Here is a 72089-nt window from a genome sequence, read left to right as displayed (position 1 = left end):
CAACCTTGTCCCGTTGGTGATATTTCCACGCTGGGAAAGTGGGCACAGAAGTAGCTGAACCTGGTATTTTCAATTGTGTTGGTCTTGCCATTGCTGCAGATCGCTGTTTTATAAACACGACATCTCTAGGAGAAGGGGTTTGTTCTCCTCCCAGCTGCAGGTTACAGTGCATTGCAAGATGATCATGCAGGAGCTTTGCCCTCGGTAAAAGAGGCACAGGGGTTGTCTAGTTTGGCCCAAGTGCTCATTTCAAACCTTTTTAAAGAGATACTCTGTTCTGCAGTAATTTAAAATATGAGTACGTTTTTGGCAATGAAACAGTTCAGTACTTGCTGCAAGGTATCTCTGCATGTGTAAAGCAACACAGTTAACTGCCTGATATGCACCCTAAGTTGCCTTTTTTTTTTATATTCAGCTGGTATGAGCATGTATAGTAGATATACAACTCCTAAAAGAGAGACTGAAAAGGAGAGGAAAGATTTTCTGTTTTCCTTGGATTCTTTCCTTCATCGCTTCTCTTTCCAATAATGTCAGTCCCTCCCTGATGTCCGTGCTGCCAGCCTCCTCTGTGCCAAAAGAGTCTGTGATGCAGACGGAGCAATGCAGCCTGGTGTCACATCAGTGCCTGATCCTCCTGTACAGAAATGGGCCACCAAAGCAGTGACTACACCTCCCAGCATGGCTCTCCTCTGGGAGTGGTGTGTGGCTCTCAGAAGACCTGGCGCCTCTTCCAGGAGCCGTGTGGGTCATGGTGTTGAGCGGATTTGTTGTGGGTGCTGTAGCAATGCTGGACACTGTCAAATCCAGATCGCTTTCCTCCAAGTTCAGAGAAGTGAGGATCATGCCTTCCTAGGCTGAAGTCTGGTAGGAATCTGATTCCCAATCAGCATAAAAGCAAACAGATTTTGTACCTCCAAGACCCTGAGCTTTGGAAATCTTGGTCTTTAATTTGCATTGGTGTGTATGGATGGCAAGGGACGTTCTCTCAAGCGAGGCAGTGTCCTGGAACAGCTGACAGGGTTCACAACCAGAAACTTGACCTTCTGTAACTCTTTTTGGACCTTGTAACTGGTTAGCAAGACTTCCATTTTAACCAGTGCACTCATGTGGCACAGTTTTAATCCTTCACTGCTTCTGAAGAACAGTCATTTAAAGGGAAATCCTGGCCTTGGAGGAGTCAGTGGGAATTCTGAGCTGACTTCAGGCAGGGCCACCACGCCAATTCTCATATCCCCACAATGGCTCTGGGTGAGAGGAGGGGAGAGAGCTTGTGTGTATCAAGTGCAAAACAGAGCAGGGGGGGCAGGAAGAAGTTAGGGTGCTGAGCTGTGCATTAAGCTGCTGCTGCCACAGGACTTCTGCCAAGGAGGGGAATATGTACTTTATGTACCTGATACACATGGTCTCTCCTTGCTCAGTGTCGAGGCCGTGACATACCAAGCACTTTTGTGGGAAAGAAAAGTACACAAGCAAATAGAAGCAGCCTTTAGCTCCAAACATGTCACAGTTGGTTGCTCCTGTTTTCTTGTCAGAGGAGTGGTTAAGTTAAAGTAATTGAACTATTACCGGGGGGGTGGGGGAACACCTATTAGAAGTGAAATAATTCAAAATATTGGAGATGGCTCCCTTGTGTGAGAGTGCCTGTGTTTGGCTTGGCTGCTGACCTGTCCTTAGCAATTCTTTCTCTTCTCTTCTCTCCTGCTGGCAAAACCGTGTTCAAGAGCTGTAGGATGATTCCTGTCCTGGAGGTTAGCAGAGCTGTAGAAGTGTCCTTGTCCATACCAATACATGGTTTAGCTGGGAGAAATGGTGGATGACTACAGGGCATTTGAACCAGCTGCGTATATCTGGAGGCTGTGAAGGTTGAAGAAAGGGAAGGGAATGGCATGCTAACTCAAGTTTGAGCATTAGGAGTGAAAAGCTTAAACTGAGCAATGGAAACTGTAGATTTAAATGTCAGGATATATTTCCTAACAGAGACTTCTGTCAAGTTGTTGAATAATCCCAAAGGGAAGTGATGGAAATCTTATACATAGAGTTATTTCTCAAATTAAGTTTGGATGAAGGCAGAAGAGAATACATAATTGCAAAAAAGTTGAACTAGATAATCTAGGAGTATTTTCCCATCTCTAAAGTGTGATTTATGCTATAAACACTGCCAGACCCTGCAAACTAATCTGTTGTACTAAAAGTGACTCAAACACGATTACTTATATTTTTATACCCCTCATGTTAAACATTTGGTTTGCCAGGAAGAGCTGGAGTATCCAGGACGCACTTTACTATGAATGGATTTCACAAACTATAATTACTAGGCAATAAATCCATACAAGTGGGAAATGTCTCAGGTCTTGTGCTAGATAATAAGAAAGGACAGGAACTGACTGTTTTGGGGGTTACATTTTTGTGTGAACTTGGAAGGAATTAAAACACCAGTGCTACTTTTGAAGGGCCAGTTAGGGCAGAGGCCACAAAATTGTTCTTTACATTAACAGTAAAAAATGTATTTACGCAGCTATTTCTTGGATGGGAGCTAGCACAGAGACAGCTGGTTTTAATTATACAAACAGATGCAATAACTGAGCAATTACAACTTGATCATGAGCCCATGCAAGGCAAGGGGATCTTTAGCAGCCTGTGCTCAAACTGCTTGTGTTGGGTAGGATCAGACCTGCAGGCAAGAAATCTTGTGCTCACTGCGGCAGTCCTAGGAAGCTGCTGGGAGTAAGACTTTTCCCGTGGCATGCTCCATTTGTGCACCAGCACACCTCAGTCTGATTTGGTGGTAGGTGCAGGTCTTGGGGAATAACCAACCTGACTGTGGTTCATTTGCTTTGTTGGCATTTCTTCCTGCTTCCAGTGGGGTAAATGACAGGAGAATATGACTAGGTGTACCTCTGGGCAATTCCCTACTACCATTTTGGGGGAGAGTGCAGCTATTTCTTGCCTTTTGCCAGAGGAGTTTGCTACTGATCATTACAGTAATTGCTATCAGTGGTAATGGTTTTAGTCTAATAGCTCACAAGGGGTTTCATATTACTACAGCCACATTGAAAAGAGCTTCTTGCCCAAAAGAGTTTAAAAGCCAAACTTGGATATGGATCTATCGATCTGTGACTGTTTTAGGCACAGATCACCACAGTACCAAAGCACAACCAGGCTTACCGCCCCACTGAAGGCGACAGGACTTTGGTTGTTGGTTGGCAACTTGAGTAGGGTTAAGCCTCTCCAATCTGTCTTTTTTACTCAATGTCTTTCAGTATTGTTTTTCTCTCCCCGTTAAAGAGGCTGTACAGGGTATCAACAGGTGAGACACAGCTTCATCCACATATATCTATACACATATATAAGTGTTCTACACATATATCTGTGTGTGTATACACACACATATATGCTCTACAGACTTTAAAAAGAAGTAATTATAAGCTTCCAGCTGTCCAAACTCAGCATTATCTTATTATCATCAGTCATGGGGCTGTAGTGGTATAACAATCTAGCACTGCTGAGAAGGACAAATAACTCATCAAAGGAAAGACATGCACTTGTGCATTCAAGGAATTGTGCAAACCACCAGCCTTTAACTGCTTGTCATAAAAAGCCACAGGTTCTGCAGGGAGGTCCCATCACCTTCTCACCTCCTCATCCCCTGGGCACAGCCTGTTCACTGCGTCCAACTGAACTGAGAGGAAAGTCTTAACCTAAGTCAGAGTCCAGCCCTCGGGCTCTCGATCGGACTCTGAAAATAGCAGCTCCAACCCATATGAGGTTGGGCTTCCTTGCCTTCTCACTCTGTTTAATATCACTGACAACTCTGCGTAGGAGGATTTTTTCTGGCATGTACAAGAATACTTGTGTAGCATTGCTCTGCTGATTAAAATGTGCAAAACAAACCATGTCAGGTCCTGCCCCCTCTCTCCCTTGGGCAAGGGAGCCTAGGCAGGACAGCCAAGCTGAGACCCTCTGTGAGCCTTTACTACAAAGAAGCAAGAGCTGAAGACCAGAAAGCAGATGCTGACCTGTGGTTCTTAAACTTTGTAAAAGACTGACTCAAACTGCTCTCCCATCAACACGAGCGTAACTGTATGGCCATCTCAAAGCTCTCTGATCTGGCAGTGTCTGGCTTGGTTTCTCTATGCCTCCATGGCAGCAAATCATGCTGAAGTGGAGCTTGTCAGTGTGGGGTGAGAAACAAAAAGGTGACCTAGCTGTTGGAGGAAAACATACAGGCTCTTGCCTGCAGCCTGGGCATCGAGCCTGCCATCTGGTTGTTAAAATTACAGCTGGGTCCTAGGTTGGCCAGGTTCCCTCCTTCCCTCAGCTGGACCTGACTCTGGGGCACGTTGCCTGCATCTGGCTTGCAAGTGTCTCTCTTTCCTCCTCCTTCCTCTGTCCCCTCTAGTTCAGATCCCCAAATCCCTCTCTGTGTGGTAAACAAGGGCATGTGGGGGTCTCCCAGGCCTCCCCTTCAGAGATGATTGATACTGATTTGCAGCTTTGCTTGTTCTAGTCTTGTCTCATCCTGCACCCCTAGCTCCATGCTTCTCTTAGGTTCCTCCTTCTACTTCTCCCATGAGCAAAACACGACAGGTATTCAGTCTCCTTTTCCTTCTTGTACTCTTGTCTAAAATCTTCCCCTTATAAGTTCTTCCTCTGCAGATACCCTCATAAATTATGTTTGAACTTACTGTTCTAAGCAAGGAGAGTCTTTATTTGTTTGGTAATGACTTCTGGCCATCCCAGACCAGCTCCAAGCTCCTTCTCAAAGAACTTGAGGATGCTCAGAAGTGTATAAACAGGAGGTGCTAAACACCATATAGGATTATAACTGGTAGGGAATGGTATCATATGGAGGCATGACTAGGCTCCACATTTGCCTCATATATATCCTCTGCCATGTGGCGCTGAGCAGACTCTTAACCTTGATTCCTACCTTTGTGACAGGAATAATATGCAGCCCACTTCAAATTACATTGAAGACCTCTTAATTCCTTCCAGAATTACACCCTCGCTATGCAAAGTTTAAGTTTTATTACAGATCCTAGACCAACCTTTATCTCATAGCGTTTGATCACTGATTTTTTTCTTTGGCTAGATGCTTTTTCATTGTAATTCCTGCTGTGACTTTCCCAACACTGCCCTTTCTGTCAGTCTATGTATTTTTCTGGTTGGAACTGTAGATCTCTGGATAAGCAGTATCAAGTATTGCTTTGAATATTGAGCAATTAAGATGATACAAAGCTCCTCCACAAAGCCAATAAAATGGTCTCTGGTGCACATACAGTTATCAACAGTGCTTTGTTGCTCTTTTCCCTTTTGCTTTATTAACCCTGGCCCTGTGGGCATTGAGCAATGATCCAAATGATATCTGTGCTGCACGTACAGTGCATTTTGCTGGCCACTTCTACACAGCAAGACAACAGAACAGATTTCTGAAGCTGAGTACTCATACTCACTTGCAAACATATTTGCAACAATAGCATAAGTTAGCTTATGCTTGCAAACTTCTACAGTGCATGCATGACTACTTAGCCAGAAATGGTCATGCACTCACACTAACTGAAATAGTGACAATTTGCCTCTCTACAGTGGCTGTAGCTACAGCAGGAACGTTCTGCATGCTCCCTAACAACTTTTATCTGCAATTAGGTTTTTAATGATTCATAAAGTGACTCCGAATAAGAAATTATGCTTCCTTCAAGTGAAATCTAGAGTAGTTGTTCTTGCTTTTTGCACAAGTGAGCAGGATGTTTTCCAAAGAGGGACTGAGAGAATGGTATGGAAAAGAGCGGTCTGATGGGGTAGGGCACACACTCTCAGAAAAGCTTATTTCAGTAAGGTGCAATGGGCTTTATTGTTACTTCTAATGGCATCTTTAGGGCTTTGTTGGCTACATGACAGCAACATGTGAACAATATGTTACTCATCCAAAGCTACCTGGCATGACTACCTCAAAAAATAGAGCTGCGAATAAAAACAGCACAGAGGGAAGTGACGACAGCAGCCACATTTCAGATAGGTTAATCTTTGTTTAAATGGTATTTTGATGAAGAAAGATTAAGTGATGTGCTGGAAGTCATGCAGTATGACTAATGAGAGAATTCACAGTTTTAAGTGATAGGAGAGGAAGTATCAGAAGGGATATAAACCATCAGGCATTCACACACTGGTGGATTGTCAGGAAAAAATTTTGCTGATTGGCAAAAGATATCACTGTTGGCTGTTTTTCTAATCTTCCTCTGAGATGTTTCAGAACATTAGAACTATCTCCAGAGGATCCAGAAATGAAAACTTGGGCCCAGAAGTGTCTTGCAGCAGCTCCAGGCTATGGCTGCAAGGACAAGTTGGCCTGAGATAAAACGGGGCTGATTTCTGGCTTGTCTGTTCCTCCCCAGTAACAGCCCAGCTGCCCGCTATGACACTGCAGAGGGTAGAAAGCAGCTTCCCATGTTTTCATGGCCAAGGAAGCACACTGACATATATCCAGCTGCAGACAGGCAGCTCCTTGCAGGATGGCAAAGTTGCAGTGACTTGTTTGTGTAGCTGTACTCAGGCAGGAGGGAACAGCAGGAACGCCATAGCCCCATGGATTTGGTGAGGGAGGTGAAGTTTTCAATTATATGATGAGTATTAACATTGTGTTGCAAGTCTATGTGTATTTTTTCATGCATTTTCCAGTATTTATTAGGCCTCTTAGGCTGGGTACAACTCATATTAGTAACATATAATAATAGTAATTAGTTCTACTTTACAGAAAGGAACACTACAGCAGAAAAATTATTTTGCAGGTGCTTAGCTCAGGGCTAGAACAAAATGAGTGCCCAGCAGCTCTCTAACCAAGGGAATATACTGCCATAGTCTTTGAGATGAGTGAAGTTTTTCCTTTCCAATAGTTTCAATATTTATGCCACTCAACTATTTTGGTGTTGGCTCTTTCTGGGCTAAATCAGTGTATAACAATGGAGAAGACCAAGGAAAGGTTCTGTGAATGGCTCTGGACAGCAGCTCCACGTGCAGCATTAGAAAAGTTTTATGAGAATTTGTTCAGCTAAATGCCCTGAGGTTACTGTCCAAATCAACCAGTAAAGCTCAGCCCATTTCAGAGGGATACAGCAAAATTTGCAATAAGGCTCCTTCCTTAGTCTGTGAGATGATGCTATACCTATGTCACTGTGCAGGACTGTTAGTATTGCAAGACCTTGGAGATACCACAGCACTAGGAAGACAGGGTGACAGCACCTGGCAGCTCGAACCAAGTCCTAGCATCAATGCTGCAGGGACCACACACAAAATAAAACTTTCTGGCAGAGAATTTGATCATTGATCTCTACGGCATTGGACACACAAAGGAAAATACCACTAACAGGAAAAATCCAGCAAGAGAGGGAAGAGGTCTCTACACACTTTTCAGTTCAATTGCTGTATTTCAAGCCTTATCCAAAATCTAATGGATCAATGGGAATCCTTCCAGTAACTTCAGCTGAGGTTTTATAAGGTTTTAATTAATGGCCTGGTTGCTATGATTGTGTATGTTCCTCTCACAGTACCACTCAGGGTTGTGCCTCCAAAAAAGAATTAAGCAAACATGGCTCTTTGATCAACGTTTTGCAAATAGCAACAAATTCAGTCACCTGGGAAGGATTTGATAGCAAAGGTTTGTCTCCAACTCTCTAAAAGTTTTCTATTATAAATGGAGGGAGAAAAAACATTTTTGACCCCATTTATGGCAGAATTCCAGCTGTATTAGGTTTAAGGCTAATTTTCTGATAAGAGGTAAATGCTTAAAATTAAGACTGAAAACGTCTTGGTATTAAACAGCTCTTTGGAGTTCATGTGAGTGTTTGGCATAGGACTGCAAACTGCATCTGACTCTGAGGAGAAAGAGCATGCTATACTGTAAAGGTTCAGGCTTCTCCTGTGGTTCTTTTTCCCTTCGGGCAAGGGTCTCAGTGCTGTGGTGTACCAGTTCAGCCCCTACCCCTCATTCTCCTTGTGTCAAGAATCAAAAAGATTATTTTTCTCCCTGTGCCTTTTGAAGAATCTGTCCCACCTCTTTTTTAATTATGCTGCTTATTTGCTCGAAAAATCCTCCCTTTGCTCTCCAGCACCCACCCCGTGTCTCATGCCCAGCAGCCACAGTCAGCTACGTTCCTTAAAAGCCAGTCAGGTTTTAATAACCAGCCAGCCAAGACAGTTGGTATTGAGTATCAGCTTGTGGGTGCTCATGTACCTGCTGGCAACCACAAACAAGGCCCTGCAATCCCTGCCTTGTGCTGGAAAATAACTGAGTTTGAAACCACAGAGCTGCAGACACAAAGACAGGGCTGTGGTCAGGACTGGGCTGAAAGAGCAGTGTCTGTCCTGGAGAACCTCACTTTGTTTATGACTGACTCTCTCTGGGCTGCTTTTAGTGATGTGGGATAAAAAATGATAGTGTGTACTCTGTAGGAGTGTATGTATATATGTGTGTGTGTACACCCCGAGACAGGCACATTTTTAAACAAACCACAGAACACATTGCAGTGCTTGAACACACTCCAGTGTGTCTATGGACATCTTGTTCTCTCTCTCCTGTCCTTGAGGTATCAGGTTTCCTTGTTTACTGTCTGCCTCATTCCGGATCTGGAATTCCTAAAGAGAAGCAAAACACTGTCATGTGACTGAAGACTTATTTCCAGGAAAAGCGGAAGAAGTTCTAGGAAAGGTCAGTCCTCACGTTCTCGCTTGCTCCCAACAGGAATACAGAATGAAGAAGATGACGGCAATGTGACGTCCCTGATCCTTTGTCTCTCTGTTGAGCCTGGGATGAGATCTAAAGGATAATCTAATGCTTGACGCAGAGTTCCTTACTCTTCTCATATTTTTCACCCAATTTAATGGCTTGTTGACATGGAACATGTCACACAGAAGCAGGATTCCTGCCTCTGGGTATGTCAGTCCTTCCAGTGGCTTTCTTATCTTCTGAAAGGTTATTTTTGCTTGTGCTGTCACAAGTGGTCATAACCCTGCATGTGACATACTAACAATACCATGGGACAGATCCAGGCAACAGTGTATGTGGGGAGGACTATATTCACGTCATAAAAGAAAACAAAGAGGAAAACACAAAACCAACAGCCCCCAGGTCCCATATACCATAAGCAACAATGAGAGCATTTCTAAAGCTCTTCTCACTGGGCAAGAGCAGAACCAATGAACCTTGATTATTTGGAGTTATCTGGGTGAGTGGCGTCTGTGTCCCTGGCCTTGTGCTATAGCTTTCAAAGACCCTGCACTATACCAAGTCTGCAGTGCCTCTTCTGGCTGTGTCCTACAGGTCTCGGGAGCCTAGCATCTCTCTCCTTGGGATGGGGCCATTTTGGCCTCCTCAAGGCAAAGGCGTCCTCAGGCACTTTGCCTTTTTAGATGATGCAGTCATGCATAGTTCCTGGCCCTCTCAAGGTGTTTCTGGTCTTGGATGAGATGGAGTATGAAGGATGAGCAAGGGTGAAACCTGCTGCTGACATGCCTTGTTCAGCAAAGAAGATGATGGATGTGATGGAATGAAGTGCTATAAAATGTAATGGAAATCCTTAGTTACCTACCCAATGAAAGAGTGGAAGACAGTGTTCACAGGTTTGGCTTTTGGTAGGAGCAAGGTAGACAGTTTCCTGCAGTGGCTGTCTGATGGCTGCCCTGTCCTGCAAGGCCATGTGAGCTATTACTGCTATGAGGGAGTGACATGGTGTGAAGGACACTGGCTGCTCCTGGGGAGCTGCTGCTAAATCTCTCTTACAGGCTGCAGCCACTGCTTCCACCTCCCCGATCTTGCTTGCAGCAGCAGGAGAACCCTTAGGTGGTGACAGATACTGAATCTTGTTCTGATAACATTGTGGTCAACAGCAAAAATTCCCATTATCTAGATTTTTGCCCTGCAGTGGCATGTCTTTGTGCTTTGTGGTGCTGAGTTTTCTGGTCTAGCTCCAACAAGAACATGTACAAGCATGCTTAAGTTTTAGCAACAGTCCTCCAAAAAGACTCACACGCTTAAGCCCTTTCTTAGATCCAGGCTCAAACTCTCAGCCCCAGGCATGACCAAGCCTATAATGATTCTCTGTTTCGGCACAATACTGCTGGAAAATACATTTGCCTGGAGACCTGCAGCAGGCTGAGTGTTTAGAGTGTTCCCCAGGCATCCTCCACTTGTGCAACGCGCTCACACATCTGTACAGATCACCCGCACAACATCCTGTTGTGTTGTGTCAGTATTGCAAGGGTCGTTGGTGAAGTTGCAGAGAGAGAAAATATCAAAGTATGCAGCTCTACTGCCATGAAGTGAGAACAGTAGATACTCTAGGCTCCATTGACTGTTCCAATGCAAATCAATGTTGGATTATAGAGAAAATCCAAAATTTGGAGAAGCAAGAAGGAAAGTCAGTAATGTCTGCACAGTCTTCATTCCTGAGGCACACTGACTATAAAATACAGTTGCCTATAAAATCTGGCACACATAGATATGTTATGAAAAGAAAACTCATTGCTGCAGCCTGGTAAACACCTACAGCACCTGATGTGGAATATCAGGAATTTCAGGAAATTCTGATTCACTGGCTCAAGTCTAGACTGTAACTTAAAATTAGCCATGCTGCCTGAGGTCAGGGCCTTAGCTTCTCTCACTTGATAGTGGCCAGCAGTGGTTACTTGCAGAGAGAGAAAAGGAAATAGATATAGCTAGTCTGTCCTTCCAGTTACAGCCAGGAGCAACTTAGGGATCTTCTAAGCCTGAAGTTTGTTGTGGGTCTTCATGTTAATACCACAGATCAGCCATGGGATGATCCTCATTTTGAACACAGTCCCACCTTTGGACTCGTAACATTCTGCAGCTACCAGATTTGTGGGTCCATGAGGGTCAGTGTGAGATACGCTTGTGTGTTCATTTTAAATATATGTACTAGAATGCTGTCGTATGTAGCGTTTCTGCACATTCTCCCTTGCCCATGAGACAACATCAGGCAACTGTTCCCCAGGTTCAGATCTCTTGTGTCGATCAGGCAGTGTGAAGGCATGCTGTGGTTCCTGTCAACATGCAGTTGTTTTCTGGCTGCTGGATGCTTGGTTACTCTGAGTAGAGGTGTGACTTTGAAGAGAAAGTCTTGGACCAGAAGAGCCCTAGCCCAGAAGGTGCCTGTCTTTCCTGTACTTTGTCAGAGTCCGTACTGAGTGAAGTCTTGGGCCATGCAGTCTGTTTGCTAACCAGAAGGCTTATGTGCTGCTAGGCTGCAATTCCATGTCAATTTGAATCAACAAGTCTGATTTTTATTTTACTGAGATCTCATCTGAGCTGCTATCAGCTTGGATCCAACCTGGTGGATCAATGAAAGTAATGACGCTGTACAGATTTGTTTTTCAGTGGCATTGATAAATCAGTGTTGCAAGATCCTCAGCTCAGACTCTGAGTCTGGCTAACTGAAGGTTGTGAAATTTCCAAAGGCGACAAGGGAGAAAAAACCAAAAAAACACTCTCCCCTGTGTTGCAACTCTGAGTGCAATCGGTTGCAAACAATAATCCTCTCACTGGACACTCAGATTCATTTTAGTTGGGTCCATGGAAAGTAATTTCTATATATATCAGCTAGATGTCTGACCTGAGGGTTAAACCAAAGAAATTTGCTTGCAGAAAAGTTGCGAATGCAAAATTCTGGCATGGCAGTCCAGGTTCTACCCTCGACTAGTACAGTTTGTCTCAAAATTGTGACCACGTTGAGCAGTTGTACAGGGGAAGAACTTAACCATTCTGAAAAACATCAGTAAGCTAAAAACCAAGCAATGAGAACCACCAGAAATGGAAATACTTGGTTAATGAGCAACAGTTTAATGAAGGTATTTGCTGTGAAGCAGCTCCCAGGACTGCACTGGTGCTTCAAAGCATTCTTCCTCATCTTCTTGGGCAGCTGTGGTTTTAGCTGCTCTGTGTCATAGACAAATGAGAGAACCCAATTCCCCTTGCTCACTTTGACTCAAAGTGTGGGCTAGTGACTGAAACGTGAAGGTACTATGTTTAACTGGATCTGATTCCCACACCAGCCTACTGAGACATCTCTGGTAGTAGTGGGTATGTCAACACCTGAACATGACACAAAGTCAGTAAGAGTCTAGTGAGTATTCAGTGATGTTGTTGGGATTATGGCAGAGCAGAGAAGCCCTAGTTTTGAGCTGTAAAGGTGATGTATAGGCAGGGGACACGCAGGCAGTCCCTACTTCAATGAGCCTGGCCAGAGCTTGACAGGGCTCTCCCAAAACACTCCCTTAAGCAAATTCAGAGGAAGGTGCCAAAGGGGAAGCATCAACAACACAATTTGCACCTGGGAGTTGAGGAAAACAACAGAAAAGCTCTAGGAAATTCTGCTCCAGCTCTTCCCACTTGGAAGAACGGATTCACAATGTGATTTCAAGCCCCCAGAAATCCCCCAGAATATAGGCCAGAACAAAAATAATCCAATCCCATCTAATCTAATTTCATTTCTCGCTATTGTGAAATGACCATAAAACTTTCTAAGACATTTTTACTTCTTTTAAATGTTGACTATCTGCAGGATCATGTCATGCATACTATTGCTATATGGACACTGTCCCTTAGTGGAATTATTTAACTGAACCACAGTACGTTGCAAGAGGAAATCCTTGTTAATGACAGCTACAGCCAGGAGAAGCCTTGTGAATATTTTTACTAGGATCACTATAACAATAATGGGAATATGCCACGCTATGACGATCATTCAATTATACCCACTGTGGAATTGCCATTGTAGGTGACCTTTCTTTCAGTAAGGGCAAAATGTAGAGCAGAACAGACTCCTGATTCAGCTTACCCACACCTCAGTGGACCTGTCTTCGGTCACCTTTCACGTGAATGTAAGGAGGCACCTAAGATGATCCCCCATCTGAATCTGAGAAAGCAGGTGTAAGAATAGGTCAAAGCCCTTCAAACCTTTTAATGCATTCAATAATCTTTCATATGCAGTGCAGCAACTGCTGAGAGCAGTGCTTCACACCTCAGGTAGTTTTCCATTTTCTCCTTGACTAGTACCTTGATTATCAAACTTCTGTATTTGTAACTGGTGTTACATTGGACTCTGGATATAAAGACTAATGACAAGAGAAAGTGGCAGTAATTTCTGACTCAGCATTTTCATCAATAAAATCAATCCTAGAATGACTGACACTGCATCAGCTAGGGCAAGAATCTGATCCCTTTGTACTTAAGATACTGCTTCGAACCATAAAATCAAACGAGGTCACTTATATGGCAAGGTGCATGAGTAAAGGCATCACAGTCTGACACATCTTTGGTGAAGCACAATGAAGTACTCCAAAGGGAGGTGCAATAGAAGGGTGAAGTGTTAATAGTTCCTTTGGCTTTTCATGACTCCTGTTTTGCAGAGTGATCATGTGCTGTTTTGAACTTCACTCATGTTTGTTCTGTTTCCTAGATCTGCCTTTGTGATGGCCACTCCCAGGGTAATCACCCCTGAGGAAATTCATGTCTGGACTGATGAAGCTCAGTTTTATTCTCAGCTCCTCACTGACAATATGGAGGTTTTCTTACACCTGCATTTCTTCTAAAGCCTTTCTAATTTAAAAGTCAGTGGATTAGTTCTGGCTGCTTTGGTGTCAGGTCTTCCATGTTATCTGCACATATTCTATTACTTCTAGGATCCCAAACCCACACATGAAATGTGCCAGGTAGATTTTCTCTTGCCTGGTGTTTTGTGTACAGGGCTATGCAGGGTCTGTGTTTAAATTCTGAGCCAGGTGTGCCAAGCCTGGATTTCAGTGAACCAAGAAGTTTTGATGACACCATAGATATGGGCTATAGCAGAAACATATTTAAGCCAGGAAGAGCTGCATCTGCATCACCTAGTGGTGTTGAGACTAAGGCACTAATTTTTGATACTGGGTTTGCTTTTTTAAGTGGGTACAACACCAGGTCAGTGTTAGGCAACTGCAGGTGGCTTGCATCCACACAGTGTGAATACCTCTTTATCATACCTCCTCAAATACCTTTCCATTTTGTGTGCAAAAATGTCTTGGGACACTCTTGTGTTTATTGAGGGGTACCCAAGGGATTCTGCTGAGTTCAGCCTGGTTTCTCTTCTCTCTTCCTTAAGTAATGCTCACAGAATATTTTAGCTCCAGAAAGAGAATCCTTTAAACTCCACACATCAACTGTAGACTGCGCCCTGCACAGAGCAAGGGTTATGAAAATGGCCACTCAACACTATGGGACTCAAGAAAGCTCTGTGTTCCTACAGAAACAGAGCTAACCTGCCTCCATATCAAAGCACTGAAGGCTGGCAGGGGCAGAAGCAGCTCGTGTTTGGATGGATGAAGACTCCACATTATGAAAACCTCCCAAAAACAATACAGAGGGAAAAATAAAGTGTTTCAAAATTTGAGCCCAAAGGAAAAGCAAATTGACGTCTAACAAAAGACTGATTCTCTTCTCCCATAGAGAGGTGTCTGCCACTTACTCGAGCTGGCAAGGCAGTGTCTCAAAGGGCAATTTAACCAAGTTGCATAAGGCCTTGGCTGGGTGGCTGTAGAAATATAGGGCCTCTTATCTGAATGCTGGCCACAGCTGTTACAGATCTTGAAGGAATTATCTCTGTGCTTGTCAAACATCTGCTTTGTAAGCAAAGAAGCTGAAACACTAGTGGTGCATATGACACACTGCAGCTCATGGGGCAGAGCCAGGAGGCAGAAAATGGGACCTTTTTTCCCTGGCATCAGAAACCTGATGTCCCATGAGTGACTCTAACGGATGGTTAGGCCCTAATCCCTTTGCATTATGTAGACCTGTGCCTTGTCATAGAAAAATAGCCAATATAGTCCAAGTGCTGATCTCAGTGTCTTTGGTAAGCTATAAATCATCTACAGCTCTCATGAATATTTTGGCATATAGCCTACAGAACTACATTTATTTTCTCTCTCACTACCCAGGAATTGTTCCATATACATGTGGGTAAACCAAAAAGGGCTGATGCTAAAAATTGGGATGTGCGTTGAAGCCCTTTGACATTAAATATCTTCTTCCTTTTCTGTCTTCCCTCTATTAGTCATCACTATATTTTTCCTCTGCAATACAGTCACAGTGTTTCTTCCGTGAACAAAACTAACTGCCTTTCTGTATCTCTGGTAGTCTCTCCATTACTAACACCCCCACAACACATAATAAATACCCTTTGAGAGCATGGCCATAGGGAGTGCAAGACATCTGTATTTTGGGTAACCAGAATACTTTCTGGGTTTTGTGTGTGCTTTTATGGTACCCCCAGTCCCATAAACCCCCTTGATAACTGCCCATTGCTGTGACTTTTTTGCGTGTATGCATGTGGATCCAGATCTAGGCCGAACCTTCACTTTCTCAAAATGTAGATGCTGTGGGAGAACCTAGTCCAAATATGAGAATGGGCCACCATATGAGGTTACTGATTTTGTATTTTGTCCATTCAAGACTTTTCTTCTTTATGCTCTACCAAAAACCACTGGCACTGAAGAGGAGGTTGGTGACAGTATGAATGGATGAACAACCAGATAATGAATGTAAAGGGTTGTCCTGTGGTGTCTCTCATCTGTTTTTTCCCCTGGCAGAGACCTATAAGTGTTCCTGAGCTGTTTATCCACATCTTTTTGAAAATGTCTTAGTTCAAAGTGACACAGCTTCACATTTTCTTTATATGTATAATCAAATGCAAACAATTAAGATTGCCTAACTGAACTCTGTGCCAACAGGTAACTACAGTTCAAAGGACTTTTTACGCAGTTAACAGGTTGGACAGCATTTCCTCCACACCCTTCAAACAAAGTTATGGTGTAACATCTAACAGAACTTTCCTGTCAAAATCTCCAGTTCCAGGGTGAGCTCTCAGGCCAGCTGCCTGAGGCCCCAGGTTGTGAAGGACGCCGCTGGACGGAGTAGAAAGTTAATGCATGACATTAAATGTTCAACTGAAAAAATGGGAATGCATCCATCTGAGGCTTCATGCAAGACCACAAGGCTATTGCTAGTTCTCTGTGTGTCAGCTGCAAACTAACAAAGCAGTATCACCTTGCAATGAAGACAATCTTATCAGGGACTACCAACCAATTTCCATTTCAGTTATGTTGCTGCAGTTTTTATCTCATTATTCTCAATGACACTGGGCAGAGGAGCTGCTAATATAAAGGAAGCTTGTGTTTCTAGTTACAGCTTAACACCATAAAGCAGAGAGAGTGGGTTTTGTTCCAAGTTCGCCATAGATCTAGGTTGCTTAACATACTTTTGCCTCAGGGCTTTTAATCTGCAAAGTGACGTGAGCAGTTACACTTAGCTGTGAGTCTAAAATCATGACTATATTTAAAGTGTTTTTTCTGGAAGATAGTGCTGGTATATAAATATCATTGCAGTGCAGGTGGCTTGGCTATACTTGTAGGAGAGATCACCTCCAAGTGTCTGCTCAGATGCTGTATTTCAGAGATTCGCATAGTTAAGTTCGTGCTCATCATTCACATGGATAGCTGGATTTAGTTTAGCTAGGGCTGGAGGTGGTATTTGGCTAGACAGGTGTCTCATTGAATGAAATTTGAATCTTCAAAGAAAGGAGAGCAGCAGGGAATGGACTCAGCCAAGGACTGGCTGTGAGATATGGGACTCTTCAACTTCCAGGTTCAAATCCAATAAAGTTAATAGAAATCACATGTCTTTCTTGCCATCTGGCAGCCAGTTGTTAGCTTGTGTGCATTGTATTGGTGAATTTTACTGTCAAGTTACAGGACAAGTGACTTTACCAGCTCTAAAGACAAGCTGTGAACAGTGAAGAAAACTGAATAAACTCTATTAATCTAGGGCAGTGGTTTGGTACTTTAAAGGAGTCATGTGTGAGAGGAATGAATTAAGTCTTATTTGTCTTATAGCTCCCTTTTTTGACAGAGGAGGATAGACTTTACAGCAGATGCACACCAAGGCTTCTTAGGCTTCTTCCCTGTGTAATCACGTAGGTCAAATTCTTCTACCATCTCTGTGGTCCTTCCCATGAAACTGGATGATGGTTCTGATGCATCAGGAAAACTCACAGTTCTAGTCACCTGTTTTCTTTGGTTTGTTTGAGGAGACAGGTTAACCTCCCTTTTTGAAAAAGCTTACTTTTATCTTCACACTCACAGAAAAGATGGCTGTGAATACAAGCGACAGGTAAAGGGATGGTTTGCTAGCATGGCCAGGGCACCTGCAGGATGTAAAAATGTTCAGTGACTCATGGATGTGTGATATTATAAAACCTGCACTAAGCATGTGCAGGTTTCAGAAGGGTTTTTTACTCCTGAAGAACCTGAACCGTGGAGTCCTGTCTGTTCAGCTCTGGCCTCGTAGTGCCTCATGGTTTCCAAACTAATGTTATACCTCAGCGGGCGGCGGTTTTACAGTAGCCCTTGGCTTCTTGTGTACTGCAAAAGTACAAGCCCTGTGATCTCTGAAACACCCCGCTATTTTGAAAACAAATCCCAAGGCACATTGCAGTTTACCAGAAGGAGAAAGGGGTTTCTGAATTTCTGCCCACCCCAGTCTCATCCCTGGGGAGCGCTCTCATTTCTCCACAAGCTCCAGAGCCTGCTTGTAGAAAGTGATGAGAGACCAGTGCTTCTCTCAGTGGGGAGTTAATTAACAGCCATGGGTGAAACACAGAGAGAAAGTGTTCTAGTGCCAGGGGAGGTTTAGATCAGGTATTAGGAAAAGCTTCTTCACAGAAAGGGTTGTCAAGCAATGGAACAGGCTGCTTAGGGAAGTTTTGAAGTCACCATCCCTGGAGGTATTCAAAAGACGTGTAGATGTGGCCCTTAAGGACATGCTAAGCGGTGGGTTTGGTAGCACTAGGTTTACGGTTGGACTCGATGATCTTAAAGGTCTTTTCCAATCGAAACGATCCCGCGCTTTTCCCCGTCCCTCAGCACAGCGGCACGCTCCCGAAGGTGTATTTGGAGAACTGGGTTGAGCCATCCGTATTTGGAGCAACTGGCATGTGTTGTTGTGACCTTCAGTTTCTTTCTTTTGACTATGCTTGTTTTTCTCCATATTAGTTTCCTGTTTGTTTGTACTTACCTGGAAACTTGTGATGCCTCCTTTTGTTGTGCTGACTTATTTTAGGTAGGGGGGTGCATTTACATTGGCTGGAAAGTGAAGTATGAAGAGGTTTGCTAATATATCTGATGTCACAAGAAAGGTTTAGTTACAATGTGCATATGTTGCCTAATGCTTAGGCACAGTTCTGGAGCTGCTTTTGTTTCTCCCCATTGGGTTTATGCATCTCCTTGTATTTCACTTTGAGTTTGTGATCATAGAAGCACAACTTGGCAGATGCAGCTGGCTTGGTTCTTCCATATGAAATTTCAGGGTGGGGAGAGAATTTCTGGGCATTTTGTGGTGGAAGTGGATGTCCCAAGCCAAGGTTGGAGCTCCTGGAGTTGAAAAAAAACCCCAGTCAGATCTTTTGCATAAAACCAAGCAGTAAATCATGGGCAGTGTGTCAGATTAAAGTAAGAAAACAGGCCCCCAAAACCACTGTTATCCACATTCTATCAGTGTTAGTAAATAAAAATTAAACTAATGATTGTGTAACTGGGGAAACTGAGGCAAGGAGTGACCAAGACCACACATGAAATCACTGCAAGAACTTGGAGTGTCACCTAAGGATTCTGGGTGTGACCTCTTGCTAGAACTGATGATTTGGGGATTTTGGGTGTCTCAGTGTGAGAGCTTTAATAGAGCTTGGTGTGTGTCCGGTTAGTTTTTTTGTTTGGTTTGGGTTTTTTTGTTGTCATCACCCCCCCTGCTCCCTCTCCCTGCTCTGGATGTTCACTCCTATCTATGTGAGAAAAGGTACATTTGCAGCGCACAATTTTGGGTGCTGTAGAAGTGAATTGTCTGGAATAATATTTGGAAAAATCCTTACCTTGCATCCACCTTCTTCCTTGAGTAAGCAAGCCTGTGGGAAATAGTTCCACTGACGTGTGCCCTGAAGCTAGAGCCTAAGGCAGAGAAGCCTACTTGGCTTTTGTCCCTTGTAGCGCACAGGTGAGAATAGGCTCCCAAGTACATGACTTGCATTTCTAAAATGTGAAAGGCTTACACAAGGAACGGCAGATGTAGCTACAAACTTGCCAGAATGTTATCTTTCTCTGTGTGGATCTTTCTCTGTTGTTAAAACTGGGGTCTCACTTTAAGGAAGTAGCAGACCGGACTGTAAGACGGACACAGAGAAATTATACCTTTGTGTGTGAAATTAAACCTTTGTGTGTTTGGCATGTTAACGTGGGCTCTGAGAGCTCTAAAGGGACTACCCCAGAGGCGTGTACTGGTTAGCAGTTTTGGCTCGCCACAGGTAATAGGAGGCTACACTCATGAAGAACTGAATGTACAAGCTTATTAAAACACCAGTAGCCTGTTGTCTTTCTTCAGGATAAATTTCTTGTCTTCTTTCATCACAATTTATAGAGCATGTTGAGACATAATTGAGAAGCAGGGAGTGTTCCTGTGAATGGGAAAGCTCCATTTGGATTAATCATGGGTGATTAGGCATTTAATAGCTTTTGCAGCTCTTTAGATTTGAGGTCCGCAGCAACAGCTGATGCAAAAATGCAAAAAGTGTGTATGTGTGACGGTAAGAGCTAGCATGCAAGGGCGTGTGTGCAGCCCTGGCTATAGGCATGTACATGAGTTCTGTTCTCCTGGTCTTGCAATTTCATACTTCGACCACGTTATGTCTCACAGCTGTCTGTATGATCACTTATTACTGTCCTCAAAAATGGTGTTAGTCAGCATATTCTGAGCTTTTTTTTGGAAATTGTGAGGAACTACAAAGTTGTCAGGAGTGTGTGTGTGTGCAGAAATAATACAAGTAAGGTCATTGCCCGAAGGGGAAGGTTGTAACTCAGATTTTTGTGTGTGTGTGTGCGCTTGGTCTTATGAGCAAAAAATGGATGTATTAAAAAAATTAATCAGAGTGTGGTAGGAATACGGTAAGTGAAATTTGTGTTCTCTCTTTAAGTAATGGGAGGAGAAAACACACAGAACCATCCTTTTTTCCCCTTTTTAGAAGTGTCCCACTGACTGCTTTGATCTAGGCCTGCTTACTGATCTATTAAATCTTTCCTCTGGGGAGTGTCATGGAAGGTCTTAATTTCTGCAGGCCATCTCTCTTGATGCTGCTCCATGAGTTTATGAGAGAGAAAGATCTTGTTGTCAGATGTCTAAAAATCTATTTTAAAGTGGAGTAAAAAGCAGGATATGTCTTTTTGTTCTGCATTTATCCAGCTCCTGCTCAGCAGGACTGCTCATGACTGAGGTCCTTGATATCTATACCAGTATAGAAAACTAATAAAATAAGCTGCTACCTGGGGCAGGCCAAATTCCTAAATCTGACCAATGTAAAAAGTAAGGCTCTTTAAATGCCAAGTAGACCATCTGTGAACATGTTATACCAGGTTTCTGGAAGACCAGCAATTCAACTGAAATTGTGAAACTCTAAAAAGTTGCATAGATGATAGTTTGCGATATGAGACTTTTAAGTTGTGATGAAGCAGCAAAAAATCCTGCTGTGTAAGTCATGCTGTCTGGGAAGGGAGCAGCTGGACAATAGCGAGCCTACTAATGATGCTTGACCTACCGAACAGCCAGGCACTTGAGGTGAGACTGATGCATTTCAAAAGGCTATGCAGCCGGCTACTACGTTGCAGTCAGCTGTTCTATTCAATGTTCTTGGAAGGTACCTGTCACGAAAACATCTTTACTGAGACTCACTTTAACATGGTGAGGCCCTGTTGTAATGATTCATATAAGGGAAGGTGTAGATACTTGTTCCCCTCTGAATACTTGTTTGCATCTTGATGACTTCTTAAGACTGAGGTGATCAAAGCTTAGCCCAGGCTGAGTGGGTGGAGGAAGGAGATATTGCTAAATGAATGCTGTGCTATTAATTGCTGAGCAGATGCCTCCCAGATTGTAAACACAGTCTTTTTGCAGGGCTGTCTCAGGGAAGCAAGATGCAGCTGAATAGATTCCAGCCTTACAACAGTGAGAAGGTGGCCACAGCATGTGCATAAAGTTGCTGCTCTAATACCTGAGCTGAGATTAGGAATGCTTTGGGTTTGTGTTCTCCATCTGAATGCTTGTCCTTCCCTAGTTCCTGTTTGTGTGATTAGAGGCTTAAACAAGTGTTGGTATAAATTAGTACATGTTACAGCAAAAAAAGTCAAAGGTTTAAGTGGTGAATGTAGGTAGAAACAGAAAGTTTTTCAGACTACAGGGGTTTTTTCCCCTGAAGCAGAGAACCAAATTAAACTGTCTTGCAGTTCTATCCACTGTGGCATTGCTCTTTACCAACAGGTGTTTTTTTTCTCTGCAGTTTCTACTCCAATTGTGTGACCTTATTCAGCTGACTTCCATCTTGTGGAGGCACTTACTTCCCAGCCTGCAATCCAGTGAGAGGCCATGGCCTTGGGTCCTGATTCTGCAGATGTGAGTGTCCTTACCCTAGTTTCCATCAGTGTGCTACAGAAACCTGCTGGTTTCTGTACTAAAATTAAGCACAGGCATGTGTGTTTGTGGAATTGGGGCCTGAGAGAACAGAATCCGAATGTCCCAGGGAGTGTGTGCTTTTTGCTTTTAACCCTCTGAAGTGTATGTGCTTTGAATTTGTTCTTGAAATGCATTCACTTTGCTGTATCTGCTTGGGAGTCCTTTTGCAATGAAGAAAAGGAAGGAGAACAGAAGTGGTTCACCCTTAGGTTGTGATAGTTTTTTTTGACAGGGGATGGGATCAGTTTCTAATTTGACAAGGTAATCGCCTCTGTCTTGTCCAAACATCCCTTGGTATGTAGGGGGGTTATGGACAGAGATCTTCAATGTCAGCAGAATAGTGGGTTTCTTGGGGACACTTTGGATGTCTAATGAAGGGGCTTCCTGAGTCCTGTCTGAAGGAAATTTATAAAGACACGGAGCCAGTGTCATTCTGCAGTGTGAGAGGTTTTGAAAAATATGTATGTGGCTGTCTTGTGTAGTTGACAAATGGATTTCATGGGTGTAGAGGAACTTTGTGCTCAAGGTCTATATCTCAAAATATTTCTGGAGCTGAAAACAACTGAAGGAAAGCTTGGGGATCTGGGATGAAGCTCTGAAACAGAAGACTGCCTTTCAGTACAGTTTTGTAGATTGGAAGTGTACAGGGTTGTGTCGATCAAGGGGTTTTTTTGGTGCCTCTTTTTGTGTTTTGTTTTTTGTTTTTTAAAAATCTATTGCATATGGAGTCATAGATCACAGTGAAAGTCATACTTCAAAAAAACTAGAAAATTGAAAAAAATGAATGTTTTCCTTTATTTTTGTGCATTCTAATTCTTTCCTTTTATTTTGCAATTTCCAAGTGACTGAATTCTTCATTACTACTCTTCCAAAGATGACAGTTTTATCACTAGCTACAGGAATTGGGTATCTGTTACTCATCAGGTCTTCCTTGACTCATTGGTGAGGGCTAACTGTGTACCTGCAGGGTGATTCAGCCTGTATTAAGACCTTGGTGAAATAACATTTGGATGTGCCTGGCTATCTCTGTAGGCAATGGGGAGCAGTGCTCACAGTTTTTGAGTTAGGAGCATAACCCACAAAGACCCATCTTGTCATCAGTGTTTGTTGCCAGTAGACACCTTCTCAGCAGGAACATCCTGGTGTAGTGCCTGGTGTCCAAGCCTTTTTCAGAAATGCTGGTTTCTAGCAATTCATATTCCTGCTCTGATCCTCGACCTTGTCCTGTGTCAAGCAAGATTTCTTGAGACAAACTATATTCTTTGCTGACTAACAGGTAGGGAGGTGATTATAGGCTTAAAGTGACAGTATCCTCAAGCTGTGGGAAATCTTTAAGACAGTGCCATGCTGAAGTGTGACACTTGTTTGATAGAATATGATATAACTTTTTGGTGTCATGACTGGATTTGTTTGCTGCTTGCCTCCAGTAATACTGGACAAATTGTGTGGTCTTGCATTTTAAAGGAAGTTAGTGCTTATGGAAGGTACTGATGCTGTGGAGATTTGAAGACAGACTTACATGGCAAACTTCAGTGCGCTCTGGCAGTTGAAAAGGTGACAAAGCTAGCTCAGACCTCTCTGGGAAAGGGGAGTGACTGTGATATTTAGATCTGCTTGTGAAAGTTTCTTTTCCCAAATTTGGGGATTTACATCCACTTCAGAATGTCCTATAACAGCTTGCAGAAGAAAGACAGTATGGTTACCCCCACTAGAAGTGTCCGTTGCTTCTCCTTGGAGCCTGGCAGCAAATGTCATTATTCTTCAGCAATCCAGGCATTGGCATCGAGGACAAGGAGACAAATACCAAGAAGGGAGGGAGCTTTCAGTTGCTTTCATGTTAAATGGATTCCTGTGAGGTTTTTAACGTGCGGTGTTGATGGTGGAAACCTGTGACCTAGAGATAGGAGATGCCCAGTTTGGCACCCACATCGTGTCAGTGCTGTTCAGGATGCAGCAGGGTCACCTGACTGGGCAAGAACATGTGCTGAGCTCTTCTCCGATCTCCTGCAGTTACGTGCGTGTGTGCCTGTGCGCACTCATGCTGCAGAACCAGCCAGAGGCCCTTCCCACTGCAGACCATCTGTCATCATGTATTTAAAATAATCTGAAGCTAAAATGGGAGCGTTCACTTTCCCTTTCTCTCCAGCCAGAGCCCAGAACAGGCAGCAGTCTGCCTTAAAGACTTGCAAGTAAATTGTGCAAGATCTTGGCAATGAAAGTATGTGGCGTGTGTCTCCGCAGCTGGGGAGCTGTTGCAGGAGAGGGTCAGGGGACCCTATGCAGGACTGTGGAAGATGCCAACATAAAAGCCCAGCCTGCATTGCCAAATTACAATTCCTGGGGTGATGGAAAGGAGTTCTTGTAGGAGCACTCACTTTGGATCTGCTTTCCTTATAATGTGTTATGTCCAACCACAAGTCTTCAAATTATATAGAAGAGTAATTTTCCCAAACAGTACACTTCTGTTTTCCAGTGACGCATAAAGGCGAGGTAAATGGTAAGAAATAAAACATGCTTAATTTAATGGGGACGACAGCAAGACAGATGGGTGGTGGTGGATCATTTACTGCAGGCCTGAGAATGCCAGCTTCTGGGTGGAGATGAGCACTGAGAAAGTGCTCAATTAATCTCACTGGAGGCCAGTGAGCTGCTTGTGCTCGCGCTCGCTCATGAGCTGCTGTGGGAACTCAACTGTGTTTGTGAATTTGTGTTGTCTCTGGGGATGTCTGTACGGGAGTGATTGTTCTTCATGTAAACACCTTCCCTCTCAGGCAAACAAAGCAATTTGTGCTCAGACAAGTATTTGCAATTCTCCCATTTTGTAATTCATTTCTCAAAAAACATTGTCATTCAGCTGTGGAGAAGAAACAATGCTATCCACCCACAAATAAAGGGCAGCAAACAGTCCGTGATCTCTTCAGGCTAAAAACTGTTTGCTCAAAAGATTTGCCAGCTACTTTTCAAATAACAAAGATCTTCACAAAAGCATGGACTGGGTGACGATTAGTGTGGGATGTTTGGGGTTTTTTTTTCTGCAGCCTGCTTTCCTTTTACCCCCTAACCTGCATGCGTGCTGTACCCTGCCCTTTATGTGCATGTCTTTAAAACCTAAGGCTGTTGCACATAAAAGGCACATGCTTAAGTGGCTGAGACAAGTAAAGGTAATGTTTTCTTTTAAGGCAAGGAGAAACCTGGTAGGAGTTGCCCTTAATCTGTCCCCCTTGTACCACTGGTGATGAAATTTTCTGGTTCTTCCTGGATATGACAGTGAGAGAAGGACTCATCAGATAGCCCAATTCAATTAATATAGGTATGTATAGCACAAGACTGTAACGCCAGCATGACAAGATAGTGGACCTATGGATCACTAAGGGGATAGCATGGACTGTCATCTATGGGCAGCGTTCTATACTGTTGCATCTGGCATGTGTCTCATCTGAAATCTGTGTACTGATCTGCAGGTGAAGTATTTCCCAGCATGGTCTGCCTTTCAGTGCACCTATTCTTACCAGTCACCTTATGCATATAATGAAATAGCTTGTCTCTTGCTGCTTTTTTTCCTAAATAAAATGGGGAAATTTCCTGTTAATTGTAGGAAACTCCAGCATGACCTTCCTCAAACTGTCTCCCTCCTTAGCTTTTAGCTATGGTATTTCTACTGTGTCTAAAGAGAATTGTTAACCAAGTTGGATCCTAATTTAGTAGGTGCAATGCTTTGTATTGCTACTGAAGTCTTTGCACTGCTTGGAAGTCTAGGCCCTTTTGAATGATGGAAGATTTTGAGCTGGGTTTAGTATAGGAGTAAATTTCACATGGACATGGGAGGGGAGTATATTGTATGATTTTTGTACTTCAGAAGCAAAATGACCACATACAACTTGAATGTAATTTAACCTGGGTTTGCAAGAACTGTATTGTCTTGGGTGGAGCAAGGAGCTCAACAGTCTATAGATCTTCAGCTCACCTGAGAGGTGTTGTAGGAATGTGGGTTTGGCTGGCAAAGCTAGTCCAAGCAATGCCCACTCCTCTCCTGTAGTGCATTCTTGCTGGGTTGTGTCAGTGTGGCCGTCTGTAAGGCCTCAGTGTAAATCTGATTATTGAAATGAACCAGGCTAAGAAAGCTCATCTTGGGATGGGGGTGGGGGCTGGGGGGAAGGCAAAAGGCATCGGGCCTGAAGGGCAAGACTGTCTTCAGTGGCAAAGGCAGTTTATGAAAGTGTTTGCAGAACTTAGTGTCACTTGGAGTGGTGGTACTTCACCTCATTCTGAAAATTTAGGGTGTTTATTCCATACAAAGAGGTAATAAAGCAAATTCTTGTAGTAGAGTCTAGGAAATGGATGAAAACACCTCAGGGTTTGGCACTCTCAGTGAACTAGCCTTCTGTTTGAAGACCCTGCATTTTTTTTAGTAGCATTTTGTTCTGTGTTGTAGCCTGCTGTAAGGTACAGATTGTTAGCCAAAGAGTTATGAGACTTGAATCCAGGAGTGGATTCCATCCAGACTGGTCCCTTCTTAAAAGTGACAGATACCAAGCGATAGATAAAGTCTCTTCTGGATGGGCTTGTATCCTTGTTGTCTCCCAAGGGTATATGCTACCTACTTCCTGCCTAGCACAACTGATGGGAGCTTACGCAGGGGTTTCTGCCACTTTCGATTCACTAAAGACCTTCCTGCTCTTATGCAAAGGAAAAGTAGATCGGTGGCAAGAGCAATGTGTTCTGTACTGCATAGGTCTCCTTGCTGAGTCTGAGTCAGCTAAGGAGTAACAGCTCCATGGCCAGATGAGGGGTGGGATTCCTCATGGTGCTGGCATCCTGCTTGGAGCAAAGGATTTCCCTTAGAGCTAGAGGAAACAGACAAGTTTATGCAGAACTTCAGCATGCATCAGAAGGCATAATTCTCTTTTAGGTGATTGCTTTCATAGTGAATTCTTCTGGGCTCTTCCTTTAACAATTACTGGCTTTAGGTAAAGGAAGATGTTTCAGATTCTAATACCCACAGAATAGCTGCAACAGTAAACCTTTGGTGTGTCTGAAGCACAGGAATGCTAATTTATCTCATCCACCTCAACACAAGGAATCAGTCAAGGGGGAATGAGATCTGAGACACTTTCAAATACCAAAAAAAGGCAGCTGAAATAGGAAGAATTATGGCTCATGCATCTTTTCCCTTTCTTCCCCTGACTTGCTAAGGTTGAAACCGTGACCTTCTTGATGGCAAGAAGGTTTTAACACCAGAACTGAATTCTTAATCTGAGGAGAGTTATATTCTGAGTAATACTTTGTGTGCACAATTACAAGACCAAATCTTGGCTGGTATAAATTAACTCCACTAACTGACTTTGACCCAGTTCAGACTTGCATGCATCTTCCCTCTCCTCCTTTTACATATCACATTATCTCAGTTTTATCAGATCTGTCACTGGCCAGTGATAAAGAAGTTAAATGATAGAGGGATGGTTCTGTAGTGGCCTTTTGCATGCTGAACATCAGAAGCTTCTCTGACCATCTAAGAATCAAAGTAACTTACTGTCTAACATCTGTCATTGATTATGCAATGCATTCTTCTTTGCACCCCTTAAAATGTGAAGTATACAGGACACAGGAATTTATTGCCTGTACCAGAAACTGCATAGCAAACTGCTGCTGGAATAATAGTGGAGTTCTATGTACTGTGTAGTACTACGGAGTACTGTGTAGTACTATACAATGGATTACTTAACATTCCTGTTTAGCAATACCTGATTGAGCAATAAGATGCAAAGCAGCACATGGTGAGATCACTTTACATATGGTTTTAAAATCTCTAAAGCTATAAGACAAAGTGGGTATCTTATATTTAGAGTGACCTGAGTCATCCTAAATAATGCTGACTACCCACATACCAGAACTATAGTCATATTATAGAGGTTGCTGAATCAGGACTTGCCTGTGGATACCCTTGTCTGTGTGAGTAATTGCACTGAAGTTAATAACACTTGTTAATAAAGTACAGCTTCTGGGAATTAGGTCAGATCAAGCCTTGGTATCTTACTGTAGGATGATTTGTACCTAACATATTGTTCCATTAAACATGGACTTGTACTGATAGCTTTCAGTGCTGTAATAGCTGTGATTAGTGGTAGTTCTTGTTCCATATAAACATCTGTCTTTCCCATGTAGATTTTCTGGATAGTTCTCCTGTTGGCTGTTCCCAGAGTGTCTCATGTGAGAGGCGGCATACCATTTCTGAGGCAGGCCAAAGTGGGAAAACACGCTGAAAAAGCACCTTTACGTTAACACAGTGGGAAAGTGTCTCTGTGTATGACCCAAAGGTCAAAACATTAAATCTTTAGGCTTAGTGAACTGAGATGTTTATAAGCAACCAAAGTGGTAAAAGCCTGATAGGAGAAAGTATAGTACAGGTGAAGTTAGAAGCAATTGAAATATTTGTTCATCTGCATAAAGCTCTGCTCTTAGTTTTGAATGCTGCGGAATGAAGTTGCATAACTAGTCCTGTCCTGCTCAGGTATGCATGCCTTGCATGAGGTACCAACCACCCTGATGTCCCCTTGACTTCAGGGTGTCCTGATTCAGTACCTTCCATCCCTCATTCTGTTTGAAGGCTCAGCTTTGTAGAAAGAGATGCCAGATTACCTCTTCAGTGCAGAGAGGTTTGGTGTCCTTCAAATTCTGGCCTCTCAAATTCTGAAGAAATGTGTGCACTAGGAGATGAACCAGGAAGGTTTTTGTTATTTTGTTCTCTCATGTGTTAGTGAACTTGTCGCAAATTACACAACTAACTCTACTGGGTTTCTGCTGAAATCTGTGGTTGGAATTCAATTTGCCTTGTGTGTCTGCATTTCCCAGCTTTTCTTGATGAAAGTAGGCTCCAACAGTGCACATTGTCAGAGTCTTGCATTCAGTCAGCTGCAGGTGTATTTTAAAAGCCTGAGGGCAGATTCTGTTTGGATATGAAGCTCTGTAGCTCAGATAGCTGATTATCAAAGTGGCTGAAACCAAAGCTGTTGTGAGTAGCCCGGTGAGGAAGGGGTTAGAGGAGCAACTAGCCACTCTGAAAGGGCCAGATGTCATTGTGACCTTGCTTGATCACTGTAGTATGTAAGTGGCTTTTGTCAGGCAAATGAATTCAAATGCTGACATATAACCAACAGCTAGGAAATTACGCCCATTGTTTACTTAACCTGCCTTTTTAGGGGTCTGCCTCAGAGTTGTCTCACTCCTCTGAAATGAGTACTGTTAAGGTCAAATTGTTTAGCTCCTGGTTCCTACTCCGTAATTTTGATGTGTTTGCAGTTGTCATGTGGCTTGCTTCAGTGCTCCTTTGAATTTCTTGATAACCAAAGAAAGATGTATGTACTGCATACAGAAGAGGTAGGGGAGACTGAAAAGATTATAGAAATTGATGTGAGAGCATATTAAAGGAGGAAGCAGATTTTTTTTCTGTTGCCTACCTCCTGAGGTTACCCTGCTTAGTATGGTGCGAGGGAGGAGAAAAAGGTGTTGCAGCAGGTCACAAAGGCTGCCTCATTCATGAGCCTGCATTATAGTTGACTGACATTCAGATTCTTGTAGTGTGCAGAGCTTTTGTACTCGCCGCTCCCCCACCTCCCACCCCCAATATACATCCCGGTGCTGTGTTACTGCTGCAGTATGTTTAATGACAGAGGGAGGAGGCTGTCCCGTTGAATTTCTACCCCCTTTCTCATTTCCCAGGCCTGGTGCAACCATAAAATGAGATATTTCAAAGGCACAGAATGGTAATGAGTACTTAAAACAGTTTCTCCGTAGACTTCAGAGTATTGTTGATACACCTCCTTTCCTGAGTAACAAGGCACATCAGCTTTTCCAAGATGAAGTTATGATGTAAACTTTCCAGCCAAACTAACTGTGTGATAAATCAGTACATGGTCCTTGCTGTATTTTTATATTTGCAATTGGTAACGTGACAGTTACCCATAAGTTTTTAAAAATGCAGCCTTTTCTGTAGCAAAGGCAGGAATCCATAGGCAGAATTTGCCTGATTTCTCTGGGAGGCTGCTGCATTAGGTTGTATTTTGTGGTTTCTTTGAGAAATAATGAGATAGGAGGGAATCTGAGCCCAGGGCAAGACTACAGTCTCCTTCAAATGGTCATGTACAGCTCAACAGTCAGCAAAATCATCAGGTTGCTGATGAGAAGATGTATCAGTGTGCATTTCCCCTGTGGTCGGTGTTGTTATCTCTGATGCACAGCTAGGTATGCGATAAGATTTCGCAGTGGTCTTCCTTGGAATTACAGTCAGCCAAGAGGAAACCAAGACTGAGCATCTTTTCTAGCAATAGGAGATGCTGATTATTCCCTCTAGGATGTGATCTTGGAAAGGAGAGATTGAAGCCAGCTATGACAGGAAGAAAGAATTGCATTCCTCTGTTCTTAAAACAGACTTGAAGCTGGCACTGTTTTCCCCCGTGTGTGACATTTGCAAATGCATATTTTAAGAACTGGCCTCAAGCTGTGTCTGTGGGCTGGCAGGGCCCACTGGAGGCTGCTGTGGTGGGGACTAGATGTCCCCCAGTCTCTAAACCTCTGCTTGGTTGCCACCAGTGACACCTCATCTGTGTGTGATGGTATGTCTTGATTGTTTTCAGCTTTTGCTTGTAAACAGACAGGCCCACCCCTGTTTGTGGATGTCACTGTTCATTGCTGGTTTGCTTCTGCCATGTCTCCCTAGGCCAGGCTGGCCTCATTCTCAGTATCAGTAGGGGTTTGGGTGGGAGAATAGAGTGTAAAGGAAAAGACTGAAGTCAGGGAGCAAGCCCAGAAACATTGGCTACCCAGTGACTAGCCACGTGCTCCCAGTGGACCAAAGCAGTTGGCTTCTCTTTCTGCTCTGTCATTTGACACTGGAGTCTGTGTCTGTTTCTGTAAACACATCAGTAACCACCTTCTGAGTTTCTTGATGGGGTGCTTATTCCAGGTATCACTGTCATTTGAGACCAGTAGTTGGTGGAGGGTAGCTAATAGCACAGATACTCCATTGGAAGGTAAGGCTTCCCACTGCCTGCCAGGGGAATGAAAAAGCAGGAGGATTTATGGCAAATGCAGCCAGTTGAAGGAAAGGTGTTATGAGCTATCACAATTACATGTTGTTCTTTAAATGTGTTTTTACAGCATCTGCTCCTGCCATTCTCAAATCATGTATCAGGCTTGGATGTGCCTTAAGGTGTGATCATTTGAACATAATACATCTGGGCTTCCTTCTGTTTTTTCTTGATACCCTCAGGCTGACAACTTGAGGTTGAATGTAAGTGTGAGCTGTGTGGCACCTCTGATGTGATATGATGTGGTATGACTCAGCTTAATAGGGTAAGCTGTCACCACAAAGTACTCACAACCCAGTTGTCTTCTCACCTCCTGCTTCTATTCACAGTAAACTGACCTCCTGAAAAGTGCATCAAGAGCAGGGGCTGAAAAAGAAATGAGGGTATGAACCTATTCTGCTAGACTTGAAAGTACTAGGTTAAGTTTTCTGTGTTGGCTTTTTGTCCCTTAACATGAAGCTTGTAAGCTTTCAAGATTATCACTGTTCAGGCCATGATAGCTGGTTGGATGCCTTATTGAGAGTGTAAAATGGAATAATAATGGTCAATAAAAGAAAAAATTTGAAACAGTTAAATAGCGAAGATCCACACTAGGCTTTAGTAAAGCCTGTGTGCCACATTCAGCAGCAGTTCTGATGTTGTCCAGGGGATAGGTAGACATGATTGACCTCTTGTCCATATTGCAGAGCAGTTGTTTTGGTAGTAAAGATACTGCTTGAGTTGTTTTTTTTTCTCTTCCTCTGTTGTCCCCACCCCCTCAATGCTATGAAGATAGCTGTTGACTTAGAGCATCCCTTCCTTCTCTGTTCAGGTTTTATGCTGAGGCAGATATTTATCTTTAGGCAGGAAGTGATGAGGTTAGTCCCTGCTGAGCTGTCAGATTAACGGAAGCTATTCAGGAGAAATCTGATTGATGCAGGAATAGCTGTAAAAGGGAATGGGGGCAGAGAAAAGAAGGATGGTTCAGGCCAGGATAAGATGCAGCTACAGGGCTAAGCAAAAAGGGCAAAAATAGAGGCAAGCATAAGGTGGTAGGAAGTACTTCTTGTCCCTTTAAACTTAAGAAGTTTAAACTCTTTATTTCTGTCTTGGTCTGGAGGAGCTAGATCAAGAGGAAATTAATGCTAAGTAAGAGGTTTAGAAAGACAGACCTTGCTTGCTTTAGTACTGACAGGCAAACTGCCTGTAACTTCTGGAGCAATGAAGGTGCAGTCTGAGCAAGATTTTTTTTTTTCCCCCTTCCTCCCTCCTTTTTTTATTTTTTAAAAAACACAAACAACAAAAAACAGAAAACTGGAAAAGTCTTATGCAGAGTCCCAAGAGTAGGGAAACCCAGGAACCTGGATGTGTTTTAAAGGGCAAAGTAGAGGGGCTGCAACATTGTCTGCCACTGCCATGTGCATGCTCATGTTGGCAGATGCTGCCTTTGGCTCTAGCTTGGAGGGAAGAGTTGGAGTGATTTCTGGGTACAGAGTTTGGTGCACGGGTATAAAAAATATGGGAGAAGCAGAAACAAAGTGATGGCGGTAGTTTTCTGACACATCAGGTGTGCCTAAGGATGGTATTTCAAATGTAGCCCTTCCACAAAAAAAAGAAGTGAAGAAAAGCAGGAAGAACATCCTGTAGATAGGGCTAGAACACCCAGGAGCTTGATGTTCCTGCTCAGATCTGTTCTTCCAAGCAGCTAGAGCATTAGTATGCTTGAGCAGCCTTCGTGGCTACTGGTTAATTCCTCTACTGTGCTGTGCCTGGGGACTTCAGGACACAGGTCTTCCTTGTATCTGGCCTGGATAAACAACCTACAATACCAACAGGCAGAGCAGTTGTATTAAAAAAAAAAAAAAAAGTGTACATGCTCCTCAGCTGATATATTCATGTCCTGAAAATAATGCCGGATTCAGGGTGTGGGGTCCTACAGAGCTGTTTTCTCCTGAATACAGGTTGCCTGCAGTGGCTATGCTGTTTAGACTGGTTCACGCTGCTCAGCAGCTTGGGAAGTGTGAAGAAGTCATCGTGATGCTGGTGTATCTAATGCTTGTGGATCCCCCTCACCTGATTGATCTTGATGGGCCATAGATATGGTAGCAGATCCTGGGGAAGTGGAGGGGACAACTGTGGTGGAAATGTCTGTGGAACCACAGCTTCAGTCTGACCTCTCATTTTAAAGCTTCTGATACTATGAACCCAAAACTGAACTAAAACAAAACCCTATTACATGGTTTTGAGTAACAGTTTGACTAAAACCTGATATTCTTTGGGAAGAACTTCTGGTTCCTGAGAGGGTGCCCCTATTCTGTTTTCTACTGAACTGGTTGGAAGTCATGGAACCCATAAGCAGATGCCTTTTAAACCTGCTTCTTACTCATAAAAGAATTGTTTTACCAGAATGAAACAGTATGGTTTTACCTGGGAGTGAAACTGAATCAGAACTATGCCGAAAGGGCAACCATTCAGCTTGTTACAAATTTAATCTGTGACTAAATATAAAAGTGCCTCTGTAGGCCTCATTACAACCAGGGCTGATGCAGAGAGGTGTTGGGACTTGCCATGGCTGCTAGGTTCAACTGCTTAAGTTTTCAAGGTGGGAATTATTTGACTGTCCCTGTCTCTTCAGGAGATTCTACTCTCCTGCCCCATTTTGGGGTACAAGATCAGTGCTTCTGGCAGAGCAGAGCTTTGGATGTGATTGTATGAAATGAGAATCTCTTCTGTTCTTTATGCTGTAGATGGTTGAAACCTCTACTTCAAGGGTGGTTGAGGTGCGGCAGCATTGAACTTGGGGGAAGGCATGCAGAAGGAAGAACTTTGATGTTGGGTGATTTGGGGACATTTAACGTTGGCTGTAGGGCTAGAGTGCTCTCTGCTGTTACACTGCAGCTCAGAATAGCTATAAAGAGTGAGCTGGTTGAGTTTCAGTCCTGCTAGCCTTGTGTGTTACCCTGGATAGTGCAAATAACACAAAGGAGGTAGTGAAGCTTAAAAGAAGAATTATCTGATGCAAAACAAACCAACCCATTAGGATGTCAGACAGCTGCATTCCTTTCACAGTAGGCCATGAGTAAGAAAAAAGGAAAATGACCATATTGTTTGGATCAGTAAAGCTGTTTACCCCCTCACCTTTCACCACAGCTGGCATGGGGCTACTTATCAAACACACACAGATATATATATAGTTATACATGTTCCTTTTCCAAGTTAAGTAAAGGTGGCCCGTCCACCTAAGTCAAAATTGGCAATTTTGTCTTTTTCAAGATGAAGTGACTTGTTTGTGTGGCAACCCTTTTAAACTGACAGTGATACTCTTCTGAACTGTCCTTTCTCTTTCCCATCTTCCTTCATGTTTAAGGGGCTTTGCCACTTCTAGCATCGCTGCAAAAGCAGAGCTGGAGCTTTTTTGTCTCTGAAATAAGGTGCTTGTCTCAAGGAGTTGGAATTAATTATTTTGGCTATCTCAGAACATTACAGAATGTGGAAATAAAGATAGTTCTGTCCTGAGAAGTTGGGCAAGGCATTTTGAGGACCTTGAAAGTTGCTGGATGTGATACTGGAGAGTCCAATATTGGCATTTCCTTCTTGGTTGTAACAGTGGAATTTCCAGTAGTGTCTACAGGAACTGTTTATGTAAAGGCCGTGTTGAGAGTTTTGAAATAAACATACATTTTGGCTATGACCTCATCGTTATGTTTTGGGGTGTTTTTTAGGGCAAGATCTTGAAGGTAGGTGGGAGGAATTGTAACGATGAGATCAGCAGATAGAGAGTCAGACTTTTGGAGTGCTCTCCCTGTGTCTAATCCCAGACCCCTGCCCAGATGGAAATTTACATAATCCTGTTTTTACTTCCCCTCTGTTTTCAGCTGGTGGAGTAGTCTTTGCTTTGAAGTTAGGAGTTTCTGCATGGGGGAGCACTGTAGAAAGAATGTTAGGGCATAGATGCATACAAACCATTACTGTAAATGTAAAGCTTTTCAGCTGATCTGTGCAGTTTAACTCCGATGGTTTTGTATAACATTTGACTGAGTCATCCCTTGAACTAGTTTTGAGACTAGACTACTTGTTGCCAATGTCTAAAATCTAATTTGCTTCATGTATGTGTTTTTATCAGGCCTGGAATTCTAGCTTTATCTAGACCTGTTCAGAACTTGGGTTTTTTTCCAGTCTAATTTAGTATAATACCGTCAAAAATATTGCTCTTAGAGTTTTATACACTGCTAGTGTTCCTATCTATCACTTTTGGTACTAAACTGAATCTGAATTACTGAACTTTCCAAGATGAAAGCAGCTGCAGGGAATTCTCTTAATTCTGTCAGTTTGTTGTTTTGCCTTCTTTTAAAGGGAAAGGAGAATTTTATCCTTTCTGCTGCTTAAGCTTCAAACAGTGACAATTTGGGACATATGCTAAGTGTAAGGCTCTAGTCCCTTTTGCTGTAAGTGTTGTAGAGAGAATTTTGTTAAGATAAATGTAAGGTGAATCATGTAAAGAATTTATTTAAAAAACCCTGATCTTTGGATTATTGTCTAAGAGAATATTTGATCTTCAAAACAATGGATATAAATGAAAAGATAATTTCTGGGTATAAATGAAAAGATAATTTCTAAGTCTACGTGATCTTAGAGCAGAGGAAGCCCAATCATGCTCTTCAAGGCTGCTTTTTTCATTTCTGGTCAGTAGAATCCACAGTGATGATTTCCTCAATTAGGAGTAAGTCCATTCCAATAACTCTAAGTATAGTTTACAACAATGATCTGAGTTTGAGGTGTCAGAAAAGGGAAGGAAATAAATGCCACTTGACATATAAGTCTTTTTTTCATCTGCAGGCTGCTTTTTTCATAAAGGAACAATTTTTTTTTCTAAAAAGCTACAGTTACCAGGTAATACAAGATCTTAAATTAAGACTTCCTTGTAACTTAGTGACACAAAGCTTAGCGTTTATATGTAGTGACTGTTCCAAAAGTGAAAATATGAGTCTTTCATTCTTATGTATATTCAAGAACATTAGTTAAATTTTTTCAATAGTGCTTTAAGTCCTTCTTAAATACTGTTGGCTGTGACTATCGGAACATTGAGTAATGAAAAACCGTGGCAGAACTGTAAGAAAAAAAAAAAGAATGTAGCTTTTGTAATTCAGAAGAGCTTTCAATGTTTCAAAATGTGTTTTCTAAAATCATTTTTTTGAAAGATAAATTATCCACAAAGCATGAAAAGCAGTGGTAAATGATTTTAACACCAAAGTACAGTGAAAAGTCGTCTGGTTTTTTGTTTGTTTGGGTTTATTTTCCTCACAAAAAATATTGCATCCTGTGGCTTAGTCTTTGAACCATTTGGGATTTAAGGGTACCGTAGGATTATGCTGTTCTCTATGGACAGTGAAACTAGACACTTGACTTTCTGAAGAAGAAGCTGGAACTTTTGGTAATCACAAGACTGAGAGCTGATCACAGGCTCCAAGATGAAATTGTGAGATTTGCAATGCTGTGAAGGCAGACATTTTTTTTCCTCCTTTAACAGTAGGACTTTCCAGAATGTAGCATAACTTTATATGATTCATAGTCCATGGTAAAGATCCCAGTTTGTTGTAATCTCTTAAAGGGGAGAAATGATACATAACTGAAAGAGGCTTCCTCATGGTGATAATCCTCTAAAATCAAAAGGCAATATGTAAAACACTTGGGTTGTGCCAACCTTATGCTCCACATATAAGTCTTCTCCCACCGTTGTGTGCAGTGCTTAATCTTGACATTATGCTAAGGATGATGCAGGAAATCTTATGTTAATATGCTGATGTATAATAAATGTAAGAGAAAAATCATACAGCTCAGGAACTGGCCTAAGAATAATAGCAACCCAAGAAGAGGTTTAAGTATTACTGGTAATGGTTTCCCTGTGAGAAATGAATGTGAACACTAGATAATGTTGTTTTGGTGGGAGCAGGTTAGCAGTCAGTATACCTCCTGGTATAGAGGTGTCAGTCCCTGCAGGCTCTTAATGTCATTCTCCTTCCCTGGTAATTGTGCTACCTGACAAATCAGCAGTTATGGGAAGAAACTGGACATAAAGAAGCTCCTGAGCAGGGACAATTGTATCACTCATCAAGCAGGTCCTATTTGAGCTTCTCATATTTTCTGTATTGAAAATGTTAAATGTATGTCACTTGGTGGGAAGCTAATTTTGTTTCCTTAAGCAGTATTTCTCAACAGAAAATGCCACTATACAAAAGAAACTCGCTGCCTTTGTTTTAAATGGAAGTAAGTGGAAAGCTGTGTGTTGTAGAATTTCACTGTTTTTTTCTCAATATGATTTCTCGTTTTGTTCTAAACACTTAATCCTCTGAGAAAACTATTTCCAGAGAAATAAGATCTCTCTCAATCCAGAGTTAAGATGTTATTGCTGCTGAAAATTTTGAAAATTTTCCACTGGGGGGGAGAGGAAATTCTGTCTTCTGTCAAAAAAGGAAAAACTAATACTTTTTTGCCTTGAATCTAGAAGCTTCCTTAAAAAAATGTTAGTTTTTAATGAGCAACTTTTTCACACAAAAGTTGATTTAGAGACCCTGTTTCCCACTGAAAACAGTCAGGAGAAGAAAGAGGCAGCTTGCCTCAATTATGTGATGAGCAAGGTCATAATGAAATATCAGATTCCTTTGTTAAAAATAAACCAGGAAGCAACTGATTGAAATAGTTCAGGAAGGACACTTTTGACATATAGAAGATTTTTCACAATTCTTAGGGATGCAAAAATGTGCACAGTTTTCCTAATACAGAGTTTTGGACAGATGCCCTGTGGTATTAAGAGCAAACAGATACAGAAATCCGTTCCTAGGGGGACATAAGAGTCTGTTCAGCAGATACTGGTGCCAGCGTTAATATATAGCTTGCTAAATATTCTGTAAGCTGTAATGCTAGTAATGTTTTTGTTTTGTAGTTTCTTCATTCCCAGAGTATCAAGTTATTCATAACTTCTCTAAATCTGATTTCTATATTTAAACCCACTGATATGATTAACTGAAACAGCTTATCCTATCAATCACTCTGAGTATTTCATGTATAGAAACTGCACTCTGCAAAGGAAATATGGCTTACTAAGGTGTAAAATAAATGCTGAGAGAAAATGAGGCGGTTGACTGTGGCTGTCAAAATTGAGGGAGTTCTGAGGGCTTTTCATTTGCAAATATTTTTTTTTCTATGTCTGTCTAAGGTCAAGTCACTTGTCAATCAGTTTCCAGAGTTCTGCATGTATTGTGATCCCACAGATATAATATAATGAATAGTCTCTGAATAAAGTTTAACATTTCATACTTTGATCGGTTTGTAAATTTGTATATGATTCTTATATTGGCAGTAAATTTAAGTCTGAAAGACCTAGCAAAGTAAATGAAAAATATCTAAAAAAAAAACCAAAAACAAACCCAAACAAAACTCCCCAAAACCAAAATGGTTAACACCCACCTTTCCACACCCTCCCAAATGATTAAGAGTGATTATCTTGAAAGAGTGGATGAAGCCTGACTTTGAGTCTAGGCCGAGTTTCATTGGCTTTAGTTGAAAATTTCAAGGTATATCGAGAGGGGAACATACAAAAATACAGGGAGTGGAGGAGGAGATATAATCCAGCATGAATGCCTGCAAATACCAGTTCAAGGCCAAGAGTAATGTTTGATGAGAAAACACAAGTGAGTATGCTGGCCTACAAATAGTTTGACATTTTGGCTTGTACCTTGGCTGTTCTGTATTCAGAAGGGAGTTGTACCTAGGAGAACTAGGTACAAAGCAAGAAAAATCTAAAAAATTATTGACATAATTAGTAGGTGAAATTAGCATGCTGGCAGCTGGGCTAAAAAGCTTTTGGCCAGCTTGAAAATGGAAAGCCAATAGCAATTGTTGAGTAAACTTGCTGCAGTCACTGTTGACAAAGAAACAAGGAGCCTTAATGATAATGAAACATCTTGTTCTTGATGTAGGTGGTCAGTTTCTTTGACTCCATTGATTACTTTTTTTTGCCTATTCAGCCTAGTCACTAATCTGACACAGTGAGTAGAGTTACTTAGCTATTGCTTGGGTTTATGATTTCCAGTTATTCTCTGTTATTGAGAGTTCTTTGGGTCCTGTTCATGTGGCTGCACGTGTATATGAACTTGTCCTACACAGAAAAGTCACTTGCTAATAGTTTTACACCTGGATTCAGTCTGGAAGATGCTTGCATGTGAGAAATCAATGGTTCAATCTTTACTGAAGCTGGTTAGCAGTAGGAGTCAAAATGATGAACACGTGAGGTTTACTTTTGAGATTATTACAGCAGCAAACTTAATGCTGTGTTTCACTAGTTAAGTCACTTCCTCCTTGAGGACTAAAGGAGTCACTGGACTGTGTAGATACCCAAACTGAAGACTTTTGTCACATTACAGTAAAAAAATAGTTGGATCCTTTCAATTTTTTTTTCTTTTTGTGTGTGGGGGGAAGCTTACGAATCAAATCTGTTTGTGTTCAGTCTCTCATTTCCAATGGGCAGCAGTTTGAACCAGTTCTTTGTCTATTGGAAAATATTTGTGTGCTTTCAGAGGCCACTGAGTCAGTGCCATACAGAGCAATTGAAATTACAAGCAAATATTTTCCTCTTTCATGCAGTTAAGTGCCTAATAAATCCCCATAAATATAAGCTTTGCTAAATGAGACAGCATAAATAGGCTTTATTAAGCCCAGACTTAATTTACTCCACAGTCACTTTGAGAACATCTGGCAGCCTTAAAGTGAATGTAAAAGTCACCAGTGCTGACTTTGAGGCCACAGCTGTGTAAATGCACCTCGGTATGCACATGAGCTGGGCTAATGGTCTCAAGTGTGACACTAGGGCTGACTGCTGGCTTCAGTGGTAGGTGGTTCAGGAGCTGCACTGAGCAGCAAATCACTTCTTTGCCTAAGCCAAAGGGAGGATTACAGCATGCTGCAGCAAATAGTACCATCTCCTTCCACCTCCGCAGCTGCTGGGGTTGAAGAACGGTAGATGGGTTGGTGCCCCTGCCACCCATTTCCTGCACACCTTGAAGGTGGCAGTCTGTACCTGTGCTCCATGGTACTCTGGCATAGATATAATTCCCTTCTTGGGCAGATGTGGATGCCCCTTCTTTTCCACTCCAGCAGCTTAGCAGGTCCAGGCTGGGATCTGATGAAGGGAAGCGAGGTATGTGGAGATGCGTGGGAGAAGGTGGGCAGGAGCAGTGGATCAGGCCACAGCTATTGTGTGGATGGAGTATGCATAGAAGGAGAGGTATGTGAGTGTCCTGAGGGTGTATGCATAAGGAGGGTGAATCCTTGAGGTAATGGGAAAACCTGAAGTAATAGAGTAAAAAAGACAAACTGACCATAAATCTGATTCTTCTGAAGGTTCTCCAGAATGCTCCCTCAGCTGACACTGCTGTAGATACCAATCACCCCCTCCAGAATTTGTTGCACCACAAAAGAAAATGAAATAAATAACCTCTCTTGTTCTTGAGAAGCAAATTGAATGATTCTGTTGCTGCTGAGAAAACTGTATATTGGCTGTGGGAGCTGGATTCTGATTTTAGTTGCTGTTGTCTGAATCCAAAATAACTGTCTGGTATAGCGCTGTCTTAGTGCTTGAAACTGTAAAGTCTGATCGTGCCACATTGTACAGGGATGGGTGGTGCGAAGGGATGAAGGCATCCATCCCCTTCCATCATTGCTGTGTGCATTCATAGCTGTGTAGGTATGGCCCCTTCCCCTTGCTTCGTTTGGGTTCAGAGCAGTGCCCAGGCTTTTTACAGCCCATGTTCATGAATATGGACCAAGACTGACTAGCAAAGAACTTGCTTACGTGGGAGAAGAACTTGGCAAGTTTTTAATTTCTTCTCTTGAGAGAAGACCAGAGGCAGACAGATAACTACTTTATTTCATCCAGTGCTCTGACACTTAGCGGGCTGGGACATACAAAGTATTTAATTGATAACAGTAGAAGATGTCAGGAAGAAAGGTTTTCATGTTGGACTGATATATGTGCCTAAATCTTCTGCTCTCTTTTCTGTCTGCTTTTCGTTTGTACATCTTGATTAAATTGTCTTTGTCTAGGCACTAAATAAAATGTCCAAGTTGATAAAAATAATTGTCATTGCTGAAATCTTTGCTGAAGCTTTCTGTGTGGGAGAAAAGTTTCCCTTTTCTTGCTTCTCAGAAAGGTGTTTCCTACAGCTCAGAGCCAAGGCACATTGGATTAGAAAATGCATGCATATCTACGCCCATTTCCAAGCAAAATATTATTAACTTTGTGGAGCTTCTTTACGTCAGTTGGCATTTTTGTCACAATTACAGAATGTACTTTTAGACTGGCTGAAATGTGCACTTAAGAAGAAGAAAAAAAAGAGAAAAAAACCCTAAAAACATGCTCTTTAATATGCAGACATGTAGGGAAAGAGTGTGGTAATGAATTTGGCTTAGTTTATTGAGTCTGGGCCAAATTCTGATCTCAGTATGCTGGCCTCAGCTGAGTTGCTCCAGATTTTCACCAGTCTGACTGAAGCCAAACTGTGTTCTTTTGTCCTTCAGCATTTGACTGTTGGTATTAATAGTTTGGGGCAGGAAGGGGGGATAAATTTTAAGTGCAAGGATTTGCTAGAACCCTGTCCTGAATACATACTTTGCTTTAAAATATACAATACATATTTTCAGTCACTGGGTACCTGATGTCACAAGTGAGGTGTTTCAAGGCTTTCTACATGTATACGTTTGTATAGATATCACCTTTTGCAAGGAAGTGCAAAAAACTGGCTCCAGCATCAGTGTATCTGTACCAGCAGAGTCCCCTGTAAGCTGTGAAAGCTCTTCCTGAACACTATCAGTAGTTGCCTTACATGGGTTAACACATCACTGGGCAGTGGATGCTTCTGTATGTTTAATAGCTTTAATCTTCCTAGCCATGTACAGCTCTTAGGACTTAGCTTTTGAACAGCCATGTCTTTAAAGTACATTGTTTATACAGACACTTATCAAATGCAACAAATGTATACACCCCCCCCCCCCCCCCGTACTGTTTGTGAAAGCAGTGGCTAAGCTGTTAGTCCAGAGGGGATATTAGCTCTCTGTTATTTTGCACGGGTACTTACACAGTGGTAGCAGGAGAAAATCACTTAAGTCCTTAAGCCTATGTCTATGCTAAAGCATGTTAGAAATGTTCTCAGAGTTGGAAACTCCATCTTTATATTATTGGCGTTGTCCCTGGGGTGCCATCGGTCATCTAGCACTCTCCCAAACAATTCCTTGGCATGGTTCACAACCCAGTACTGTTTGGCACCAGTCTGCATAGGTGTGACCAGCCTGTTCCAGAAAATAAGAGTTAATAGTGTGACTGTGGAGGGCTCCCATGCCAGTGGACCTTGTTGTTTAAGAATATGTGAGAAGCCAATCAGGCCTTACGTTTTTTATATTCTTAAGCTTTATTTATACTAGTAAATAATCAACTCTTGTCAAGTCAGTGATAATATATGTGTTAAACCAATGCAGGGTTAAAAAACAACAAAACAAAAGTCATGGTACCTCCTGTGAGATGTATTGAGTATCCTTAAATTCCTTACTCAAGATTAAAGATACGCAACAAAAAGAGATTGGGTTCTTAAAGGGTAAGTCTGGGATGTTAGAGAGATTACCCTTGTGAAACATCCCTTTCACAGAAAGGATAGTAATGATGATGTACTTCTGTGTCACCGAAAGAGGTTGACTAAATCAGCTGTTATCATCCATGCAGAGGTATTTACCTGTTTCCCAAAGGAATTACAGCCCAAGACTACTAGAGAGCTTCACTGGGAGGGAGAGAACATTGCGGATACTATATGCATGATCTAAGGCCGTTTTCTTTTCCTGTATCCTGCAGTCTTAGAGGAGGATGTGAGCACTGCAGGACAGAGTTGAAGGCTCTAGAGTTATGGACCAGAAGCTGGGATGTGGATGAAGGGATTCAGTCAAGGTGTGGTGGAGGAGGGGGTGCAAGCAGAGTAGCTTGAAAAAATGGTGGTGATCCAGCAGTAGATTAACAAATTTAGCTGTGGTAGAACAGCAGGAAAGAAGTTTAGATAGGTGAGCTTATTTAGTCTAGCACTGCTTTGTGATGGATGAAGGGCAAGACTGAACTTCAGAACTATGGAAGAAAAGCACATTAGGATGCAATGATATACATGTAAGAAGGAAGACTCAGCTACCCTGGAGCTGGGCTGAGGTCCAAATGACAAGGAGGGTGGCAGCGTGGTCAGCTTTGACAAAATGGGGCAGGGGATTAGGCTCGAGGAAAAAGTTAGGAGTTAAGGGTGGAATGCCTACTCATTGGATTCTGCCTTGTGCAGACAAAGGTGGCAGGACAGCTGGGAGGGGAGTGGAAACAAATGTAGAGCACAGTGAAGGAGAGTGGCTGGTTTAATTATTATTTTTTTTTATTGGAAACCAAGTGGGTGGCAATGTTTTTAGTTCTCTGCACTCCAGGCCTCTGAAGATTCAAAGGATGATGCTATAAATAAATGTCACAGATCATCATATGTGCTTCTTTCAGCATCTGTTCTGTAGTTTATGGGAAACACCGAGATTTGCTGACTGGCCATTTTAACAAACATCCTTGTGTAGAGTGAGCGTATAATGACATTAGGGAGGTCACCTTCAGTGGTGCCATTTGGTGTTACAAATATATTATTGTCACGTTGTAACTGCTCTCCTGAAATAAAGCATACTCTTCACTGGAAATACTTAAGACAGTAGGACTGCATATTAAGCAAAGTAATCCATCCTGAAATAAACTCTTGGTCTGGATCATAATAACTCTGAGCGCCTCAGCAGATTTGTCTAAATCCAAAGTAACTGCGGTGACCTGGACCATAGTTTGGCCTGGAGTCTGTGAAGAACACGAACATAACTTCTTGAGAAATTGTTCAAGAGATTTGTTTTTCATAATAGATCCAAAAAAAGTGTGCAAAAGACAGCATTTGATGTCACTGAAACCTTTCTTTTCTTCCCTTCCATACCACAAGTATAAGATTATGCAGAATCTTCTAGTATTTATGTACTTGTAAAAAGTTTGGAAACATGGAAATTGAAGGGATAATGTCAACAGGCAGCTGTATCCAAAAAAGGAAGCTATAAAGGGAAGGCATAATGTTACTGGTTAAACTTTTTTACCAAAAAGGTCATTGTTACATAACAAATGCCTAATGATAAATCTGGAATGTGCAGAACTAAATCTTTGCTCAAAGGGAGCAGTGCTAATTGAATTATCTTGGCCTAGAAGTGGTGTAAGTGTTCCCAGTGTCTTTTCACTTATACTCTCCTGTTATTTAGTAATCTTGTGAGCTGGGTTTTCTGGTTGTGAGGTTTTTTTGGTTTTGTTTGCTTTTGTGTTTTTGGGGGGTTTGGTTTTGTGTGGGTTTTTTTGGTTGGGTTTTTTTTTTTCCTCCAGAGGCTTCAGTTTCCTTATTGTCATCTATTCATGTCCATATGGTGTTTTTCCCTGATTGGCAAGCACTACAATTGGGTGTGATGAAGGGACCAGCTGTAAGAAAAGTTAGAAAATGTGATGAATCTGCAACTGGGGTGGCCTTCAACTAGATCAGGTTGCTCAGAGCCCTGTCCAGTCTGACCTTGAATGTTTCCAGGGATGGGGCATCTACCACCTCTCTGGGCAACCTGTTTCCGTGTTTCACCATCCTCATCATAAAAAAATTCTTACTTGTATCTAGTGTGCATCTACCCTTCTTTAGTTTAAAGTTGTTCTGTTGTTCCTGTTGCCTGAGCAAAATCACTGCTCAGGCACTAAGAGACATGGGCAGCAGGCAGAGATTGTGCATCCTGTCCTATCAATAGCTTATATATGCCAAAACGATGCCATCTGAAATAATGCCACTGTAGTCCTGGTGGCTTGACCACCTTAAGACATCTGTTAAGCAGCTCAGCTCAGGTAACAGGGGTGTTGACTTGACTCCCTGTTTTGGCAGAAGCCAGGAGGTGCTATTGAACATGAGGGATTCTGACTTCTGATATGGAACTGTTTGATCTTTGGATCTGATCTGGCAAACTTCTCACTCAGCTCTCTTCCTTGTATCTTCATGGTCAGCCACAACTTCAGGGTGTTCCATGCTGTGGGGAGACAGTGTAGGGTCTATAGACGCTCAGGTGTAGGAGACCCCATACTGCAGGACCACATGTTCATGTTTCTCCCTGATATTTGGCCAGAACTGTCATGTGTAAGTCCCTCTTGCAACATACTAGGCTGGAGGGTCCCAACACAATCTTTTAGAGGCAGTTGAGACTTGGCTGTGGTGAGGGTGCCCACTGCAGAGATTACTGGGGATGACAGCAAAATTGCAAGCTAGGCATCAGTGTAGATCCCTAGCGTTGTATTTGGAATACGCTGGAATGGAGCCCATTCTACATTGACTTTAAGGTATCAGGACAAAGACATAGTTTGTGTTTCTTTAATGTTAATCATGACTCCATGCTTGTCTTGTGGACAACCTTATTCAGATGTGCTGAAGCTTCATCTATTGTGTCAGAGGGCAGCTACATTGCTTGATTGTTTGCTGCAGACTATTATTTACTCTGGCTGTTTACATAACCTACAGGACTGGTACTAAACTCTGACTGCAGTTACCCTGGAATAAACCTGGAGTGATTCTGGTGGAGCAGTTGTTACTTTTCGTCGTCCATTCAAGTCAAAAAGGGCTCCTTCATCTGCAAGCTAGTATCAAACGGAAAACAAAAGGCAGGGAGCTGCTTTCTGACTGGATCCCCAAGTACACTACATAACCTCTTGCAGGGACATCAGCCAATGGAGAGAGAAATTCATGTGCAAAGACATAATTCCTTATAACAAAGCTAGGGGATGGTGTTTAATGTAAAAAGGTCTCTAAATGAACCTCAAGCTGGAGTAGCATCTCCTTGTCTACAGTGTTCTAACTTGTACGGTTTCACAAAGGAGTAATTTGTAGCCCACATTCTGATCTCATGCTTGTGTTGCTTTAGACACAAAACTTGATTGCTACTGTATTCCACTGGTGTAAATGAAATCGCAATCAGGTCAAGGTGCTTGAGAACACTACCTGCAAAAGGAAGAGACACTCACTGTCTCTTTCTGCCCTTCTTTTCCTTTCACCCACGTTAACAGCTGTGATAAGTGTTTACATTCTAGGTTCTTAGACTTAAGAGACTCTTTACTTTGGGATTAGGGACACACATGCAAGTGCATGAAAATTGTGGTGATCTTGCCTATTGAAAGAAAATAGTGGTTTATTTTTTCTTCATGCTGACCCTGCCTTCTTACTGAGAGTATTGTATGGCAGATCCTAAGAAATAAGCCAAAAAAAAAAAAAAAAAAAAAAAGCAGATAAACAGTGTAGTATAAAATTCAGGCTTGTGGCTGTGTGTTTGCATGGAAAACTCCCTGGTTAAAGTTACTGCTGACTGGGCATGGAATAGTTACAGGATGTCAACTATAAAACAGTGGAGGCCTCCAAGAAAACTAATGCCTCACAAAGATGCGATGCTGAACTTAAAGCCAAACAAACAAGGTGTAACTGTTGTCTAATTGGTTTAGATATGTTGTATGTGTCTGCATGTGATTGTGTTTGTGTGTTTTAGCACCAGTAGCTGGGACTGTAAAACTGTTCCGGTGACACTGGCTTAAAATGTTTCTGCATTGTCCAGGTTCTTTTCTCACCAGTCGATAATGAAGCGGTCATACAAGCAGAGAGCTCTTCCCCATCACAAAACTGTTATGATCCTACCAATATTTTTGCTTATGAGGTAAATAGACACCCAGGTGAAATGACCTGATTTATTTCATAGGAAATGGTGTTTTCCTTATAATGAGGTTGCACTGCAGGCAGATCAGACCATTGTGGCGTACTAATTCTTGCAGCCTGGAGAGGTGAGGTGCAGTGGATGGGTGAGAACTAAAGCAATCTCCCATGTCATACCTAATTCCCAGACTAGGGTGGAGAAAGTTCACAGCTTTCATTGCAGCTGTTTTTCAGTGCATGCCCACTGCTGAGGACACAGTTTAGTTGTGTGATAACATGAGGAAGAGACTTCTGTCTGTCTGAATGACATGCCAGGTACGTTTAGTACCTTTCCCAGTGTTCTCCTGGCTGAGTAGCTGATGCTGTTGAGTCATTTTTTCTGGGGAGCTGCTGCTCTGCTGTGACAACAGCCAGGCACTTAAATAGGAACCTGTATCGAGACCATGCAGGATCAGAAGTCAGCTTGGCAGCTGCATATTGCAGAATATCACTAGATCAGGACCTTCATTGTCAAAACAAACCATAAAAATTGATAGAAGTACTGCACACCCTTGTTGGGATTTTTTTGGGGGATTCGGCTTTGCAGGATTATGGTAAATGTCACAGATTTGCTGCTGACAACACTATCACTGTACCTGTAAGAAAAAGGCATCGTTTTTTTTGTCCAGGCATTTAGCACAGTTTGTACAAATAATTTTGAGCTGTGGAGGACCTGATCTCTATACTTCTGGGTGGTACCCAAGAAGTGACAGCTGTCTGAAACCCCTTGGGACCTTTAGTCACAGGTTGGGCATCCCAATGCCTACTCATAATGGCTTAGTGCTGCTGGGGAGGAAAATCATTTCAGGGGAAGATTATGTTAGATGTTAAGGACTGTGCTTTGGTCTCTGGCCCCTCTTCTCTGGATATCTTCCATTATTGAACTTGCTTACACTTAAAGTAAAGGAGCTGAAATCCAAAGTAGTTCAGGAAATGCACACTGGACCTGGAATTGACCCCATAGATTATGGATTTGTTGCTTTGTTTGCCATATTAACTGAATGTTATTGGCTATAGTTTCTGTGTCAATATCCGAGATGTTTTTGGTAGTAAATGGACTTTGTGTATATAGTGAAGTCAAGACAAACGTAACCATAGAGGCTTATCTGCCCTTTACAGGCAGCTTGTCAAGGGCAGATTTTAAGGACATTAGTAAGGTTTGTCTTGTCCTCTGGGTAATGCAGGAAGCAGCTACATTGAACTTGCCAGAGCTGGCAAGTTCCCACACTGCTAGTGTCCCTCTGTCCTTTTTGATACCCTTGGTGAACCCTTCACCAGCCTAGATGGGTTGAGGTAATTTTATTCTTGGGTTGAGTATGTTGTTTTTGCCATTTTCCTTGGATATTAAGTACCAATTTAAGAGCAAGGAGGATTTTCCCCATATCTGTAGCTGGTATCACGTAGCTTAGCAGCATTTGCTGCTGTGTCATGATTGGCTGTACTACATGAAGTCTGGAGTTCTGGTTTTCTCTTGCTGCTGCTGATCTGCTCTGTAAATTTTGAACTTTGTTGCTGTCTGCTCCTCTTTTTCTGTTTTCCTCCTTTACTGGTCTTTCTTATTTAGATAAAAAATAGTTTAGGGCAGGGGTGGCTTGTTGCTCTGGAAAAAATCCTGCCTCTGCTGATGTGAGTAATGAAACTGTACTTAATTTGATTCTGGAGCATGGATTTCACTCTGCACATCTATGTGGTGCTTAGCAAAATGAGACCTTGATCTTTATTGGAGCCTTAAGGTGCTACTGAATACGTAAAGACAAAGGAGACAAAATAAAAGTATCTTCCTTTCTGTTTTTATGTTGTTCTAGGTGCCTGTATGTTTCTGTTGTGTTATGGATCACCGTACCCTTCTGCTCAGTATTTCCTCTTGAGCCCTTTCCAAAGGCACTGATTTCAGCTTCGACTGTGCCAACATATACGTGGAGATGAGTGAAGTCATTCGAGGTTACACCTGTCTAGCTGAGTCTGCATCTGGGAGCTAAGCGTTATCCACAGGGTACCAGTTCAGGTGGATGGCAGTAGAACTGTTATCCTGTGACACCCCATGCCTGGAGGAATCAGAGCTGCTTCGACTGTGTACATAACTGTTCCCATCAGATACTAGGTACTGTACCAAGGGCATGCTATCAAGGCCCTCACTTTGTTGGGAACACGAGTAGGGTAGCTTTATCTTTCTGCTGCTCCTCCTCCTATGCATTCTCAAAAACTTACTGTTCTCCTTACGAGAGAGATTCCTTACATTACGGGTCTAATTCTTAAGAGTACTTCAGTATATTGACGTGCGGAATTAGACTCTATAACTCGAAAGTTATAAAGTAGGTATGTTTATTGCGCGCAGATGCACGGGGGATCGCTCCTCCACAAGCGTGCATGCCCGAAGTGAGGAACCATCTCACATTTATACAATGAAACAAATGAATATTCAATTAACGCCTATACATATTCGTTACCTAAACCCCGCTTCGTATGTTAATTAGCTGATCAGTCCGTTTCCTGGAATGTGGTGGTCTTGCAGGTTTGTAGGTGATTCATGTTCTTGTGACCATCCGATCTTCTTCAGGTGATTCATGTCCTTGTGACCATCCAATCTTCTCCAGCAAGGAGACTTAGCACTCCCTCCCTCTATTTGAATGTCTCTCATCTTTTTCTCATTCTCTTTTAAATAGCCCCTTTGTTAGAGAAAGAAGGGCAGGCGTCTCCCCGTCTCCCCTTTGTTAGAGGAAGAGGGGCAGGTCTCCTCAAAACTGTAGTTGTCTCCTCAGAGCTGTGTGCCTATGTGACCAGACACCGCACCCATGACTAGTCACCATACCCACATTCCTCGAGCAGACACATACAATCACAATCGATGTCCATTGTCCCCATTTCACACTATTTCTCCATATCAATGTATCCTCAGTCTTAGCTGAGCCTTGGGTTTGATGAGTGTAGCTCCTGTAAGAAGCAGAGTTACACTGATCAAACTCATAACCTAACTAGTGTTAGAAAGAATACTGGCAGTCTTGGGCAGCGCTACATACATGGTAGATCATGATGACGTTAATGGTGATGCACTTTTGCACTTGCTAGTGTTGAAACACAGATGTTTTCCTCTCTCAGCTTCTTTCTGGAAGCAGTGCCTTAGGTGAATTTGCAGCAATACACATACTGGAAAAGGCAAGTTCTCTGGATGCTGGCTTCAGGGTATCAAATTGGGTAACCTTATAAATAAACAGTGCTGTTTCTGTGATTCCTTGGAATAGAAAGTGTGGTGCCCATGGTATTTCTGCTGTGGCTGAGCTATATTCCTCTAAATGCCCTCTTGCTGCAGTAGCTAATGCAAGATGTTTCTGCCAGATGTGTCTGTTCTCTGGAGCATCTCACAGATTCATTTTTGTTGGCTTTAGTTTGTTCTCAGCTACTATCATGCTGACTCGTACAAACAGTCATGGCACTTGTTTCCAAAAGTAAAATACAAAAAAGGCACTCTACAAGAGCACGAAAGGGCAGAACTAGCCTAGCTGGTGGAATCCTAGCTATTTTGTTCCTGTTGTTTGTTCGTTCATCAGTTCCCAGATTAGTAACGGGAGCTTTGGGACTGTGACTTCAATCTCTGATGTGGCTGCCTTGTTTTTTTTTTTAAAACATTCTTCTGACTGCTTCACCAGGCATTTCTAGTCATTCCCTTCCATAATTTGGGGCTTTTGCTAGAAATACCTGTTTGCAACATTTGGGTGTCTTTCAAATACCATTTCTAGCACATGTCTTTTTTACAACTAAGTATTTTAAGTTGATGTGCACTATGTTGCACCCATAAGCCTATCTAAATTTTTCACGTCGGTTCGTTAGTCAACTGATGATACTTAGAAAATTTAGTTGAGTTGCTGGTTGGCTGGGATGCTAATTTGACATCAGACAGGTCTTTGTGGAGCCATTTCAAACTTTCCCAATGTTAAAATGATAATGTTTGATAGAATACTAACAATAGGTGTCCTGTTTTTGCCAGCAGTGGTCTTAGACTGGCTGCCAACTTAGTGTTTTGACAGTATACCACAAGTCTTAGGCTGGGCTATTTTAAGACTATATTCTGTAGAAGAGCTGAGACACTTTTAAAATAACTGCTAGCACCTAATGGAAACCACATGACTAGAATATGCAAAGGCTGTAAAGCATGGTTGGTATAACGCCTTTGTTATGAGTTTTATGCTGTTCCTTTGTAGGGCAAAATAAGAGTATTTCCACCCTTTTGAACATTAGTTGGTGAAGCCGGGTACTCTATCCAGAGCAAGATGCTTCAGGACAAGGTGTAAAATAATGGTAAATAATTATATGATATCATTACTTAGAGGCATTTTCCTCTGAATTCCTGTTGTTTAATGTTTGGCTGGCATCCTGGAGCCTGAAGATAGATATCAGTGTCACTGTGAATGTTTTCTCATTATCTGTATAACTGTTGAATTCTTATCTCAATCTGCCAATAGGCTTTTTTACATCTCATAGTGCTTGTTTTACTTTTATCTTGTACTATGTGTTGGGGAGTGTATCTTACCAGTTGGAGGGAGGGGATATGTTTTGTGTAGGCAAAAATAATTTCCACTATTGCAGATCTCCTGACTTGTGATCTTGCTTCGTGTCTTGACTTTCTGTAACAATAGAAGGAAGTTAAGTGGCTAGCTGGAAATTGGCTAATTCATACATTTGGGGAAAAGGCCACCACCATGAACATTTATAACACAGAGATGACTGTGAAAGCTGCCTTTAGATCTATAATGGGTTTCAGAGAATCACATTGTCTAAGGGAAAACTATCTGTATGTATGGATTGCTGCAGAAAAAGCTGAGAAGCAGATAGATCTTCTGGCTATATATTCTCTTTCCTAGTAAAGATATGAAGAGTTCTGTAACCTTTTTAGTAATAACTCATTTCCACAGAAAGAATTTGAAAATATTGCAGATCTTTTCCCTACTAAGATATTTCAGCATAGAGTGTGGGTCATAATCAGGATAGAAAAGGGATTGTCAACAAGAATAGGTGTATTTCACAAGTTTAATATGTAATTGTTTTAATGTGTTTCTACAGCAGGCCATATCAGCTGTCTTTTGAACTGAGGTTTTTCCCATGACACGTGGTGCAACTTCTATCAAGCTGTCACCTTTCCTGTGCTCCCTATCTATCTTCTGGAATCCGTGCCACAGTAGTTACAAATGAAAAGATGTGTCTTTGGTGGTGAAGGAAGGAAAAGAACTATGAAGACTGGAATCTAATACAAATACAGTGAGGCAAAATGTAACTGACTAATGAACCTTGTTAGAATCACAGATATTATTTTTTTCTGATGAGGTTGGAAGGTCTGAAGTATTGTACTTCTAGTTCTGAGCTTGCAACAGTGCAGTGAAATGGAGAGTCTGTGTTTTAGCCCAGGGAACCTGAAAAACGCAGTGTTTCTGTGTTTTAAGGAGGTTTTTATAGGTCAGGCTTTCATTAATGCCATTAAGTTTTCTAATCTCATTTCAGCCAAGCATTTATGCTGCGACGTGTAGTAATGCCAGAGGATTAGCCAAGCTGGGGTTAGCATTGCAACCTACAGGCATTAACTTCTTCAGTGCCAATGGCATCAGCAGGAATAGGAGAAATGCCAGTATGTGTCTCATGTGAGCTCATGTAATGCGATAGATAGTATGTGCAGAGCTCTGTAGTCGCTCATAAATGCCAGTGTGTTGCTCTACAGAAAACATCTGTAAAATCTGGAAAAAAGTCTTTCTACTTATTTTTGACTCCTAGCTAGTTGATTTATTTGTTATCTATAATTTTTTACTGTTCCCAGAATGATTTCTCAGCATTTGAATAAATCTTGTAATGTAACTTAGCTTCAGAAATGAAAAAGTGGACTGCTTATTTCTCTCTATCCAGCCCCACTGGTTGTACGTGGAGTAGTCTTTAAAAAGAAATGGGGCTCATGCTTTAAGTTTTTAAGTAGCGCAAATAGTAATTGTGCCATGGGTTATTGCTAGAATTACAATGACAGGCAATTAAAAAGAATGCTATTGCCTTTTAGGAAGAAAAACAAGTTTAATTGGTAACATCCCAGACATGTTCTGCCAGTCTTCCTCTCATCTTTTCCTAACTGGTTTTGATTAATGTAATTTTAACCATAACTTCTCTGTGTAACTTGGCTTCTAAGGTTCTTTCTGCCAAATTGCATTATTCTTCCCTACTTGATGGAACTGTTTACAAGTGTCACTTTCAAAATACTGTTGCGGGAAGGCACTGTACTGTTGCTGCTATTTAGTGTTCTTTCTCAGTAGCAAGCAGGTAACCCAAAATTTGAGCAAAGTAGGGTAAGGAGAAAAAAGCCTATTTTCTGTGCACCCTGGAGTGTTTACACTCTACTAGAGGTAACCATTACAGAGTAACTGCATGCACTGTACATTTCTTTTGGTATAACTCATAGACATGGGTTTAAAGCAAAATTGTGGATACAGGTGTGTGTCGGGAGTTCACCCTGTGAAGGGAGGAGTTTACCTCCGTTTTTCCACTCCCTTCTGTTAGCCGTTCTTGTTCTGATCCTGCAGCCCACGCTGACTGTTCCAGGAACCAAGTTCCTCTGGTCCATCCGCCTGTTTGTCCCTTATTTTCTGGGGATTATCAGAGGTGTGACTATCTAACACCTGGGAAAAGTTTGTTTTAAAGCAAAATGGATTTTTGTAGTGCAGAGTATAGGCATAAAAATATGATGATACCTGATACTACTTAGAGGGAGATAAGGAAATAAAGAGTAGTAGTATTTTGGCATAATGTGTTTTGATTTCTAGAGTTAGAAGGGTCGTCTTATGTGTGCTCTAGAAACTGCAGTTCTCTCACCTGTAACCTATAGACTTTGTTTTGCTCCAGCTTAGCTTCAGGAGCATATAAACAGTGTACTGTGGTTACACCACAATTTTCACTTAGTCTTTAATCCACCATAACAACATTTTCTGCTCAGTTTAACTGACTTGCTGTTGGGGAAATGAATGGCCTTGGTTCAGCAACTTCATGTGTTGTAGATGCTGTGTCTCTATGTACAGTGAGAAAAACCCAAATGTGTAATCCTCCAGCAGCTTGTGGCAGATGTCTGTGTCAACTTGCTGCGTTTTGGACAAAAATCAAGTTTTTCTTTCTGATTTCTTCTGATTTCCAAAACTCGTACCAAAGTTTAGGTGGGGCACAGGCACAGAGCTGGGCTCTGCTAAGCTGGACATCCGGCCTTGCAGTGCTATGGACTAGTCCGCTGAACACATTGGTCAGCATCTGACTCGCTTTTCAGGTATCCTATGCATAGAGGATACAACTTCTTGGCATGTTGGCTCACAGTACTCGGGTGAATAAGGCCTCTTCCGATGTTTTGGCTGTGGTGGTAACCTTCACCCATGCAGTTCCCACCACATGACATCCTGAAAGCTTCAGTGGGATTTAATGTGTAACAAATTTCTGGTAGGCCTGCACCCTGTGATAGTGGTTACTAGAGAAACTGAAACAGGTGATGGTGTTGTGCTTACTAAAGCACTGTAAACAGTGCTTTGCAGATGTCTGTCAGACAAAACAGTGCCCAAATGAGCTTGGTTGCTGTGTGCTGAAGGAGCTCAGAGAAGTTTTAGGTAGTATGGTGCTTCCTGGAGCTGTCGCAAAGGCCAGAGGATTGCAGCTACTGCACTGGCATTCAGTGAGACTGTGCTGTGCTTTTTCTCTGCAGCTGGTTACGTTTTGAGGAGGGTCCAGATAGGACCAAAGGTTGTTATTGTGCCCACCTTTTTAGCTATACTACTAATTTAGAAGAGGTTGCTGGGGCTTTTTCTTGCTCCCGAGTGTCCAGCAGGAGCTGGGATTCAAGCCTCCAAATGTTGGTTCTGAAATCTCTTGGATGAAGTGCGTGTGTCTCTGTGTGTCCCAAGGCAATCGACTTCTTGTTTTGAAGCCTGCCTCAGCAGAGGGAAGGTCTGTGTTTCCAGTAATGAAAACCGTCATAGCTCCAAATGAGTCCCTTGTGTAACTGACAGATGGGTGCAGAGCGGAGCTTGATCTAGCCTCTGAAAAGAAATAATAAACAAACAAACAAATCCTTAAAGTCCTAACAGTTTCAAACTCAATGTACAGATTAACCACAAGCCTGCTCATATATATAAAACTGTATGACAGCTGCAGCAGAACTCCTTTTCCTAGTAGAGTCATTCATTTGCCTTTGCCTAATTCCCTTACCGGTGGAGACTAACCTGTGGACAGCGTGTGCATTTCCATATTACCTCTGTTGGCAGTTCATAAGAATAATGTCAGCCCTTTCCTAACCTGAGTTCACAACTAAACCAAGCCTATAGATTCAAACTCTTCTGAGATTGAGGGGTGGGGGAAAAGGAATCATGTGCGAATGCAAATATTTCTGGCTTGTGGATACCACTAAAGATTACTGGGAACAAAATCTTGCATTCATTTATGGAAATAATATTTATCTTCTATTTTGGGTCTGTTCTGCTGTTGCATAATTCCCCAGGTTTCAGTGGGGCTCCAGGAGATGGGAATTTGGCATGTTTTACCTCACCGTGTGTTGTTTTTTATTTTCTTCTGTTTGGCTCAGAGCAGTTTGAGCAGGGCATTAGAAAATTTGGGGCATGTGTCCCTGTTCCTAGCAGCATGGTGGAAATGTGTGCACATCTGGGCAATACTCAGCATTTACATCTTCTGTGTTGGTAAAATTTCCCTGTATTACTTCAGTGAGGATTTGGAGAGGCACAAGGTGAAATAGTAGGAATAGTTACTACCGTGGTATGCTGAGATAGTAGCTTTGCATTCTTGAGATCATTCTAGGGGCACACAAATAAAGAAGGGTGTGTAGGCATGAATGGCACCAAACATGCATGGGAGTGGTGTAGCCCATTGCTTGATAAAGGTTTCTGTGGATAAAGTGGCATTGACACATGATTTTGAGCCCATGCCTCCAGCGCTTTATCATTCTTGTTCCCCTACCATCCAGTACCATCTAGGACCTTAACTAAGAGACCTTCTTCCATGTGTTTCAGCACTACTCAGGACAATAGACATCAAGCTCTGAGAAAGGCCTACAGTGAAAACTTTCTCAGCTCACTGGGGATGTTTTTAGCTTCTCCTCCCCATGTCTCTAAAAACAGAGTGCCAAAAACAACACTGAGTCACTGCAAGCTTGCTCTTCCCCAAAGCATAAGCATGTTCCCCACCCCACCCACATCCAGAGATGTATTGCTGCAAAGAGCTGTGAGAAGGGGTACAGGCTGGCTACTGAGCCCATTCCTGATGATCCTTGCACGTGTTTTTTGTAGCTGCATTTTGCATGGTGGTCCTCAGCTGTGGCATATCTGTGCAAGTGCTCCATCATGCATTGCAGAAGGAAGGGATGGAAAGGGAAGGGGATGTAAAGATCTGGTGTTTAAACTGATTTGGCTCATTTTTGCCTGGATTGAGGAGTACTTATATGAGCAGCCTGGCTGACTGGATGTTATGAGCAGCTGTGGTATATTCAGGGCCATGTTACAGCTCCAGAAGGATGTTTCTGGAGTGCCTCGCTGAGCAGAACTGGGCTGTTTGCTAACTGTTTGCCTTTCTTAAATATAGGCTTAGGGGAAAATTGAAAGAAACCTTCATGTGACTGAAAGCAAGTCGTTAGCCATGGAAGTCTGAATGTTTTACGGACTTCTTTTCCCTCACTTGGAGTATTTACAGACTGGTTTACGGGGACATGGTGGAAAAGTTACATTGTCCAGTTCATGTACATAGCATGAGAATAGATATGGACTTGAAATGAGCCAAGGAGAAGAAGCAGGCTGTGTTGCACCTCAGCTGTCTCGCAGACAGCTTGGTGGAGGCACCCTGCTAGAGGAGTTTACTGATGAGGACAACTGTGCTTGTGCCTGTCCCTATGTATTCAGGGGATAACCCAGCTGCCCCCAGGCCCCTTAAAGTCCTCCAGCTCCTACCAAGTAGAGTCTTTGCCTGGGTGTTTTAGTTTGATTCAGTATTCAGTGGCACATGATTTATGAGCTGTGCTCTCTGATTTATAATCTGTATGGCTGGCAAAGAAAGCAGGATCAGGCACTTGGCTATTGTGCAAACAGGGATGACACATAATATCCAAAGAACAACACAGGAAAGATAAAATTACACAGATTGTTGAAATACTCTCCTCAGCTGTGTTGCTCATGTGGATGAGTAAAATAAGAATAAGGGTTGTTGCGTTTTGTGTGCAAGTTAGCTTTTTTAAGCTCCATTTCCCTGCTCCATTTGTGCCTAGCTCAGTCCAGCCAGCAATGCCTGAACTCTTTAGAAAAAGTCTTTTTAATGTGAAAAATTCTATGTGAAGGATGCTTTGCAATTGCTCACAAAGAAGTTGTAGAGAATGTACTTCAGTGACTGCTTACCATGGAGACTGTTAACAATGGCAGTGGGCAGATGTTGAGTAGCAGCAGAAGGGCTGGAACAGGCTTGGGAAACGCAATGAGTCCCAGACCCTGGTGAGATCCAAAAGTAGCGGGAACTGGCAGCTGCCACCTTGCTGAGGCACAAATGGATCGTGGTAGTGTACTGCCTCTGTGAAAGGCCGAAACTTCCAGCTCTTGAATGCTGTCAGCATGCCCGTACTGTCTATCGGCATCCCCACCCTCTGATTTTGGAAAGGAGACTGAATTTTTTCATGGTGCCCATGAAAGGTCACTGACCTGAGGTTTTGGTCTCTGCTGTGTCATTGACTGGCATTGGACTGGTAATATTCGTTCTCTATTAGTATATTAAGGGCATAGTTAAGAAAAGTGTAGTGTAAATGGATCAAGTACTTTAAGACAGCAGCTTAAAATTTTTGATTTGCCCTTTTCTTCAGCAGAAGACTAGGTATTGCACAAAAAAAAAATAAAAGGTGTGAAAATATCTACCTTGCTTCAAAGTCAGTTGGTTGGTTGGGATTTTTTTTTCTTGCTGATAAGACCAGCCCCCTTTACCCCGCACTCACTGTTTCTCTCTTGGTAGTTAAAAACTGACTTTGTTTTTTCCCCATGTTTAAAAAAATCCTAAACCCTAAACTTGGAGTGACCATTCTAAACCATGTGATTTCTGGAACATGAAAGAATTAACTTTTCAGGAACTAATACTTCTTTACACAGGCTTCCAGCCTCCCAGGTATATTGAGAACAGCATATACTGTAGCTAAAGTCTGTGGTGATGGTATTTTAGAGTTGTGCAATTGTCTTGCTAGAGGCAAAGGACATTCTGGGAAATCAGCCAGGAGGAACTTAGAATAAGCAGGGCAAGTAGTGTAAACGTTAAGTATAGGGTGGGATGCTTGGATGTGGAAATAGCTGGCCTGGGATGGTGTTCAAACTGCATGGCAGCCTCAGAAAAGGAAGCTTGAGTGGAGTCATTTATAAATGCTAGGGCTTTGTATAGACCCATCCTATTAATATTAAGAAGTTGAGGGGACAAAAAAAGATTAACATGTTACTCTTGGGCCATAAACACAGTTGGATCAACACTCGTGTACATACATCATCAATTTCCAAGTAAAAAGGATCTGGCTTGATTTGGTACTGCTCACATGATGGAGAATAGCAAGCCAAAGCACTGTAAAGCAAACAAGGAAGGACCAAAGCAGCCAGGATGTTTGATTCACTTATTAGCATTCCTGTATTTCTGCTAGAATAGAGTGAAAGGGGCAGAACCTCTGGCTCTGGCCAAATGTCCAGTCTTCATTGAACTTAAGCTTTATTATTTTTTATTTTCACGCATGCACAGGAGATCCAGTTCCAGCATGGATGAGCTGGTCTCTGATCCAAGCATGTAAGTGCATCAAGCAGCAAGTGACGGCAAAAGAAAAGGTTGGAAGAGAAGCAGATTTAATTGTTTTAATATGTGTAAGTATGGGTGTTGGAGGGAGCATGCATTTCTGCTAAATAGGATGCCAGAAGATATGTTTACTTGCATGGAAAACAAGGTGCATGTAAAACAGGTTGTCCTACAAAGTCCTTTGTGGAAAAGCAGCTGAGGGAGAAAATCCAAGGCAATAGAAAGGGAAAAAAACATCTCATGGAATCTGTACATTCCAGTTATAACAGTTATGCAGCTGATGTCTAATGTAGGTTAACAATCTCTCCTTTTGGTAGTACAGACAGATGCAAAATAAGTGTTTAATATTTCTGCTATTTCCTTTGCTTCTGACTCTAGTTCTACTTGTTCGTTCTTCAGAGGACAGATCACTTCCTTCAACGTTTGTCTATTATATACAGTACATACCAATGTAAGAAGAATGTTTAAGCATTCAAGATGTTCTGTAGCTGTCTGTGCTGGTTTTGCTGGTATGCCTCTGACATTCTGGATTAATTTTTCCCAACTTGTTTTTCATTTTTGTTCATATAGTGGCTGATTGTGGATGTGGAAATGCTTGGGCATGGGTGAAGGGAGGTATTATCTCCTTTTTGTTGCACCTGAAGGGGAAACAGCCATGAGACTTAATCTGGATGAAAAAAGTGGAAGCACTAGAACTACATCCTCTACTTGTGACACATAGAAAGTTCCCCTTTGTTTTGACCCACAGTACGTTTTGCTTGGTAATAGGAAGTAGGTCATCAAACTAATACCAGATGCAACTGAGACACTTCTGAAATACTCTGAATTTCTTAAATCCTTCTCGCTAGGCAAAGCAGATATGTGGCTGATGATATGAGATCGTCTGATTTCTCCTGAGAATAAATGAAGATAATGCTTCTGGTCATGTTATTTCATCTGTTAGTCAACTTTAGGTTGACTACAAAGGGCTCCCCAGGACACCATGGTAGAAATGAAGTTGTATTTGGGAGTTCATTATTCTTAGTGAGTTCTTAAAGGTAACTTGCCTGCCTAACCCACTGACTCTGTAAAGGCATTACTGAGAGACAGTTTGAGTCTATTATCATGGATACAAGGCCGGTAGAAAAGTGCATAAAAGCCTTGAACCCTATTAGGCAAACACAAGTGCAGTGGAAGGATAACCCTGGTATCTTTCCTAGTTAATGGCAAACTGGCTCATGCTTCATCTAGATAAAGTTGACACAACCTGGTAGACTTGAAGAGGCAAGTAGAACATCAAGGAGGATGATCTCTCTGCTCCAGACAAAGGGAGTGCACTGGATTTCAATTGCATTCAGGCAACCTCAACAGCTGGATATTAGCATCTGGCCCAGATTTTTCTCTCTACTGGGGATCTCCTCTTACCCATGTCTCTGCATTAATACTTTGAACAGGAGGTGATGCAAAGCACTTATGAGCAACAAAGCCTCAAAGCTGTTCCGACTTCAGAGCTTTCCAAGAGTATTTCAATCTTAACTTAAAAATAATTTAGGATATTTCTCTTTGTGCTGCACATTTAGTATAAGTGTAATCATCCATTCTGAGAAACCTTGCATACAACCTCCTATACAGTGTTTTTAACCTAGGTTTCTGAAGCAATATAACTTAGGCACTTGCTGTCAGGCTTCATCCTCCTAGGACCTCTTGGTTGATTTCAGCTATGCTGGACAGAGATGGTAATTTGTTGTCTTTCTACTGGCTTTAGAGAAAAGCAAGCAGCTATGAGAAAGAGAGAAAGGAAAGTTTGTGGCATCTCTGAAAAGGTGTCGTAAAGGTCACATGAGAAGATTGTATGAGAGATACCAGAGAAGCTATGTGTCATAAATGATTTTTAAGTGACACTAAGTGATCCACTGTCAGGATTTAATTCTATAGAAAGCTTTGCATGATTTATTCCATAGGTTATGGAAGTGCTTGCCATACTCTTGAACGTGTTGGATAGCCTGGACTTAGTTTTGGTTGCATTCTGCAAAGGTTACCTTTCTTCACAGATGCTTTGTAAGGCTCTGTTTTGGGTAATGCAATGGAAGGCAGAGACTGAAAAGCAACTTGTTATGAGTTAAAGAGTTTTTGTGTTCTGTAAGTGTTGGTTTATTGTGACTTGGATGGATTTCTGTATAATACGAATATTTCTTAGGATATTTTTGGTTTGCCTTTTTTTTGAAATCTCTGGCTGCTAGGTCATAGATCCTTGGAGAGGTACTTAACAAGCTGGAAAAAACATCAGAATGAAATAAAATAAAAAAAAAAAAGTGGAAAGGTTGCATGCATCCTTGATGTATAATGGAGTAATATTTCAGTTGCAATACAAATGATTTATTTACCATGGAGTCATTCTGCACTGATAATAAAAGTACATTTCATCTTGGAACAACCCATTGCTGTTTGCAGATCAAAACCATTCATTCATGGAGTTGTTCTTCTTGCCCCTGTGTCTCATGTGTGAGCATTGTTAGGTGCCAAATGCAATCAACACAAATTCTGCTCTTGATCACACTGGTATCAGCCTCACCCAGAGGAGAACTTGGCTTTTAGACCTCGTGTCACATTTTAAGAAAAATAATATTGACTCACGTTATTTCAAAATCATTGTTTATAGCCAGCAAATTTTAAATCAAAACAGTCAGGCACGTTTTCTTTTTACACTCATCGCTAAATAAGCCATGGAAAAGGTTTCTGTTTGCAGAATGGTCTTTTCCTCGCCCCCCCCCCCCCCCCCAAGTTTATTATGTTTCACGTGTTCTAGTTTATCCCAAGATTGTACTATTGTTCTCTTCAAAGTTTCCTAGGCCATTAATCTTTCTCTATTGTTTCCATTTGGCCTCAGGATAGGTCAGCTGGAAATTGCATTCCCAGAAGATATTCTGGTCTTGAGAACACAAAAAAAGGAGTGAGGAGAGCCTCCAAATACTGCCAGTTCTTCATTCAGAGAGTACAACTAAGTAAACCCATAAAGGCCGTACTTCTAAATCTTTATTTCCTCAAGGCCAGCAGATATACTAGGCGTTAGGCACAGTGTTCAACAAAAGCTCCTGTTCTCTTGTTTAAAAAGTGAGTCTTTTCACGCTGTATTTCCATGCTGCTCTATTTTTCTCCTGCCTTTAACTATCCACCAGGGTCCACTATATTGGATATGACAGTTCAAAATGTGTATTTAAGGCTCGGTGACACACAGCTAACGCCGTGGCCACAAAGGAACAGTTACGGCAACTGAACCGTGAGCTGCTCTAGTGTTGCAGATCCATCAGTCTTTCCATTGTGACTCCTCCTTGCTCCCGGAGGATTTATAGGCGCATTTTTGAGAGGACTCCAGTAACTAAAATAAAGTTGTATTTGTCTCCACAGAAATGCTGCAGCCACATATGTGACTGTTTGGAGAAAAGAAAAAAATAATAAATTGAAGCCCCATTGGACTCATGCTGTAGTGGCTCTACTGATAGATTTTCAAAGTCTTGTCTTAAAGCACGTGTCTTTTTACCTATTTTTACATCTGTGTTTACTGTTTCTGACTGACACATGAGACAAAGTGTTTCAAGCAAGGGCATGTACTCCGCAGGACAGGAAAGGTTGTAAATGTGTAATATGGTCTTTCATTGTTCAGTTTTCTTTCTTTACGTCTCCTAAGATCTCTGATTTGTTCAAGGCACAAGGTGGTTATACTCTGGGGCAGAATTTGTGTTGGGCAGAGAGGCAGGAGCATGCTGTGAGCAGGAATGAGGCCAAGGGGTACAGATGATACCGAAGGGTGCCCTTATGAAGGCAGCTGAATGGCACCTTGCTGTGCTGTACTCTGTCAGCCTTTATCCGCAGAAGTCTTGCTTGTCGTCAGGGAATTTATTTGAGAGAGATTTCTTGTGGATGACCACTAATGGTGTTTTCCTAGCTTCATGGGTTGGTCAGTCCACGGTGCTGGCACTGGACAGGCAGTTACAGTCCCAAAGACCAGAGGAGCTGTAATTTTAACATAGCAATTTGGACACTCCATCCCAAAGATCTTTGGCTGAAAGTTGAGTGAGCTGTGCCTACATCGTGAGCTGGCTTTATGATGCATTGCCATGTTACAACAGGACTGAGCCTGTGCTCATAAACCCAGCCTCTCAGCAGGGGCTGTGGCTTGTTAGCAGATAGATTTCAGTTGTCAGGGAATGAAGGGGCCCTATGAAAAGGACATCAGCTGAGGACAAAGCTTAAACTTCCCTGTTAACTGATGGGGTCTAGGGAGAAAGGACATGGGCTTGCTTCTGTGTGTGTGAGTGCTGGGGAAGTTCCCAAAATGTTGAGTGACCAAAAGGTTCTGGGTTCCAGCCATTCGCTACACACAGGCCTGAGGAAGGGCTCCGTGGACCACATGGTCACAAACTAGTTTCTTTTGTATACGCACAAGGTGAGCAAGTATGATTCACACAAGCAACTTTGCCACCTCAGCATAACATTGTTTTGTTTTTCAGAGGAAAAAAACCCCTCCCACTCGTTTATTGGTGAACATAGCAGAAAGCTTGTGTTTTCGACGTCCAGTGCAGCAAGTCCATATCTGAAGGCAGTACCTCAGGGACTGGTCAAGTACCTGGTCCCAGCACTTTTCACTGGCAGCTGGAAAGGAGGTTGGCTGCAGTATGTGGGACAAACATGCCCTCTTGAGTCTGGGAGCCTAGCGAAGAGAGCTTGGGACTGCTAGAGCTAAGGAACATTTCCCTTTCATTTTACATCAGAGGCCTGTGATTTGGGAGACTGAAGGCTAAGGTTCAGACTGTGCGCTGGGTTTATGTAGTTAAATCTTGGGTTTTCTTTAAAAAAAAAAACAACAAACCACAAACCCCACATATATTTTTTGGCCTTCATCTTTATTTAGGTACTGATCTCCAAGAAACACTGTAGTTATCTGCTGACTGGGAACTCTTGGTCCCACAGCTGAAAGCTCCTCTTACCTAGGGGAAGAAGGATGCCTGATTAGGTCTTTTAACTTTGGTTGTTATGCCCAGACTGCCAAGAAATGTACTTGTGAGGGAGGCCTACTGCATGTTCCCTGGTGGCAGCCTCCGGCTACAGCCTCCTGTTACATCATCCCCAAAACTAGGCATGTGCCTCTCCCATGCAAGACCTCCTGTGTGGGTTTGCATCTGTTCCAGGTCAGACACCCCCCCAACCCCACCCCCATATGACTGTGCCTTCAGTGTTGATATCAGTGTTAGAGGGAGGAAATTCAGGGGAATGTGCATTGGCGGAACTCAACTGGACTGCCCAGAGCGAAATGGAGATTGAGGCTGCAGACTGTGACTAAGTGGCTGCATCCGATAGAAAGGGGAAAATCTAAAATGTTATCCCCCATCTTCCTGTTTACAGCCTTTCATAAAGCTGGCATGATCTTAAGGGTAACTCCAGATTTTCCTCCAGCCCTTAAACTACAGACCCCTTATCTTGGAAGGGGCATAACAGAACACTTAGGCAGACGTTCCACATCTGCTCTGCTCTTCCACAAACTCTTTCCACTGCAAAGCTTGATTTATGACCTATGCAGAAATCCTCATTTGAATCCTAATCTAGCATTTAACCATGCAGTACTTATTTGTTCATAGCTCTTTCTAGGAAGGATTGGTCTCATTTAGTGTCCAACAATCTTTCTTTGTTAGTGAAGTACTCAAGTCATCTGGATTTCAGCTGTTGCACTTTTTTTTTTTTCTTTTCCCAAATTATTGGAGACATAGCTATCTCCAGAAAAAGAGAATGTGTTGGCTGTGCAGAGAGCCCATTGTACTGCCCAATCAAAGAGAAACTGCCACCATGTGAAATGAAACACGGCCTAGGGGAAGCATAAACATGGTATATGCTGGTGTTTGCAAACTCGCTCTTGATCTTCTGGAGCAGATGAAGTCTTTAAGTTGGCTAACGACGAGTTAGGGCCAACTCACTAACACAGTTTGAAGTAAGAGATTAGTATTCTGGAAGAATAGTGTGATTTGATTTGTGACAAACAGTACAGGTATTTCTTCACTGACCTTTTGTTTGTGTGTTTGTTAGGGGTGTCCCCTGTGAGTACATAGTATGCATCTGTGAGTTTGTAACTAATTACCCCGTACTTACAAGAAGGAAGTGTAAAACAATAGATAAGCAGCATCGTTGGGTACAGTAACAAGGTTAAATAGCTGGGAACTTCTTCGCATTAATCCTTTGCCTAAATTGAGAAACAAGTAATGAAGCGCTGAACTGTTTTATAACCTAGCTTGGAAAAGACAAGGGTAGTGCAGTGAGTCTGGCTGTCAGTGAGGCTAACAGACTGATACCCCCTTTCACAAAAAACACCAGTAAAACACATGCTCACACACTGAGAGTGCAAGCAAGGCAGGCTGGAGGTGGTGTTCATAGGTGCAAAGGGGAGATTGTGAGAGATCAAAGAGTAAAACCTGAGTGGTAGGGTTTTTACTTTTTTAACACTTACTGACCTAAGCACTCTGTACCATTGGGAGAAAGGATAAATGCTTCTGTTGAGAGAAAAGTCTGGTTTTGAGACAACTTATTCTTTCTGTCTGTTGAAGGGCCAGAGCCAGAGACCTTATGGCTGCGACACCTGTAGATCCATAGTGCTCATGTGTTCAAGAATGGGTGCAGCAGCCCCCCAGGCCCTTTCTAGCAGTGAGATACAGAAAGTTTGGCATGTTGTCTAGGAGGGTCACTTGAGGGGTCTAAAATAGGTTTCGGGCACTGGTCAGTTTCTCTTGAAGACAACCTCTGAGAAGCAAGAGTTGCGTGTAGGAGAAAGCTCCTATAATGGATGTGGTTGCCAAAGGTTACAATGAGATGGCTGATTCCATGTGGTTGAATAGGAAGAAAAAATAGAGCTAAAAGTGAGCTTAGGCTTCGTTTAGAAAAAAATCTCTTGTTCTGTACAGCAATGAAATCTGGTGGATATGCAAGGTGCAAAATGGAACAGGATAGGAACAACCTGAGCGTTAGGAGATTCATTGTGGAGCTCTGAGCTGCATGTTTTCTGGTGTGCTGCTGCTTTCATGTGGAATAGGCTCTATTTTGGGTGCCCTTCAATTAATTAGCGACATTCAGAACCAAGTCTGAAAAAAAGCTACAAGCAACAGAATATATCTGTTCAGACTGTTTTCCTGGAATGTCCCTAAACAAAAGCTAATTCTCTGGAGGGGAAATGCTTTAGTGTCCTTTTGCTCGGAAATCATCAGATTTGAGTCAGTTCTGAAAACCCTTAACTGTAATAAAATGATTCTTTCCAAAAGATACTTGGGTTGTTTTCCACCCTGCTCAATGACATCCATATTCCATGGCACTGACTGCAAGTTTGAAGATAAATGCATGTCATGTCATGAATGTGTTTTTACTTTGTCATGGGGAGACACCAGCCAATTAAATTCTGAAACAAGGGATTTTCAATTTGTTTTCTTTAAAAATAAATAAATAAAGAAAAACCTGTTAATTCTATGGGAAAAAAAGCATGTTTACCCCTGCTTTGGTTATTACTACAGTAGTCTGGGGTAGAAAAAAAAAGTTAGGGACAGAACTCCACTTTTATTTCCAACTGAGACTTTTGAAATTTTCAGTTTTCAGTTTTGAGTTTCTCTCAGTTTTTTCATAGCCTAGCAACAATTTGGATTCATTTGATAAGGTGTTTAAATTGCTTGCAAAGAAGTGTGAATATTTCTTTAAATGAGATGGTATTGTATGTGCGGGTATGTACACATGAATGTCTAGTTTCTAACTTGTGCATCCCACCCCAGCCTCTGGAACTGGGATGGTGATTCAGGATTATTAGTTACGATGCTCCTTGCTAGTGTACTGAAGGGCCGCTTTGCAAGATGCTGTCCCTGTTGCCTGAAGGAGAGGAAATGGAGAGCAGAGGTAGAAGCCATTCAGAGCCAAAGAAATATTGCTTAAAATATGCTTTGAGTCACACGCTTACTGTGGGCACTGCAGAGGCAGTGAGCCTGGATGGAGAGTGTTGAAAGAGATGGCTTTGTTCAAGAGTGCTGATCCATGGGAAACATTAGATTAAAGGGGAACAGCAGAACAAAACCACTTGAGAAATGTGTCTGCTGAACATGGAAGAGTCCCCAAGGCAGGCTGTGGGCTTGTTCTCAGTACTCATCTTGAGCAGAAATGGGCATCTGTGTGACTTGCTGAGACAAGTTGCCTGACTGGTGATAGCAGCAGCTGCACTGGGAGCTGGAGGGAGATTGAAAAACCACATAGCTGCTACCACATCACATAACAAAGATAGCAAAGACTGGGGTGCTAATCAGCAGGTGGGGGCTTGGGAATGAGCTGTGGCCCCTCCAGGGTTCCTCTCCCTCATACCTTGCCTGACCCAGTTTCCTTTTTTCCCCTGAGCTGTGGCATAGAGGGGAAGAGTGGAGAAAAAGAGGAGTAGTCCTTGTCCCTCCTTTCTGAACTCCAGGGTATGTTCAAGGACTTTGTAGAAACAAGGTCCTTTAACAATATTTAAATTCAGCTCCAAGAGACCTACCTACTGCACCACTTCCCTTTACTGCAGTAGATTGCTGTGAGACATGAATAATGTGAACCCCTGCATTGGCATAGTGATGGCCAGTGGTTCTGAGATCTTAATCCAGACATGCAAGGGTATAAACTGGAGGCAGTTTAAAACAGTAAGATTAAGTCTTCTGTTCCTCTCTGAAAAATGGAATTTTTTTGTATTTGCTATCCCCTTTTTCCCCCTATCCCCCTTTGCTCTCACAGATCCAGCCTTGCTAAGGCACCTTGAGGATGAGGACAATTCCCTATTCTGGGTTCAGTTCAGCTCAAAGTAGAAGTCCAAAATAAGGTGGCTTTTTGTTCTTTTTCTTCTAAACTGAATCAGTCACGAATACTCAAAGTGACTACTTAATCAGAGGCTCCTTTGAGGTTTCGGAGGACTGTCTTCCAGATTTAGCATGTTTCCAAACTGTTTCTTACTCTTCTGTTCTTGGTGCCGGATCATCTGCTAGCTTTGTCAGCCAGGATGAAATGTGAATACTGGATTTCATGCGTTTGCATCCAAAACTTTCAGATAATTACGAAGTAATAAGTAGATAATTTTCACTGTCCTTGGAGAGCTAAGTTTTTACAATTGCTGGCCAGGCTTTTTGATGCAACAAATTCAGAAAAGAAAAACAAGTTTCCTCATGCTGAGGAAGGAAAATCTCTCTTGTTTTTGATTGCTAACCAGTCTTGAATAAGAACTGACAAGCATTCAGATGTAGCAGTCGTGTACAAGCTACATGTTGTTCAGTTTGTAGCTCCACAAATCAGGACTTTGAAGAAACTGCTAACAGCTGCCCAGATTTCATTCGGCAGCAAAGTTGGAAGATGAGGAGGTAATTTAATGGCAAACCCCCTTCTCAGCAGCGTGAGGGCTCCCTTTTGAATTGGATCCTGGAAACAGTTATTCTGGCCCTGGTAATGCTTGAAGATAGACAAAAATATATGGAAATAAAAAAGAAAGGATTGAATTGAACTCAAATCTTAGATCCAAGCTCCCTGAATTTGGGGATTGTTTGGATCTGGTTCTAAACTGTGTCTTGAATCCAATGGTGATGGGGGAAGAAAAGAACTAACAGCCACTAGTACACTGAGAATTTTATGTGAATTTATCAAAGTTATTCAAACATTTTTGAGTACTCCACATTGACCTTGGAAGCAACATACTCTTAGTGAAGCACCATGGAAATAGGTGAATTATCTACTTTAATAACTTGATTTTTATTCTTGAGTTATGATCTGAAAGTGTTAAATCCATGAAGGAAGTGGACAGAGCTCCACGGTGGTCCACCAGCATGGCGTCGCTTAGTACTGGTTAAAGGTGGGCTAAGGACTTGTTTTGAAGTCCCTTTCCAAGGTTTTTAATCAATTTCAAAGGACTTTGGGTTAGTCCCTTTTTTCCTGCTGAACTCTCTAAAACTACAGAGCCATTAACAGCATATTGTGCTGCTGCACTTAAGTGACAGGAATGGACCTTAAGGAAAATGAGAGTGTCTATGTAGATGGGCAGGGTGCCCCGACAACCTCTGTGAAGCTTTTCTTCTTTCCCTGTTTGAAGAACTTGCTTTCTGATACCCTTCCATGGAGGAAAACCAGGAGAAAGTATATCCAATGCAGGCTACCAACAAAGCTCGTCAACCTGCTAGCGCAGAGGTTCCCTGTTCTGTTCTGGTTTCTGAGACAGGGTTTCCCAGCTCTGGTTGAGTAAACGTGCCAGAGGGAAATGAAACTGCTGCTGTGTTTTCATGCTGAATTTGGAATTGTTCCTTATGTGGTGATACCCTGGTATCACAAACATACATATACAAACATCTATACAAATCTTATTTGTCCCATTTGAAAACCACTGCTCTACCCGGCTGGGAGGAGACTGGAACCAGGAAAGACCTTCCAGGCTTTATCCTCATGCAGATTCTTGGTACAAACCAGTGTATTTGCAGTTTTCTATATGTTGCCTCAGCACTTGAGTGTTATTTCACTCGAGGCACCGAGTGGGTCCTCTGTGCTGGGGAAGATGTGAGAGGGTCTGCAAGGCCTTACAGAAGACAAGTTCCTAACACCCTCTCCTTCACACTCTCTCAGAGGAATGGGAAATGAAACAAAACAGAGAAGGACCATCTCAGACACAGTTATCAAGTGAACTTCATTCTTCACAGGCAAATGTGGACTGGCAGGAAAGAGGAAAAGCAAGTTAAAAAGATTTTCCTGCTGGCAGGGTCCGTCAGCCAGCTGATGGAGCAGAACTACCTCAGCCATCCCTAGAGCTTGTTCCTCAGGCAGGTTGGTCTTCATGGAAAACTGGTGGGGAAGTAGGTTCTCATTTTAAACCTTGTGGGTTTAGAGAGATGAGTTCTAGGATAACTTTGACCCTTCCGGGGTCTACAGATGTGGAGAGGGTTGCAATGGGAGTGTGGAAGATAAGAGAAAGTCCTTTTTATTATGCTCCATCTTCCTTCATACACTGTGATTGCTACTGTCATGGTTCCCAAGGGGAAAGTGTCTGCCTTCAGAGCACAGATTTTCCTTGCAGGGAAAGATCTGTCTATGGGCTGGGGTTTCAGGCAAGCAGGGCCTCTCCAGCTAATTCTGGTGGAGTTTAACATTGAAAAATGGTTTAATGACAATGAGAGCTTGCCTCTCTCGTGTTAACATGTGCTTGTAACAGGAGGCATGAGGTGGGTCTGTGGATTAACAAAAGGGCTTTGACATGTTAGAGGAGGGAGAGAGGGGCATTTGCTGTTTTGGCTAGAAAAGCTATGCATATTTCTGCATATTCAAGGGTAGAAGCGACTGATTTCAAGAATGTCTATTCACTTTCTTTTTCTTGGTTTTCTTGCCTTGCCCTGAAGATCTGCTCCAATAAAATAGAACATTTTAGGGCTTATAAACATGAGGAGGTCAGAAGAGTATGGATAAGAAACTGCAGAGAAACAGAATGAGGAAGAAGGGAGGTAAGAACATTGCTTTGCAACTCCATGGAGAGTTTGACTTAAGGAAGGTGAAAGCCAGAGGAGGTTCAGACCTTGAGGTGTGGCTCAAAGTTAGTATTATTGTGTGGATGGTGTCCTGATGTAGCTGCCTGGCAACTTACTGTTTTGAGGGCTGTAAGAGCTTAAAAACTGTATACCGCTGGTGCTGTCATCTGCCTCGCTTCTGGAACCAAATTGTCAAGAATGGTGCTTGTTTTCCAGATGTGAGTCTTAGGCTATAGATCAGTGTTGGGCCCAAAAGGGGGTGGTATACACCTGAAATGTGGCCACTGCATCTGGTCTTTCCTTAAGTACATTAATAATTTTAAAACATAAAAACGGCTGTGCTGAGGAGGGACCCTTGGCAAGTCCAGCCCCATACCCTGTCTCTAATAGCGCCTGAGTGCATACTCAGGGAAGATCAGGAACAGGGCAAACGTACATAGTATTTTCGCCAAGGCAGTTTTTCAACTATTTTCACTGAGAAAGTCTCATGAGCCTTCTGTGGATAGTCTAATTAGTAACCTTCAATCTTTTTCCCAACTAAATTACTTCTATTGAGCCTGTGTAAACCTTTTGCATTCAAAACGTGCTTTGCCAGAGAATCACACAGGTCAGTTACCTGTTGTGTGAGGAGCCACATCCCCCCTTGCTGAATTGGTTGGTCTTCTTCAGAGATAACAGATATTTTTGTTATGTCAGTTTGGACTTGTATTTTGGGAGATATTGTTAGGAAAATGATTGCTTCCTCACTTTTTGCATTTTTACAGATGAAGGGAAAATGTAATGCAGCTCCACACTCAAAAGCACTCTCAGTTCAGGGGGCTTACGCTAATGGGACACATGCAGCCTGTATGAAAAGTGAGTCCGTTAGACATAACTGATGATCTGGGGAGTGAAATGAATTGAAGGGGATGAGTTCTGGCAATACAAAAAGTTTGCATCAGGTTTTTAATTGCTTTCCTTGAGTTTTCCAACTCTTTCTCCATCTCTATTCACAACTCTTTAAAAATGAAATCATAAATTTTCCACTTGCCACAGCCAATATCAGATGTTTGCAATGGCACTGAAGACTGGACCCAGATCTACTGATAGATAATTAGACACTAATAAGAAAGTGACTTTTACCAACCTTGGCGGCTTCATATTTATAATTGCTGGTTGGAGCTGCTGACACAGCAGAGCTTGGAAAACAATAAACCATGTGTCCTCTTAGCAGAAAGGAGTGGTCCTGTTTTTATAGTGCATCTTAAATGGCCAATTTTAATTTCCTACAAGGCTTAGGAGAGAGACCAAGATATGAATAATTGTGAGTGGAAAAAAACCCTAAAGCCAGAAGGAGAAAATGTCTGAGAGAGACATAAGTGATGCATGCAAAGACTTACATTGTGAAACTAAGCACAAGTAGATTTAAATAAGAAATTTTGAAAAGCATTTTAACTCTGTGATCGATTAGACAACAGAATTGTTTGCCAAGGAGGTCACTGAGGGCTTGTCAGACAAGTGTTCAGGTAGAAAAGATGAAACACGTAAAATCAGCTTGAAGTTGCAAGATAATGAAGGGCATTGTGGAAAATCATTGCTCTGCTCACCTGCACCCTTCTGGTCTGCCTTGCGATGGCTAAGGAGATGCTTGCTGCAAGTAAAAGATAACGTATGGAATACATAAAAGGCAATATTATACAAAGCATGTATAAGCTACCTGGGGAATTCCCTGCCACCTCAGCCCATTTAGGGATCATTAAAAGAAAGAACTAGAATCTATTTGTTGTCACTGGCAACGCCTGTAGAAGAGGATGTGTTCACTACTCAGTGGGAGTGTGTGCTCTTAGTGTTGGGTACTGAAGTCCATACAGAAGCTGACACGTTATTATTCTTGATGTTTGTAATCTGACCTGTAGTAGGTATCTATCATCTCCAGGGACTCAAAGGTTCACCCTTCTGTAAGCATCTAATTTACACAAATAAGCACAATCAGGTCCGTCCTGGATGTTTTTCAAATTTTGGGCTGGATTCTTTCTTAATGTAAATTGTCAGTGTTCAACAAAGCCAGGAGGATTTACAGCAGCTGCAGATTTGACACTTCTCCCCAGCGACTGCCTTGGGGTTCAGTTCTGAGCCTGACAGATTGAGTGGTGACTCTTGTGCTCTTGGGCCCTTCTGTGAAGAGGTATTTTAAATTTTCCAATTCATCATCTTCCCTAGAGCTAGACAAAAAACCAAAGGCTGACTTTCAGCTGGGAGGCTGACTGAAACTATGGCACTTGCAAGCCAGAAAAAAAACAGAAGAACAATC

This window comes from Falco cherrug, chromosome 4 (genome assembly GCF_023634085.1).
Source record: "Falco cherrug isolate bFalChe1 chromosome 4, bFalChe1.pri, whole genome shotgun sequence".
Taxonomy (NCBI): domain Eukaryota; kingdom Metazoa; phylum Chordata; class Aves; order Falconiformes; family Falconidae; genus Falco; species Falco cherrug.
Note: the sequence above shows the minus strand (reverse complement) of the source record.